The sequence below is a fragment of the Ctenopharyngodon idella genome, chromosome 10, assembly GCF_019924925.1.
Source record: "Ctenopharyngodon idella isolate HZGC_01 chromosome 10, HZGC01, whole genome shotgun sequence".
Lineage (NCBI taxonomy): Eukaryota > Metazoa > Chordata > Actinopteri > Cypriniformes > Xenocyprididae > Ctenopharyngodon > Ctenopharyngodon idella.
In genome coordinates, this window is record NC_067229.1 from 35480931 (window position 1) to 35553019 (window position 72089).

A 72089-nucleotide genomic window follows, 5' to 3' on the forward strand; every position below is an offset into this window, starting at 1 on the left:
GAAATTTGATAGCTTTGTGTGGCGAATGGAGTAAAATTGTAGATATTCACCGAAAATCTTACTTGACAGACATGGTCACCATTCACTTTCTATAGTAAAGTACAGCTTAAACATTCTACTAAACATCTCCTTTTGTGTTTCACAGAAGAAATTTTCTTTCCTGGATGAACTATTGCTTTCACTTCAAACTAGTTTAACAGAGCAGATAAGGTACAACGATGAAAAATAGAAAAACGGAATGTGTCAGACACTGTATTCTCTTCAGGGCCCCTGAAGGGAGGATGCAAAAGAGGAAGAAAAACAGCTTCTGCTTAAGATGTGCTGTTTAATGGATTTTGGGGAGCGGAATCAAAGAGGCAACAGTGATTTTTTTTTTCTTTTAGAAGAGTGTGTGCATGCATGTGAGAACAGCTGAATATGCATCTCCTTTACTTAGTTCAGGACAATCATCCGTATTATGCTGCTACTGTAGGTCCCAAGGACATTTCCATTGAAAAATACAACAGAAATTCTCATATCATTAAAAGCTTCAGTGAGAGGCTTGAGCTCAGTTTTGTGTATATCACACGCAGACTAAAGCCAGATTTTACAGTCGTATTCATCTCGCTGTGTTCCCCTCTACTGCATTACAGGATTTGGTCTTTAGCATTACTATTGATTTTTTGGCTCTTTCATGAAACTACAAAGCAAGAAACTTCGCTGAACTCTCATAAGTGGGTTTGCCTCAGTCCAAGTTTGCAGTTCTTAATCTTTTTTTCCCCATTGTGTGTTTCAGCTTGTTTCTTTTGGTTTTGTACAAGTTGTAATGATCTGGCAGATATGATGGTTTGTTAAACAAGCTTTTTTATTTGTTGTTTCTTTGACAACACAGACTAATTCTTGAGACTTTTATAAAGGAGCCTGTAGGCACTAGAATGTTTTGTTTTCTAGGGGGCTGGTTGAGTCTTTGTCTTTGTCAAGTAAATGCTGCAAAATAACTAAGTTTTAGTTGTTTGGATAAATTTACTATTACAAAAAGTAACACAAGTATTGCATTCCAGTGCAGCTATCTAAATATACTCTGTTTTTGTTAATGTTTTAATTCGAATGTTAAAGTTTGTATTTCTTGAGTTTTCATGTGATGTTGTCAGTTGTTTCGAAGTTATTTAGTTTTTATTTCTGTTTTATGTATTTATTTGTCCTTTGAATTTAATTTATGTTTTGTTAGTTTTCACTCCATTGTTGTTCATTTTTTGACAAACTTTCCCCAGTTTTTTATAATTTCATTTAATTTTTGTTTGTATTATAGTTTTAGTATTTTATGGCTGCCAACTATTATCATGTAAATATTTTTTGGTGTTACACTTTTATAATATACCCTGTTTATAAACATCATAAAAGTGTATTTTGGTTCAGTTTTTCCTAACATATGTTTTTATTTTTCCCAATTTATGTTTTAATTCAGTTGACAAAAATGTTGTCGCTTGCTTTCCAATTTAAAACTACACTCTAAAAAACAACGCAAGTTGGGCTGAAAATGGACAAACCCATGGTTGTTTTAACCCATGGTTGGGTTAAATGTTTGCCCAACCTGCTGGGTAGTTTTATTTAATTCAACTATTGTTTAAAAATTACTGTATTTCTTCCTTAAAATGAACCCAAAGTATGTTGGAAATTAACATTTATTAATATGTTTAATTAATATTAATTAAACAATAAACATTATTAAATGGCTTATTAATAAATGTTCACCTTTTGATTATTATTGTTGCCTCTAGTAATTATGTGTCTGATTTTTAATTTCCAACCTATTTTGGGTTCAATTTAAGCAAGCAATACAGTAATTTTTAAATAATAGTTGGGTTAAATAAAACTGCCTAGCACGTTGGGAAAACATTTAACCCAACCGCTAAGTTAAAACAACACAATTGCTGGGTTTGTCCATTTTCAACCCAACTTGGGTTGTTTTTAACCCAGCATTTTATAGAGTGTATACATAAAGGGGATAATCTGCATATCTTAATTTAAGAAATATAAGTTCTTCTTACCTAAAATTGTTATCAGACATATCAATTTTTAAGTCATGGCAACTTGGCATTTTTTCTTTTAAAGAAAAGTCCAGTTTAAAGTGAACTAATTTTTTAACTGTGAGTTCTAAAACCTCATTCTTTCACTGCAGATGGGATCTTTGGGGGATTTGATGCCCACTAGGTCAGTCCCACCCTGCTGTGCTTGCAGACAATTGACACATGTTTGCAAACGGCAAAGCCATAAGTGGTTTAGGGGAGAAGCAGTGAAAACGCCATGTCCAAAAATCCCCTCTTATACAACATGCAGAAGAGAAACAGGAGGTGTTCCCATCCACATTCATCCTCTCTGCTCCTCTGCTTTGTCCACACCCTTATTCATTACAACCTTTTTTTAATTTCTCCATTTCTCTGTATAGGCACATCGTTTTGGTTGACAGACAGCAAGTGGATTGAAAAGTTATTTACAGAAGTTGTAATCTTTTGTTTCCCTATAGGAAAAGAAACCCCAAAGTTTGGCTCACACACAAAGCCAATTATAAGCGCAGTAAAGGGACATTTTATCAGCCGGCAAAGCTGTCTGTCAGAGATGTAGATGGTTTGGCTGGAGTCCCTCATGTATCACTGCCGAGGTCAAACATCTCAGTGAGCAAACTCCTTCACTAATAGGACTATCTTACATAACCACTTTATGGAATGAAAGTTTTACATTACATGACGTGTTTGGTTGCCCCCTCTGTGCAGTTTTATTGTGTGTCTGCTTTTATACCCATAAAATGGTCAATATTGTGTTTTACTTTAAAATGCATTATCATACCTTAAAACCTATGCCAATTTATATTTTATACAACAATTCATTATAATTTATACTCTACAGTAAATGTGTTTAGAGAGCCAAAATCAATTTCTATTCAGCTGTGTTAATAAATTAATTTTCTTACTTAGTCATAAATAACTTCTCAATAACACAGTGTCCTCCAAAATCTGTACCAATTTGTGTATTATTTAATAGACATGACAATTCAATGAAGAAGGGAGAGTGGGGCCAATGTGAAGGAGAGCAGGGTTTGACAAATGAATCATGACTCACAACTTTGAATCATGACAATTAACGGCGTCACTGAAGCATTCCAGAGAGGCGAAATTGCTCAAATCCATAGCACACACTCAGAATGAGATTAGGGTGGGACGTTTCTGAACAAACCGCCTCTGCTTGGATGGACTGGGAGGAGGCGTTTGTGCATGGGAGAGAGTAGAGAGCTATTCTCCTATTGCCACATATTGAAATATGTGAGAATAGGAAAAGAGGGGGTGCAAGTTTCTTTGCTGACGTCTTTGCTGATTTCTATAGAGTCTCCCACTCTATATTATGCAATTATACTCTGCAGTTTTTTTTAAAATTCCAAGCTTAACTTACAAACTTATCTTAAAGATATGACATTAATAATCATTAATCAGTAAATTAATCAATATAACACTCTTGATGTTCCAAAATAGGGAATCTGTATTCTGCCTGTTATAATTGCATTGATATGATCAGAACTGACTGATCAGTTGAAATCACAACTTCATTTTAGAGATTTGATGAGCATCCAGCATCTCTAAAAGATTCCAACTGAAATGTCTGTGGCTGTATGTTGATGCTCAAGGAACTTAAAAAAAAAAAAAAAAAGACAGTAAAATCCAGATAAGATTCACTTCATAAAAAACACCTACGCACATTCATATAGACGTGCAAAATCAGCAGTTTAAGGACAGAAATGATTAAACTATGTGGGAATCTTAGCACTCAAGAAAAGTCCAACTGCATGAGAACTGGTAAAAAAAAAAAGAACATTCTGAGTGCTGCATAATAACGCTAACGGCTCATGACAACGGTTCATACATCATTAAAGCATTTGAAGTTGGCTTTGATATTAAAGCTTTGACTCAAACTTTTCTTATTACGTTGAGTTACAGGACAGAGTATGTAATTTGATCTCTCGTCTTCCCTACACATTGGCTGCATATCCATTTGCAAACTTATAGACTACTATGCGCTAAAAGTATGTACTTCACTGATGATGGGAAAGTACATAGCCTACTTTTGAGTGCTTGCGTTGTGGTAGACGTTTCAGCATAGCTAAGAATTAGCATCTATTAAGATACTACACCACTATTGGGACATGCTAACAAATCATAAACTTGTGTCTTGATATCACAGACCCCCTTTGCATTTAAGTGTTAGCATAGCTATGCATTAGCATCTATTAATATACAGTAGTACACCAGTGGGACATGCTAACAAGTCATAAACCATGTCTTGATGTCACAGACCCCTTAATTTTGGCATAAAAGCAATTGTTAGCGTATCTAAGTATTAGTATATTTTAAGTATGTCCATTAAGGACATGATATCACATATATAAATCTGCCTTGATACCAAAGACCCCATTTTAATGTTTGCTTTAGATCTCAGCATATGAGTTAGTCTTGAGACAGCAGGCTACACCAGTATTTGGACATGCTAAAAAGTCATGTGCTGCATAGGCTATACTATCATCCTACATCCTATCCATTATTCTACATAGTATTCGAAATTAGAATTAGTGTGTCCCAAATCTTAGTATGTTGAAATGAGTATTCCACAGATACCAGGATGGTCTACTCGGTTAGAATTCGAAGTGCAGATCCATGCTCACTCTAATGGCTAATATTGCCCACAACCCATTGCACATTGGACAATGATTCGATTAGAACTGCAAACACTAATAAACTATAAACATGGCAGATGTGCGAAAGGTTTAGATAAAGGGGTTTGAGTGCGCTTATCTAATCTGTAGCCTATCTACCCTAATGAAAAATAATTATTCATTAACTTCATTAACTTAAATGCACCATTATGCAAACACATGAGGAGAGTTCTCCGCATGAAAGACTGGCAGATCAATGGTCTACTACATTTCTCTCTAATACAGTAGGTAGCCTAATTGAATGAAATGGGGAGGATGTTAACTGTGACAAGATGATTGACAGGGCAGTTTAAACAGTGACAGGAGCGGTCGGTTAAAGATACAATTATGATGAAGTAGTATGTCCCACAGCTTGCCTACTCATGCTGCATACTTAAAAGCACTGTATGTACTTTTTCTTCACAAAAAGAGTACATACTTTAAGGGTGTAATATAAGTAGGCAAGTGGGGACTCAGCAATGAACTTGTGTCTTAATATCACAAACCCCCATTTTACATTTGCTTATAAGTGTTAGCATAGTTAAGTATTAGTATTTATTAAGCATAGTTAAGCATTAGCAGATACTACACCAGTATTGGGACATGCTAATAACAAGTCATAAACTTGTCTTGATATCTCAGACCCCCTTTAAATCTGTGTGCTAGAATAACTAAGTATTAGCATCTAGTAAGTACTGGGACATGTTTGAGCCTCACATTTACATTAATTTACATTTAGAAGATTTTTTTTTTTATCACAAATTGGGGTGAGAAAAAGCATGGACGCACTATTCGAAAATCTACTGAAAACAGTGTACAAGATGTTGTTCCAAATGACACACTATATATACACTATGCACTTATGCTATGCACTATGTACTCTACTGTCTGATGTAATTTATAAGGTTATTTTAACATAAGATCCCACACTTTGTTTTTCTGATTAATTAAGTGTGTCATCTGGGTATTTGAAGTGCACTTTATCTTTTTGGGATATTCAGTGTGAACACACACTATTTATATTACAAAATGGCATAAAATAGTGCATAAGTTCACAAATTGGGACAAACCTACTTTCTGAACAGTTTTGGTATACTGAGGCCCTATTTACATTAGTGCATTTTTGTTTTAAAACGTATACGTTTTGCTATGGTTACACCTGTCGTTTACACTACGCCAGCATTTTCGAACCTCAAAAACGTTTGAAAACGATGGCGTGGCTGCCCACATTCGCTTTGAGTATCCTTGACGACCGTGTAAACAATAACATGGAGACTGAACTGCTATCTTTGCTGGCTTTGTTGTCATTTTTAGCAGCCATTGTGCTGTTAAACTCTGCATTTTTTTTATATTGCAGCTACCTACATGCGCAAGAGGCAATGATTTTGGAATGTGCTAATTGTAATCTCACATGCTGTTTAGGAAAGATTCCAACTGACCATTCGCAAAGACCCGCCCCCTTTAGTTACGGTTACTACGTCCAACAAGTCATGCCGCTCTCACGCCACACATCATGTTCTCATGCAGTGAAAAATACATTGCAGAGCAAAGAGAACACTGACAGCGCATCGACAGACAAGACAGAGCAGGTTACTTTTGATATGTTTTACATTAAAAATTACAAAATTTGTAATATATCAAAGAAATTTAAACAATAAATACCGTTTTGTGGCTATTTAAAGTGTCATGACAGAACATTGTAGCACCTCAGTTCAAGCGGCTCGTGAACTGATCATCTCTTCCTACTAGTTAATTTATAGCATCAAATAAACATGAATGAACATCAGAAGGAATGTTGTTTCAACCGCGGAAAGACATCACCATTTTTTAAGTTCAGATCTACCAACGTTAATCTACTAACTCCCCTGACTGCTTTGTCGGACAAAACGGTGGATTTGGCGTTATGATTGGTTAGATCGCCTGTCAATCAAACTCTTTGCTTGCTCTTTAATTGCCGAAAAAGCATCAATTGGGACAAACTGAACACAGTGGCAAAATGGCTGATGAAGTCCATGTACATGTCTGGGACCCCCATGGAGCAGCTGAAGATGGGCTTTGGTTTCATTTGAGAAGGTTTTATAGACTGTGTTTTCTGTGTAGACTGGAGAACTGATGGGTTTGGAGGTCTGTCAAAGTCTGTTATATCTGTTCTGTTTTACAGATATTTGAAGACCATTGCCATATATGTGAAAGAGAAGATCTGAAGATTTACAAAGAAGGACTCTCAGCATGAAAAGGATAATGAGAGAGATCAATCGCTCTCTCTTTCTCCATGTCTCCCTCTTCTACGCACAGATCACCCATGCATTCCAACATCTGCGTGACCCGTGAATGAGTGCGGTACGTGTTCATGGCCGCAGTGAAGCCAGGCCTGCCAGGGCCCATTTGTCAGTGCATGTGAGTAATGAGTTTAATCTCTCCAGAGACTGTGCATTCATATGCTGTGATTGGGCTCGAGCCACGTCAGCTACAGGATCTTAATCTCAAATTGGCCTTTAATGCTTAAACTAATTTATGCAACAGCATGGAAGACGTGCTCATGCTGTTCCCGCCTTTGTCTTGTACCTCTCTGCTGAGCAAGCCTTTCAATTATTTATTTATTTATTTCAAGCAGATAAATGGCACAGAGGGTGACTATCTGAGAGGTGCATTATGGGTAATGCTTCATCTTCAGTCAGTAAGCTTGTGAAAAGATGCCTGGTTCCAGGAAGAAGCGTAATGACCCACTGATGTGTGAGGACGCATACATGGATAAACTCACAAACACACACTCCTCATTCCAATTATCTTGCACCTGTCTGGCTTTCAGTACAAGAGAATTTAGTAAAGTAATGTTCCCAGCATGAGACTATTCTTAGATCTATGTTAACACAGCGTGGATGGCCCTCCTAGGCTAGATAGGGCTGACAGGCACACACTTCAAACTCATGAACATTGCGCAGAGTTCATCGCAAACGCAGTGTAGAAAAGATACTATCAGTTCGTCACAGACATTGGACCATTACGAGCATTAGCACTCTTCTGAATGTGCGACCAATGGAAAAATGATTTTAACATGTTCATCTGGCCGTATTTTACATAACCATAACAAATCCCACATATCCAGATTTATGTACAACACTATTCAGACATAGAATGTTTGGCAAATATCTGAAAAGACCCTTGATGCAAAAGAGATCCAGCTGGGTAAATATAAAAATGTATCAAGAAAGTGTTTACAAATGTAGGCAGATGATTGAAGATGGAAATGCAATGGTAGGACAGAGTAAATTAGCTGAAAAAATGCATAAAAGAGCAATAAAATGTGAACGAAAACTATTTATTTTAGACACTTAGTGACATTGAAACTACGTTGGTTGAATTTCTAATGAAAGATGGGTTTTTTTGGTGTTGTACTGCTGATGTCAGCTCTGTCGGGACAAGAATTGAAAATGTATTCTTTGACTTGGGAATCTCTTGAGACAATAACAAGAATTTAAATAATTTCTAATAAAAGACAGGTTGCTAAATAAATTCATGCATGTGTAAGTTGTGGCAAAATCTCTTTATACTTTATTTATACTTTATACATTCTAAATGTGTTTAGCAATGTTTCTGAAAAGCAGATCATGTTCAGAGAGCTCAAAATATTGAGAGAAAAAAAAACATTTAAATATTAGGTTTTATATTGGAGTAATTTAACATTTGATTTTGCACTTTAAAATTATTGCAAAGGCTTACATATCCAGATTATGTAAGAGGCGTTTAGTGGTAAACTACTTTTTAATCAAAGATGCTTGTGTGTATGTGAGTGCAAACAGAAAGAAAGAGAGGGAGAGAAACGTCCTCTGGATTGACAGGTTAAATGATAGTTTAAAAAAGATAACTCTGAAGGACCTGAAATTACAGTCGTTAACTCATTTGAAACCAGGTTGATCTGCAGCTTTGAGGTTAAACGACTCTGATATGGTAATCAGAGCATTTCATCTTATTGTGAAGGGCCACTCACTCAGTCCGCATGTAGGCCGAAGCATTACTATACAGAACATCATGTAATTTAAGTATTAAGTGCTTAATGTGACTCTAACCATTTGAGCCTTTACAATATGCAAAATATTCACAAATTTGCATATTAAATCAAAAGTGATAAGGACCCCACAGAAAATGCAACTTATTTTTGTTTTAATGTCATGGTTGGTCAAATCATCGTTTATTTAAATGTACATACTTAATGCACACTTTTGCCCCATTTTTGCCTAAAAAGGCATTTTAAAAAACTCCTCTGACAGTTACCATCTTATTTACTGTCTTATTTACCTTCACCCTTTATTTAGGGGGTTCATGAGGTTTCATTTAAGAAGTACAATTTAATATTAGCTGTCTCCAGTTATACAGCATTAGCTATTACGTTTAAGATATGAGCGTAATGTTACTTTAACCCTTAAACAGGCAAGACTGGAAAATGATCAGCAAAAAAATCATTTCATGTCACTTTTTATATCATCTGGACTTAAGTAAAACATATCCAAAGGAATTTTTGAAATATTTAGTTTGGATTTTATGAGCTGTATCTCCCAGGGCACGTTACAAATATGCAAATGTTAAATGTTAATATTCACTCATAAAACTGATGTTATTATGTTTAGTTGACTACATCTTTGCATTTTTAACTAGATATTTTCTTGCAGAGTTTCACTCAGCTCATTTTATGGTAGAACAGGGGTGTCCAACCCTGCTCCTGGAGGCCCACTGTCCTACAGGGTTTAGCTCCAACCCTGATCAAACACACCTGAAACACAAACAAATCTTACCAAAGTCTTCAGGATAACTTAGGAAATTATACATTGTATCATAAATTACATTATATGATTGATTAGGGTTGGAGCTAAACCCTGCAGGACAGTGGGCCTCCAGGAGCAGGGTTGGAAACTCCTGTTCTATTATTCGAATTTATTTGAAAAACAGTAGGCGAAAAGTCCCGGATGACTTGTACACTTCTACATTTGATGGCCATGGGATTTATGGGGATTTATGAATGGAAGTGAAGCGACGCAACTGACGCTGGTAGGTCACGTGATGTAGTACGTCCGAATAGCATTCATACTACCCATATTCATACTATATAGAACATACTTTTTTAACTGTTGCGAAATAAATTCAAATTTAAATGTAGTACATACTCACACAGTATGACTACTGTCTTGAACAAACCTGTGATTCAATATGATAATATATGAATAATTACGTTATGCTCACTTGATTTTTCTTTCCTCATAACCCATACGTCACTCTTAGCGTGACTTTTGTTTAAACTTTCTCTTCTGTCTGTTTCTCCTCTACAGGGACACAAGTGCACTTCAAATACCCAAGTCCCCTCTTTCCCTCACCACTGTGCTTCCTTTCATTCTCTCAGACACAGAGGACACGAGCACACACCCAGACAAACATAACATCTGACAGAACGAACCAGCTAAGGTGGAGGCATCATTTAGTATTTATAAAACGAGTCTGTCGGAGCTTGTTTGTGTGTGTCCATGTGAGTGCACGTCTGAGCAAACACACTGCCTTTAAATGCACCTCAATGAGGGTAAGTGATCTTTTGTTAGCAAGACATCAGCCCCCAAAATGGGATCAACAAATGGGCTTCATTGGTGTGTAAATGGACCTCATGACTTCCCAGCTGGGCCAATTCTGGCAGAAGGACAACAGACTCAAATCACCATCTGGACAGGGACCAAGAGAGCCTGACTGACCTTAGGAAGCCTCTTGCATTTCTCTTTCCTTTTTGTCTTCCTCATGACGTTAAGTTTTGAATAGTCCCTGTTGAAAAAAAACAGCATATGCTGGTTAGGTATGTTTTGAAGAATGGCAGCTGGTTTGAGCTGGTTTATGCTGGTCCTCAGTTGGTCATGAGCTGGTTTAAGCTGGTCCTGAGCTGGTTATAAGCTCGTCCTGAGCTGGAGCTAGTTGCTTAGGACCAGCTTAGGACCAGCACGTGACAAGCTTAAACCATGGCTAGCTAAGGACCAACTAAGGTTAGTTCTGGCAGGTCACATTAGTCAAGCTCGCATCAGCTAACTCTCAGCTAATCCACGTCTACCTATAGGGATATGATGCCTATCACAGCATCTCTATATAAGATCCATTCAGTATTATCAGCAGCCTTATCGTGTTGCTCAGGAGAATTACCCTCCTCCATCCCCAGCTCCCCCTCTCATCCAGTCAGGACTCCAAAATTCCTCTTTGAATCAGACTAATTTTCTTAAATGATGTTGTTACATTAAATTATTGTCATTAAAAACATTAATGATATTGCAATACCTTTATGTTGGTTCTGTTCTGTTTACCCTACGGTGGGTTATCACTGCTCTCCCTGTTCTTATCCATGCTAGGCTGCATGGATGGACAGGGAGTTCTTGCCCAGAACAGAACCATACCGCCAATCCAAACTATATTCTAAATGTCAATCATCTTTGACAATAGTAGTCCTGACAGAATAGCAGTAAAATATAGTGAAATATTAATATCATGCAGAAATGATCATCTTTATTTGGCTGTGGAAAGTGTAACTTTTCTTACGAGAAGGACACTTGACCACTGGAATAACGGTCAGTCACAAGCTTTTTGATGTGTGAGAGTGATGTTTTTCACTGTTACATTCCTTTCCCCTTTTATAACAGCAACACTGACACCTCAGTTTTACTCAATTTTAACTGTACAGCCACTAAAACTGAAAGCAACACTAGAATGATCCAGGAACCTTGGCACCAAACTCGTCTAAAAAAAAAAAAAAAGCTGTCTGCTTTGCTGTTGCATTCAACCAATGTTTACAGAGCTCTACCTTAAAATATTTAGCCAGTTTTACTTCCACAAATTTGCAAATAGCATCATCATGCTCTCTGAAGGTTTAGAGATCCATTAGCAATGGGAAGTCTGACTCATTTCTGCAAATTTGTTCTTTCAGACAATTAGTTTTGATGAACCAGTTCAAAAAGCGATTCAGTGGTTCTTTTGCGTTGTTGTTATGTGTTCCCTGACTCCTGTTGTGGCATATTCAATAGTCACATTCTCATAATGCCATTTTTATGCACAGATTGTGGTTTGTTACAGCTTTTCTGATTAACTTATTTTAATTAGGGTGTTTATTGTAATTTCATGTGTCTCAGTTCAGTTTTGAGCCCACTCTAATGGAGATAGATTATAATGGAAATGTTCATGCCACAAAATATCCTCTGTTACATTCAGTGTTTTGGCTGTTATAAATGTTGATTAGGTCTTACATACATTGCCTAATTTATGGTTTTAATGGCTAAGCCCGGCAGCACAAACTTTAAAATACATGTTAATTGTGTCTTAAGCGTATTAAGAGAATACATTTTTACTAATCAATTGTGCAGTTTTACAGCAGACACAATTTAGCTCATAATAGCTTCAATCAATGCAGCGTGACATTTTTTTTTTCACATTTTCTATTCAGCTTTATTTTAATTACCGAAACCAATTTTTCATAGTTTAAGTTTTACTGTAGTGGGATGGATTCAGTTTCATGAACAAATCATTTACACTGGCACAGCATGAAAAGATGTGTATATGGGTCAGTATACTTCTGTATACACTGCAGTATTACTGACCAGATATGGGAAATACCACAGGTCCGCATACTGTCAAAATGATACCAATTTGGATGTATGTTCCTGAGGTATTCGTCGGTGCAATGGCCATTTGTTGCCATGGCAAGTAAATCATACATAGATATGTTCTTTAATGGCTCTGTCAAAAATTATAAAGCTAGCTATATTTGAGTTCAATAATATTAAGACTATTTTGAGGCTATTTTGTGAAACTTCCCTCCCTTTATCCGAGAAAAAAAGCAAGCACTTTAACTGCTGATCATTAACATATGAAAGGTCTTCACACCTGACAGCCACCAGTCCTCACAACCAGCATTGTTTCTCTGGGTTTTTCTGGATATTTGCTGTTCTGTGTAACTTGGCTTAGGTATTTTCCTCAGACATTCGGCAAACCTGAAATTCCATGGCAGTTTATCATGGCCAGATATTACCAGATTTAACCCGTTTCATGCAGTGGGGTTTTGTGAACTGATTCAGTGTAAAGATTTGACTCAGAAGAATCATTTGTTCCCAAATTGTACATTACTGCACAAGATTTATCAAATTGTTCTTTGTGAATTACAAATACAACCATTTCTGTATTGCTAATATATATTAATTGTACAAGATGACAGAAGTCTGATGGGACTGACATATTGTGCTAGAGTGGCTGAGAAACACAAAGCATGTGGACCAAGTGCTTATTTCATAGGGTTCCTCTCACCCTGAGTGTAATTCTCACTTTTGTATCACGCTGTCAAACTTATACATGACAGAGAGGATTTAGATGACAGAACAGGTGTTCAAAAAACACAGGTAATGGTACCCAGTGTCCTTCAATTCGGCAATAGCTTGCTCGCTCGCTCTGTCATTAACCTGACAGGAGATTACTCTGAGCTGCCAAAAGGCTTCCAGGGGCATTTGAGTATGATGAAGGAGAATAGGACCATCATCTTCATCGTCGTAGCCTCTGTTTGACCTCCAATCATGGCCCATCTCAGAAAACCACTCTTTAAAGGAACTCTCTTGTTCATATTCCAAGGTCTTTGCATCAAGTAATGGCTTTTAACTGTCTCTTTGTGTAGAGTGGGGGAAAGAGAAAAGTGAGGGAGAAAGTGGCTTTGAGATATGTGTGTCCGTTGCTGTATGTCACAAGGGCGTGACAGGGCAATCGAGGCACACGGGAGTCATGGAGACGTTTTTATCGTGCTGTTTTAACAAATAGCTTGTGAGAAACGCACAGAGGCAGGAACAGTCAGTCAGGATACTAACTAACGAAAATGAATTATGGACAAGGTACCATGTTAGTGTATGTATTCTTCACCTTGGAGTATGTAAATTCCACAGTACAAAAGGTCATATATTAGTAGTATAGCAAAAGTATCATGGCATTACAATCTGGTACCATCAACATGGTACCACCTTAGTATTTTTTTATTAGCAGAAGAAGGCTCAAAATGGGGCTCATTTATTTAGGAATTAGAATCTTTTGATGAGAAAAAGACTTACATGTGCCTGTAGTATCGTTTCTGGGCTGCAGTCTATGGTCAGCGGGTTTGTAACAATGCATGGCGCAGGCGAGGACAAGGCTTTGGCCCTGTTCCAAATGGCACAAATCATATGACGAGATTTCAACTTGTAAAGAGAGTTCATGTCCTCGTAGAGCTCGTAATTACAACTTGTAAGCTTGGGATTTTCTAAGAGCTCCTACTTATGCCACGTGACCGCTGTACCACCTGACCAATGCAGATTCATTTACATTTAAGCGAACAGCTCTGAGTACAGTATTACGTGTCGTGTTCTCGAAATTATTCAAGTGCTCTTTTTGCAGTCGTTATGGGTCCTCGCTGAGCCCACAAACGAGCTCCACACAGTCAAAGTGCCATTACATCATGGAAGTGCGGACTCGTAGAAATAACATTAAGGTTTCTTTATGTTTCAAAGCATGTGATTGGCTGTTCATTACTGATGTCACACTTTCATGTGCACGCGCTCCATGATCTCAGGATCAAAGCCTGAGTTGACTGAGAAGTGGATGATCACCGTCATGGGACCAACAAAGCCTGATTGGATTGGTTTGGTTTTGTCAACTCAAAACTAATCATGTAACCCTGAGTTTTTTTCAACTACAGTCATGGTACAGGCCCCACATCTAAAAATCCAATCAACAATTGATGTATAGAACCAAGTCCCTGTCCTAATTTTTTTTTTTTTAATTTTCAATAATCCATTACACTCAGATGTTTGTGAAAATATGGAAGAAAATATCTGTCGTTACTTGTGTTTCATCACAACTTTAAACTGACCTTGAATTTGCACAACAGAAAGTTCTCAATATGAACTGAAACATTTCTCAGCCCATTTCAAGGACCAAAAAATGCATCCGTTATGCATCTGAACAATTGTCTCATTCTTGTCTATTTTAGAAGGAACTCAGGAGAAACCAAGTTGATTCCTAAATGATACATTGCTGTTTTTATTGTATGTATTTTTCAGTGTTAGTTTATTTTTTAGTTAATTTTTACTTAGTTTAGTGTCACTTTTAGTTTTTATTTTTGTTTTAGTATTTTCTAAATAAGAGCCAGTCGCCGATTGGTAAAGTCATTGTGTCACTGCAGCAGTTGTTAGAAGCTCCGGTTCCAAACAGTCAGACGCGCGCCTCCGAAATGAGACACAAGAGATGCGCACTTAGGACTGAGCATGCGCATTAGTTTGATCCAGCCTGAAAAATGCAATTTTTTTAAACAAAAAACAAAATTTATGAGACAGTTGTCAGATTTCATTGGTGATTTCATATATGGAATTTAAACGAAAGCTTGGCAAACAGCTTTGGAGAATGTGTGACGTCACACTGCTGAGGCCCCGCCCACAGTTGCTGACTGACAGTCCTGTATTACCATAGTTTACGCCCTCAGCAAGGTGTATGCTGTCCGCCATCCGTCTTCATTTTCTCCCAACATCTGAGCCACTGAGGATGCAAAATATACCTAAATTTGTTTATGTCTGCGCAAATCATTTCACTCCAGACTGCTTTGTGAACGAGGGTCAATGCAAAGGGACAATACAAAACCCAGGTTTTGCTAAAAAGTTGTTACTCAAGGATGGATCAGTACAAACTGTTCGTGATCCAGCTTATGGTCTCCGGAGCGATGCTGGTTACAGCAGCAATCAAGGGAGAGCATGCACTTTATTACAGTTAATCAGAGTTGTTTTGCAGATATAAAGTTTACCAGTTTATTAAGCACCCCCGTCAAAAACAAGAATAAGGTCTGTATACAGTTGTTTACTGTTAGTTGTAACGAGTGTTTTGTGTAATTCGATCGCTGTGTATGTTGATGATAATGCAAGGGAGAGAGAGAGTTTATGATTTTACCGCACACTTTTTGTACTGTGTTTTATTCAGCTCTTACGGTGATTTTCTAGAGTGAAAACGGATGCTTCATCTTTTGTGTGATGTGCAATAAACTACATAAAACTCATCAATAAAGTTTTGGCCATCATTCGAACAGGGTCCTCTACAACAGGCTTGAACTAATAGTGGATAAAAGCAAGATGACAACATAATTTATAACCATAATTAAACTAAACTATACCTGTTCTGTCTCCATGCAGCATATATTCTCTGGCTCTGTATGCATCATTGTCATCGAACTGAACACCATTACTGACAGTTTCTGACATTTTCAATGTTTGAGTTTGTCCTTTTTGTTTGTTGCATGAGCTATTGAAGCTCCGCCCTCTTCTTGAAAGTGGGCCGGGAGCAGCAGCTCATTTGCATTTAAAGGGACACACACAAAAATGGCGTGTTTTTACTCACCCCCCAAACTGGGCCATTTTAACATGCTATAAAAAATGATCTGTGGGGTATTTTGAGCTAAAAATTCACATACACACTCTGGGGACATCAGAGACTTATTTTACATCTTGTAAAAAGGGGCATAATAGGTGACCTTCAACTTATATCCTGTAAATAGGTTTAATGCCATACATTTTTTTATGTCATGTAACAAAAAAAGTTTATTTATTTATTTATTTATTTTTATTTTATTAGTTTCAATTATATTAGCTTACATGTACACTTATCTTGCTATATCTTCGTCTCTGACCGCACATCTTGATTGAACCTGATTTATGTTTTTGGTCTTCAAAAGTTCCCCTCCCCATCACACTGTCCTTCCTTACAAGCTTTGAGTGCAATTACTCAAGCCTAGTCAAAGGAACAACAATAGTATTCCAAGGTCATCGGCAACGAGCTGAGCTGACAGTTGGCAGGCCGCACAGATACACAGTAATTTACTCTGTCCTTCAGGACATCTGCCTTTCAGGAACCTGCCACACCACCAGAACAAATGCTCTGTCATTACAAGCAGCTTCTTCGCTCCAGAAGAACCCAGCTGAGTTCAGAAGTGTGTACTTATTATTTTATTATGGTGCAGATGGCATGCTAGTACACCTGTGGTTTTGCATGTGCACTTATGGGTGATGTGACTTCCAGGCATGTTGGAGCTCTGGGTTTTTGTTTGGGTTTTGTGAGGTCATGGTACGCAAGATGATTTAAGGTCGCTGGAGGAAGTGAGGTTTATTATTTCAGGCCGTGGTTTCAGTTTTTCACTTTGTTAGTTTGTGAGTGCACACATAATGTATATACACACAAACAAAACTGTACACACACAGAGGACCCAGAAGGTATTTGTACTAGCACTGTCAAAATTAACATGTAACATGCATAATGTTATAATACAGTAGTTTTCAATCTTGGTCCTTTTGCATACTATATAGTAGACGTGTATTCGATTTTGGATGCAGCGTGTGTGTCATATAAGGGAATTGTATTATTTTTTAGTACTTAGTCAGTGTGTTTATTCAATTTGACATTGCCACTTTAATTGATAATTTGGCCAAAAATTCAAATTCTGTCATTATTTACTCCCCCTCATGTCATTCCAAACCTGACTTTGTGACTTTTTTTTTTTCCGGATCATAAAAGATATTTTGAAGAATGTTGGTAACCAAACAGTGACTTTCAATGTATGGGGGAAAAAAGTAATTCAAAGAATTACATTTTTAGGTGAAATTTGCTCACAGTGAAATTTCATTGGTTGAAAATCATGCTCTTCATAACTGTATATAAAACTGCTGGGTCATTTCATCTCATGTTTGGGTCAAATATGGACAATCCCAATCCCAATATTTTTTAAATTGAACTTTAAACCCAACAGTTGGGTTTGTCCATATTTGACCTAAACATAGGTTTAAGCAACCCAGCATTTTTAGAGTGTACCAGAGCCACCAGCCACAACATTTTTTTAAACAGCTAAAAGCACATCCCCATAATCTGCTGAAATGTTCTCCAGTGCTCTCATTAAGAACAAACAGCAGCTCTGCGTGCTGCGTCCTCGCCTTTATGTCATAAAATATGCCTCCGTAGTCATTAGGAGGAAGAAACTTGAATGCAAAATTACTTCTCGGCAATAAATGAATTTGTATAGAAGCTGAGGTGGAAGCTTTTATCATGTCGTGCAAGATTCAGATCAACATTTGACGGCGGTGGTGCTGGAACCCAGGGCGATTTGTGTTTGTGTGTGTGTGTGTTTTGCTTATTCATGCATGCATGTGACATTTCATGAGAAGCCGTTTTACATCAGTGCCTGTCTGTGGCCAAAGAGCATTTCCTGTCTGCGTGTTGGCGATTTGATATCATATTTTCACAAGCCCAATAAAGTCCTTTGTGATTTTGGAAAGACAAGGTCATAAAATGTGACATCTAAAGTTTGAGAGAGAGAGCTAACGGATGCCATGATGCGTTGTAAGCTGTTGCTGATCCCTGTCATTTATGACACTCCCTCCTGTGCTGTGTGGGACAAAGTGTGTCTGTTTGTGTTTGTTTAACCCTGTACTACATAGCGTCACCCTGAGGCAACATAAAATCTTTTGTAAGCAGTTGTTTACTAGATGCTTTAATCCAAAGTGACACTTATTACATGGACAGTCTTTCTGTAGCAATTGGGGGTTTAATGTCATGCACAAGAATGTAATGGTGATTGTTAATGACTCGCGCCTTTTTTCATTCTTGCTCTTGATAATATGCAAGGACATGTGCTAGAAGATTATATGCACACGCACACACACACATAGATTAATAGTGATAGATCTGAGTCTAACTTATGCATCAGTTTGTTGAGCAAAATGAAAGTTATATAAAATTACTTCTACCAGAAAGACTCGGGAGGCAAGTAATGTAACAATGTTATTTATTAACAATCAGCAAGCATAATATTTTAAGATAAAGTTCTTTGGCGTAGGCCCCGTCTGTAACACATCCTGAGGGTTGCGGACTCTGCATTTCCTGCCTGGAGATGAAGGCAGGGGCGTAGCCGACCCCCTGGGAGGTATGGACAGGGACCATCCTGGTGGTGGTGGGGAGGATGGAGGTGAAGGTTGGTGTCAGCATCTGCGAACTCAGACATATGTAAGTAGCGATCTTTTATACTCCAAGTGTTAGATAATGATTGGTTAGATCTAAACTAATAAGTGACGTAACATCAGAGTCTTCCCGGCAGAACTTATGCTAGAGCTTTCATTTCTATACGCCAAAACAAGTTGTAGGCCTATATATACTCTCTGAAATGGAATAAACTTTACAGAAGAGAATACTGATGTGTGATGCTGTTGCAGGTGTCAGCCAATAATAAGTCAGCGTACTAATGTAGAACCTGGAAGGGCTGAATGTGAACAACATATGAGATTGACACAGAAGAGAAGATATTGTTGAATAAACTCATTGTTTTTTGTTTTTGCACACAAAAAGTATTCTTGACGCTTCATAAAATTAAGGTCTAACCACTGCAGTCACGTCGGTTATTTTAACAATGTCTTTAGTGCCTTTCTGGACCTTGAAATTGTAAATTGCTGTCTATTAACGAGTCATATACCTTTTAGATTTCATCAAAAATATATTAATTTGTGTTTTGAAGATGAACGAAGGTCTTAAGGGTGTGGAACGACATGAGGGTGAGTAATAAATGAATTTTACAGAATTTTTTTTACAGAATTTTCATTTTTGGGTGAACTAACCCTTTAAAACATGCAACTTTTACAATAAAATATAATCAAATACACTTTCTAGCTAGCTAAAGCAGTATTAATAACAAATATTTATGTCATTATAAGTGTCCATGCTTTCACCAAAAAACCCAAATCATTCGTGCATCATCCGTGACCAAACTGAGCATGCTCAACAGTCTGTTAGTTGGACCTTCACCACTAAACTTGACATTGTAAGTTTTTCTTGTTTAATACTTGAAGACAACTGGATTTATTTAAATTATGCATTGTCAACTTTTTCTACATTTGTTGTACAGTACAGTGTACAGTGTACAAGCATCTGTATACTACACACAATAGAGTAGGCTGTTTAGAGTAGACCGTTTTAAGCGGAGGAGAGTATTATTTGTATTTTATGTGTATGAGGTTGGGGGATTATCCGTGTGAGGGTTGTGATGGGCTGATAAAGGTCTCGATGGGCTGATTTTAGTCCCAGTTCATCCATGAACTGTTGTGACCACATGGATTTGAGTAAAAATCAAATCATGCAAATGTACATAAATCTTTAAAGGCATATGACAGATGCATATAGTTCTTCTGGCTTTGAAAACAAAAGTGAGTATCATTTTTAACTATGGCTGTTTTTTAAGGATATTTGTGTGTATGTAAGTGAAGTACACTTGTTTAAATGAAAGCACTGCTGAATGAAAAATTGTCATGTAAATTTTAAGGTGTGTTATAAAAGTAATGAATACTAAATAATACAGTAATAATAATTACTAATAATTCATTATATTTATATAGCGCTGTTTTATTTGCCCCTCAAAGCGCTTTACATATGGAAGGGGGAAATCTCCTCAACCACCACCATTGTGCAGAATCCACCTGGATGATGCGACGGCAGCCACATTGCGCCAGAACGCCCACCACACCCCAGCTTATTGGTGGAGGGGAGACAGTGATGAAGCCAATCACTATATATGGGGATGATTAGGTGGCCATGATGATGGACAGAGGCCAATGGGCAAATGTGACCAGGATGCCGAGGTTAAACCTCTACTCTTTTTTCAAAGGACTTCCTGGGATTTTTAATGACCACAGAGAGTCAGGACCTCAGTTTAACCTCTCATCTGAAGGATGGTGCTTTTTTAGTGGTCTGTGTGGCGGTAAGACCCACACCTCTTCCAGCAGCAACCTAGTTTTACCAGGAGGTCTCCCATCCAGGTACTGACCAGGCTCAACCCTTCTTAGCTTCAGTGGGCAACCAGTCTTGGGCTACAGGGTGATATGGCAGTGTAAACAACATGTTGCAAACAAAAAAAATGTTATGTGTATTTAACATAACATAAAGCATCTTTTTTTTTTTTTTTTTTTTTTTTAAATTTACAGCACGTGGAGAGCATTCAGCAGACATAATAAATTAAGGGTCAAGGGCTTTTCTCAGAGGGTACAATAGTGATTGAACTCAGATTGCAATAAATCACCCGACCCGTGACTGAACCCGCGATTGCTTTCCCACAATCCCATGCGTTTCATAAGTGTGCATGTATGCACTCAGTCTTCATATGTGCATACATGGATTTATATGTAAAGTGTTTCTTTAAGCAAGCATATGTGTGCATGTTTGAATGTTTACCAGTCTCTGAGGCCTTTAAGTGTGTTGCATAAATGTTTTTAAATAAGGTTTCCCGTTTGAGTGTTTGCGCGTGTGTGTTTGAGAGATGCAAGCGAGAGCAAAGGTAAATTAGATGGGCTTGTAGTATGATCATTTTCCCACAGGGCAGTTTCATCTGCTGAGAGAACCATTTAGTTCTCTCACTTCACACTGTGCTTTACGGTTTAATTTGAAGTTTAAAAATTACTTGTTACAATATTTACTTTCATTATCATATATATCTATGTGCTGGCAGAATATCTCTTTGTATTGGATTCAACACACCAAATCCCTTTTCAAGATCTGCTATATTTGTATATTGTTGTGGGGGGTTTTATTTTTATTTTTTAGGCTTTCAGTCCAAGATCCACGATATGATTTTACTGAAGATTATATAACACAAGTGATAAACCTTTTTTTTTTTTGGTGCAGAACAGTTTTATTTTTATCTTTTGTAGTTGTAGTTCATACAGTGTGTATGTTTGTGTGGCTAGTTGTTTTTGTTCGTTTTTGTTATCTAATTATATTTAAGTAACTTTCAAATGATTTAGCTACTTCATGTTACTATGTTACCACAATAATATTTGAATGTCTCCCTCACTCACAATTTTTACCTGATAAAATATTTTAGAGCTTTTCTTAACTAAAAAGATATATATTCAAATTAGCCAAATAAGAGATATCTTGATTTTTATTTCTTTTAGCTTATATTCATTCTTGTTTTTTCTCATTTTAAATACCTTTAAGTCATCTTGAAGCCCCCTGGTTGAAAACCACTTATAATCCTGAGTATAATGTCGCGTTCCAGGTAACCCGTAACCCGTGTTTTTCTAACCTTCTACCTGTGAAAGTGCACTGGAACGGCAGTCAAACCCGTGACTTCCCACCCGTGAACTCGTACTAAATCGATGTACTCCCAGTTCCGCGCCCTGACGTCACATAGCCCGCAAAACAACAATGGCAGTCCCTACGGATGCGGTGTTTGTGCAAGTGGTACACGGTGAGAAATAGACTTTAGGACAATATAACATTGCAATCAAATTAATAATAATATAATAATGATAAAAAATACACACACAATTATGTATTACAATGTTAAGCACCTTTGGCGATAGAAATGATTGTAAATGAGCATAAGCCCCGTACGGTCCGCCATGCTGGTTTGTTTACATCTAGCTACCACAATTCCTTGTGTTCAGGCAGTTTGGCGTGACTTGCCTGGAACACTACAAAGTCGTGAGTCATGGTTTGAAGTCGTGACTTACGGGCTCAAAAACCTGCCTGGAACGCAGCATAATACTGTTTAATACTGTTGACAAACTTCTTAAACTAGCTAAGGATATGGTTAACTCCTCTGTTGATCAGTTTATTAATTATTTCACAGGTAAGATTAAGGGCACTTACAATTCTTTAATCTCTATCACCCTGGTTGAGCAAGTTGATATTGAGCCTTTAAATGCTCTGATCATTACTTTTTCGAACTTTGAAATGGTTAGAATTGACTTTATTGTAAGGACAGTTAAGTCCATGAATTCAACTAACAGTATTTTAGATACGCTTCCCTGTTCAGTTATTAAGAACTGTCTTGTATCAATCTGTCCTCATATGGCTTTAGTTGTGAATTTATCACTGAGTTCAGGAACTGTTCCACCAGAATTAAAAATAGCTGCCATTAGACCAGTCCCTAAGAAGCCTGGTTGTGATGTTTCTGGTTTGTATAATTATAGGCCTATTTCTAACCTTCCATTTCTGGCTAAAGTTCTGTAACGTGTTGTGGCTACTCAGTTAAATAATCACCTAGCACTGAACAGTCTCTTTGAAACTTTTCAATCTGGTTTCAGAAAAGGGCATAGTACTGAAACAGCTTTGATGAGGGTTGTTAATGGTCTCCTTATTGCAGCTGATTCTGGTGCATGCAGTATCTTGGTCTTGTTAGACTTCAGTGCTGCTTTTGACACCATATGCCATGGTGCTGCATAGTTGGCCGGGACTTTCTGGAACGATATTCGGTTGGTTTCCATCTCAATTAACCAATCATTCCCAGTTTGTTAACTTAGGTAATCACAAATCTGATACCATGCCTGTTCGACAGGGAGTTCCTCAGGGTTCAGTGTTGGGCCCAATTTTATTTAGCATATATATGCTTCCACTTGGGCAGATTGTCAGGAAATATGGTCTTGGGTATCACTGCTATGCGGATGATACTCAGATTTACATCACCACTGGCCCTGATGTCCATTGCATGTTAATTACTTTAAGTAAGCGTCTAGAAGAGATTAGAATCTGGATGCAGAATAACTTTATGATGCTGAATGGCTCCAAAACTGAATTGATGCTGATTGATACAGTGGCGTCTACTCGTAAAGCTGATCATATTAGTTTGGTGGTTGATTCCAGCACTGTACTTCCTACTTTACAGGTGCAGAATCTCATTTTTGATCCACAGTTAACATTTGACGCACATATAAAACACATTTTTAAAATCGCTTTTCACCATGTTAGGAACATTGCACGACTTAGACCTTTTCTCACTTTTGCTGATGCAGAAAGGCTTAAACATGCCTTCATTACAACTAGGTTAGATTATTGTAATGCCTTGTTCTCTGGCCTTCCAGCTAAATCTCTAAGCATTCTACAGTATATTCAAAATTCTGCTGCTCGTGTGCTTACTCGTACTTCTCCTCGGAAAGACATTACACCGGTGCTTTCATAGTTGCACTGGCTTCCCATTAATGCTAGGATAGATTTTAAAGTTCTAATTTTAACACATAAGGCACTGCATGGGACTGCACCATCGTATCTTTGTGATTTTATTAGTTCTTACACTTCATCACACTCTCCATCACGCGTTCTGTCAACTCTCTTTTACTTCATCAGCCTTCATGTAAACTTAAGACCATGGGGGAAAGAGCTTTTTCATTCAAAGCCCCCAAGCAATGGAATGCACTTCCTCTCACCATCAGAAACACATCATTGTATTGTTTTTATTGTTGTTTTTGTTTTATTTCACTGTAGCACTTTAGATTTAAGAAAAGTGCATTACAAATAAAATGCATCATTATTAAAGGGTTTTGTCAGGTGCTTCATATATAGAACATTTTAGGGGTTCCCATCATGGGATCATTTTATGGATTTAGTTTTAATTAATCAATTTTGTTTTAAACCATTGTTTTTATTTTGATTACATTTTATGTATTGAACAGCTCATAAATATATTTTATCACTTGAAAATAATGAAATTACCCATTAAAAATCAAAGTATTATGCAATCATTTAAGACATTTCTCCTTATATAGAACCTTAAAGTGTTCTTTAAAATTGAGCCAAGCATCCTTTTACTGTATATAGAACCCCACTGAACCTTATATTCTAAGAGTGTAGGTAACGTTCAAAAGAGTAGCTTTACTGTGACTACTTTAAATTACGAGAAGCTTGCAAAATAGCCTGAAATTGTCCATTTAGTTTTTTCACTAATTGTACTCTATATTCCAAAGGCTTGTCTACTCCCATTGAATCTCTGCTACGGTTTTCAAACCGACTCCCTATCTGAAACCCCTCTGGATAATGCATTCAGCAGATTGAAGACAAGATGGCTCTCAACTTGGCCAAGTGTTTATGTTATCAACCACCTCAGTCCCCCATCTGCTGGGACGCCAGCCACACATCCCCCATAATTCCCTGTGCAGATGTGGCCATAAGGAGCAAGCTCATCCCAATCTCTCCATATAATCCCTTCATCGCCCATTCATACCAGAGAGCGGTTGCGCAATCACCAATAGACTTGGCTTTCATCAGTTCGGTTCCTTTGTTTTATTGAGGTCAATGGCGAAGCATGTTCTCACACAGCACAATCCCACTGCATGGAACGTCTCGTAATGTCGAAAGGATTAAAACGCACATTGTCAAATCAAGTAAAAACAAGCACAGATAACAATAATACATTCAAAAACCAGGTCTCGTTAATACTTTCCCTTTTTGCCAGTAACCTTTATCTTAATTGAAATTCAGGTTGCGTTTTGCTCACAGATCATTTGCTGAAGAAAATGTACGGTTTTAGAGTCCTGCACAATTCCTGACAAAGTAATAACCCCAAAGTCTTGAATGACATTTAATTTTTAAAAGATAAGAGGTGAACACAAATTGAAACTGAAGACTGACTGACCGCACGCTGTCACCGTTCACTTTGAAAAAGCTAAATTTTTCTTAGCGGAATCCACATGAGGTGCTTTTTTTAAGTTTGTGCTTTATCTTGCTGTGCTGGAAGCTCTTCGCTCATTAAAGAGCTGTTGACGTTACATTTAAATTAGGATGCTTTCAGAATCTCATTTGGTTTGATGACAAACTGATTTGGTATATCAGATACTTGCTGTCAATGTGTTAACATTTGGCACCTTGAATTAATGCATTTTTTACATATTTCATGTGAAAGTTCAAGTGTAAGGCAGAATTTCTGAATTGATAAAGATGTGAAGCATACTGATTTATACAACATATATACAACAGACCCACAAAATTGTACAAAATGTCTTCAATAAATAGTCGTGGATCATAAACAGTCCATACATACATGTATTTAAAAGGTACTTCATTTAATTTTCATTATAAATTGCGAGTTAAATATTTCAGTGTTTTGGAATGGATCACAACATCAAAAATAAAACAAGCACCCTGAGTTGTGTATAACGGTTTTGTAGCATTAAAAAAAGTCAAGTGTTCACAGTTCCAAGTGTATAAATTTGCTTCATGCATCCATGATGTTTCCTTTTGAACAGTGATTGGCTGAAAATAAAAGTCACTCGTTGTTATTGATGGCTGGCGAGGGTTTACTTCTTATCCCATCTGTGGCGGCCCTGGAGGTCTCAGTCACAAACCTCCGAGGAATCCACACCGAAGTCATGATCCGTACATACTCCTTTCGGAAGTTCCGATTGAGGAGTCCGTAAATGATGGCGTTGAGGCAACTGTTGAAATAGGCCATAAAGTAGCTGACCACAAAGAGCCACTCTGGAATACGTGGAGCCATGACCTCTGGGTTGATGGCCACCACCAGTCCGATGAGATTGAGGGGAGCCCAGCAGATCGCGAACAAAACGAACACCACGAACATGGTGACGAAGTTGCGCAGGTCGCTGGGCCTCACCCTGGAGCGTTCCTCACTCTTCACTTTCCGCCTTACCTGTATCACCAGAACCCAAATCCTCAGGTAGCAGAAGGTCACCACAGCGATGGGCACCAGGAAGTGAACAACCACCACCACCACAGTGTAAGAGCTGCTGGCAGTCTGCGTGAAGGTGCAGGAGTAAACACGGGGGTCGTAACTCAGAGAGCCCACAAAGAAGTTGGGAAGAATGGCTAGCACAGTGAGCGCCCAGATCAGGGCCACTAACAGCAGCGTGTTACGGTAGCTGTAGAGACGTCCGTAGGCAAAACTGTGACAGATGTAGCAGTAACGGTTGATGGCGATGCCGGTGATGTTGAAAACGGAACCGATCACGCTCAAGCCCATTAGGAAGCCGCTGACTTTACACTGGATGTCCCCCAGAGACCAGCCGTCATGGAAGATTGCGTACAACACCAGCGGGTAGGGATAGAAAGCCACCACCAGGTCAGCGAAGGCCAGACTGACAACAAACACATTACCTGTGCAAGGGAGAGCGAGAAACAGAGGGCTTGTTAATAATCTTGTATTTACTAGCATATATACTGTGGCCAGATGAAAAATTGTAAATAAATAAATTGCATCAATAAAAAAAGAAAATTATGATTTTATACATTTATAATTTATGGAAGCTGATTTCTGCCACTGAATAAAAATAAAAAAGGTAACTGCATCTTTTTAATCTTGCATTTCTGACTTTTTTTCCTCAGAATTACAAGTTTATATCTCACAATTCTGGCTTTATAACTCGCAATTGTCAAAAAAGTCATTCTTTTTTTTCCTCAGAATTGGACTTTATAACTCACAATTGTGAGTTTATATCTTGCATTTCTGACTTTATAACTCGCAATTGTCAAAAAAAGTCATTCTTTTTTTTTCTCAGAATTGGACTTTATGACTTGCAATTGCGAGTTTATATCTCACAATTGTGAGAAAATAAGTCAGAATTGCAAGATATAAACTCAGAATTTCTAAAAAAAAAAGAGAATTGTGAGGGGGAAAAAAAGCCAGAATTGTGAGAAAAAAGTGAGAAATGCGAGATATAAATTTGGAATTGGAATTTTATCATGAAATTCAAACAATAAATGGCGTTTTGACACTCTTAAATGTGACGTGTCAGATCGCTGTAATACTTCAGTTCAGGCGGCAGCTCGCTGAGCGCGAGTCTTTTCTTCCTCTTCAATACAAGTTATATCTCGAAAAACATGCATGAACATCAAAGGTATATTGAAAGATATAGTACAACTTGACGGAATGTTTCGTGTCTCATGTAATCACTTTATTTGTGTTTCAACCACGGAAAGATATTGGCTGATTATTAGTAATTATTAATAGAGCTGGACGATTATGGCCTAAAATCAAAACCTCAATTAATTGAAAATTTTACCTCGATTACGATTAATGAACGATGATTTTGTTTCTTTTTTTTTTTTTTTGCCCTCATAGTTCACTTAAAATGCTTGTACTGTAAATATGCTTGACTATTAAAGGTGGGATATTTTTTCCTAATGAAAGAATGATCTGACATAACAGCTCACTTTCAGCAGTTATTTTTTCTATTTCTGCTCGTTGTAAATCAGATAAAGATAAATTAGCACAGTACCAGTACGTAATGAGAGCGATTGCGTGTGTGAATTAGTCATACCGTCTCTCTATTAATTGTGAAGCTGTGTGTTGTAAATAGTTACTTCAAAAGTAGAGAAATATATGCTATAACTTTTGAGTTTCTAAGCGACTTTAGTGATGAATCACAAGACAGCGCTGACAATTAGGTTCTGTGTTCCTCTCTGTGTGCGCGATCTTCACGTTTTGTGCAGCTACTGTTTGTATGAGTGTTGGTGCCACAATGCAGCTGCGCAATGTTTTTAGGGGGGAAGTATTAACAGGATTAAAAAACTGAAATAACCGACATGGGAAAATTACGTCGGTTAGAGGTTCTGAATTTCAGTTTCGATTACTTTTCGATTAATCGTCCAGCCCTAAATATTAAGCACATATTAATGCCTTATTCTGCATGACCTTATTCTACATTCTTAATCCTACCCGATACCTAAACTTAACAACTAACTTACTAACTATTAATAAGCAGTAAATTAGGGGATTGAGGGTAAATTCATAGTTAATAGTGAATACATGTTCATTATACTAAAGTGTTACTGAACTTTCTATTAATCCTGGAAGAAAAAGTCACAGTTTTACTGAGCAGCACAACTGTTTTGAACATTGATAATAATAAGACGAATTGTTTCTTGAGTACCAAATCAGCATATTAAGATGATTTCTGAAGGATCATGTGACACTGAAGCTAAATGCAGCCTTGGTGCGCATAAGTAACTTCTATCAAAGACAAAGCCCAAACTTTCGAAGGGTAGTACATTGACACTACACTTTTTAGTTTTTACTGTATGTAAAATGTTTCTGTTGTCATGGCAACAAGCACACATTTTGTTTTTGTCAGCTGTATACGAAAATGTTTCCAGTAAGTAGATTTACGTTGACTTTGTGCATCAAAAAACACCATTTAACAGTATACATACCACTTTCAATGCACTGTTTCCTTCCTTTGCCCCTCCAAGCCTGTATTGTGGCACTTAAATTGAATATAGGGGTAAACTCATGTGAACGACAAGTTGAGAACCAGAGAGAAAATAAAAGAGGAAACGAGAATCAAGAATGACAAAGCTACAGAGCGAAAGACAAAGACTGAATCACATCAACTTCAAAAGCAGGATCTCCAGGGAGTGTGATGCCTTTGATTACACTGTGACAGCAGAAAACACATCGTTCTCTAAAACAATGCGCTCTCTTCTAGCCTCTGCCCTCTCAGATTAATCTCATGCATGGTCTGCTGCGTTAAAACTTCTGTTATGTCGACCAATCCATTTACTCCCTTTCTCATGTTAAACAGTCATCATTTACAGATTACTGTATGTAGAAACAGTTGACAGAGCTATCTAATTAGCATAGAGTCCAGATAGCCTCTTATTCCACATTACTGATGGCGAATATCTGTTGCGTACAGACAAATTTGCTTCAGATGCATAAAGTGATTTCACAGATAGAATAATGAAAGTGGAAAGAAGTGGAAAGTAGAATCTCACAAAAACATGCTAGGTCACATTTTATCCCAAAATTAATAGATATATTTTGCATAAAATAATCAAATCTTTTTTAGGATCAGTAAGATTTTTGTGCATCATGATATTATTTTCTTGAAAAATGTAACACATTACCATAATGTGTTACACATTTTTTTAATTTGTTGTTATATTATTTATTTATACACATTATTTTAAACTAATGAAAGACTTGATTTTCCTGCTAAGACAAAAACTGAGATCAAGCGCCCTGGTCTGGGTATTTAAGGGAAAGTGCAAAGCAGCCGTGTGGGATCTTCTGTAGCCAGAAACCCCCATGCAGTGATGGGTAAGTGTCTTAAAAACACTAATCCACCTCTGTGTGTATGTGCATTTCTTACTCTTAGAGTCATCTTTGAGCAATTGATGTTATGCATTTATTATTTCTGAATTGGCTTCTCATTGTCCAACTATGTAATTGGCATGATACATTTTTACTTGACAAATAAAATGTTATATTTGATTTACTCTGGATTCTTCTAAAATCATTATGACCAGTAGATTATTGGAGTCCATATTTCCGCAAATCTGCGTCAGGATAGATTCAAACTAAAGGCCCATGAAAGGAGCATGTTAGCACATCATGGGACTTTTTGATTTTGTCTATCAAATGGCTTAGCAAGTTGCAGTATTGTGACTAAGAAAACTGTGTTTTTGTATGAACAAGCATGTGGCGGTTCGACTCAAATGCATTAGTAAACTCTGCACCCTCTGACTAAGAATCAGAAACTGGCGAATTTGTGTCGTGAGATCTGCGCAAACCCGGGGCGTGTGACTCTAAGCGATATGGGTCCGTAATGAACGAATAATTGAAAGTATGGGATACCCAGAATAATCAAATAGCTATCTAAATTAATACATAACCAATGATTAATTTCTAATTGGAAACACAACCTAAGAGTAATAATCATTTGAAATTGGAGTCAGATTAAACGAGTGAAATTAAGTGAACTTCACAGGGGCGCTGAAAAGACATACACACGTTTACCCTTCGCCCAGGCCGCCGGATTCCGTTTTTGGGCCGATGGGGGGTTTCTTACACTAATACAATTATTTATTTATATAATTTAAATCAATACTCAGTAGTAATAATAGAATATCATTTACTTTTATATAAAAGCAGCATAAAAAATACATGATGTGTAGATTACAATACAATTATGTAGTGAGAATTGCATTTGTATTACTTAATAATAATAATAATAATAATAAAACTTTATGGTCCTAAAACTAAGATTTTTTTTTATTTATGCACAATATGATTTCTTTTTATTTCTTTTTATTTTCTTTTTGGAGTGAAATGTGATCTGGACATATTCTTGCAGAGTTTTATGAGATTCACCTTTAAAAGAATAATAAATTATTGTATCAAAGTCATGAGAGGTTAACAGCTTTAATCAGGCACACATTTTCCCCTCATTGCCTACAGCTTTTTAGACCTCTAGACCATTTTAACATTCAGTCAGTGCCTTTCTCCATCCCAGCCCTAAGACTCTGGATGAAACGTGAGGGCCATAAACGTAAGGGACCCCCATTAATCAGATTTTCAGGTAATCAGATGCAAAACATTTCACTTGGATTTTGTCAGATACCACCAACAGCAATGTGTATACAAACCAAAAAAAAAAAAATTGAAAGCGGAAAAAGCTGGGTTTTTTCCCCATCCTTTTTAGCAAATGCCAAAAATCAATCCTGACACTTCCCAGCATGACATTATAGAGATCATAACCCAACATTCTCATCTGTTTATCACCGTGGCCTTTAAAAATGATCCAAAAACCCAAAAACTGTTTCAGCCTGTCACGTTAAAATGACACTGACTTTTCTCTCTTCAGCTGTTTCCTATTCTTAGCTTTATCCACAGGATAAAGCTATCGAAATGATAAACACAATTACCCTGACCTACCAGCGCCCAACCTTTCTTCTCTGTGCTTTCTTCTCTTTTCTTTAGACTTTTATCCCCAGCCACTATAATTCAACCTGAGATGAAGCACATTCAAGGTCATACTGCTGTATGAATGTACCATGAAATAATACACAATGTGAGACTCAGCTGGTCACAAAAAAGGCATTTTTGTGTTCACATATAAACCAACCTGTGAGTAACATGCACAGATTTAAAATCTTTAAAGCCAGTTAATGTGTGAACTTCATACAAGGTACAATCGCTATATAATCCTCTTACAAAAGCACATTTTTTAATAATGCCTTTTAATATTTTACATTAAAAATGCCTTTGGTCATATTAAAAGCTCCTGTTTATATTCATATTTCTTTATTTATTTTATATAATGCATCTCTGCATATTTAGAGATGATTATGCAGAATATTGATGTGGTTTCAGACAAAGCGAAATAAATGCTGCCCACTGAGCAAGAACAAAAATTAAGGAGCTACAATACAACATAATAATAAAATGAAAGATAATATAGTAATGTGTACATAGCATTTTATTCTCTCTGTCTTATATATATTAAAATTAAACAACATATACAAGAGAACCTATATGAGTAATGTGTTTGATTAATAGTGTACTGTGTGTGCGTGTTTGTGACATATCAGGACACAAATTTGTATAATGACATGGGTATGACATAGGTATTACAAAGAGAGGGTGACTTATGAGGACGTTAATCCATGTCCCCATTTTTCAAAAGGTTTACAAATCATACAGAATGAGTTTTTTTGAGAAAGTAAAAATGTGCAGTTTGTACAGTATAAAAACCATATGGAATCTATGGAATGTCCCCACAATTCACAAAAACAAACGTGTGTGTGTGTGTGTGTGTGTGTATGAAAGAGCTAGACAAAGCAATCTAGTCTGATGTGAATATGAACACATGACATGAATAGAGTCTATTTGGAGTAAGAGTACAAAGAAATCAAAATTGCCATTCAGTTGTGCTCATATACCGTTCCACATTCATGATTGTGCACCAGGGTTCCTACACCTTTTGACAAATACATTTTCATGATTTTCCATGACCAGTAATTTGTGATTGCCGATGAAATTTGTTTTTTCTTATGAAAATCTTAATGACAAAGATTTTCGAAAATTGGCTAGTAATTCCAGGTTTTCCAGGACTATGGGAACTCTGATATGCACATTTAAAGGCATATGATTGTCTCTTATCAACTTTGACGACACAGTGGGTTTTTGGACATAAGGTTTCCGCCCAACAGCGACGATATGGAGATATGAAGAGGAAGAATGAGAGTGAGAAAAGAAAAGCAATTAGGGACAGGAAGATGAGAAATGTCTTTGTCGTTTCCTATTTGGAATAGTTAGAATGTGGAGGAACAGCTGACAGAGGAATCTGAGGAAAAGTTGTGGAGACAGAACAGAAGGCAAGGGTTGTTATGTCTAAGGCTCATTATAAAAGCACTTGAACAGGGTCACACAGGGCTACGAAACCCTCAGAGTACAGTATAAAATGATACATGCATGCCCTGCTCACCTGTCAAAGATTTTAAGTGCAAAAAAGAAGAGCTACAGCTGTAAGACACAACGACACTCCTGCTTGAACATGCCCACAAGACTGGTGGCCTTTTTGGCTTTTCCTTACGGATCTGGACAACCTTTGCAAAAAGATTTTATGAAGCCATGCCAAGAACAATAATAAATCTTGACCCTGCCATTTCTAACCAATTGCCACTGAGGAAATCCTTCATTGTGTCCAGGCAGTTCATCCAGACAGGTATAGGAACTCTTGGGAATGAATGACCACACAAATCAACAGAATAAAAGGGAAAGAGAGCCAGTACAGTGCAGTAGTGCGTCCTTGATATAAATGGCTATTTGATATTTTCTTTGATATAAGAAATTAAATCAATAGTATGATTAATTCCTTATATTAAAAAAAAAAAACCCTGAAGGGTTTAATCATGAATGTAATAATAAAATTAACCCTTGGAAAAACCAAAAGGTCAGTAAATATAGCTACAGAGCGTAAACAGAAAATGAAGCCAAATCATCAGCAGAAATCCATGCAGGTCTTTCTGACTGATACAAGCAAATCCTGCTTGTTTTTCAGACAGCTTTCTGTCTTCCATTCTTTAGGCTTGAAGCATTTAATTGTGCTGTCCGTGGTGCTGAAACCAAACTCCAGCCATGTCACAGTGTGGATGACAACAATTCACATTTACACAGTAGTCATTTAAAGTTAACAACACAAACAACTAGTGAGAAAGAGTACGTGTATATAAACTGACAAATGCATTCATATACCACACCATATATTCACTACCGTTCAAATTTTTTAGTTCACCCAAAAATTAAATTTCTGTCATTAATTACTCACCCTCATGTTGTTCCAAACCAGTAAGACCTTCATTCATCTTCGAAACACAAATTAAGATATTTTTGATGAAATCCAAGGTTTTTTTTATCCCCCATAGAAAGCAATGTAATTACCATCATTCAAGGTCCCGAAAGGTATTAAAGATATCGTTGAAATAGTCAACATGAAGCGACGAGAATACTTTTTGTGCGCAAAACAAAATAAAAATAACGACTTTATTTAACAGTTTCTTCTCTATCTTGTCAGACTTGTACGCAATTGATGCAATGAATGCAGTGCAGAGCTTCCGTGTTTATGTCCAAACGCCGGCTCAGTATTGGCCTGATCCTGCGTCAGCATCACACGCATACGTTGTGCTGATCACGTGAACAGGAGTTGGCCAATACAGAGTTGGCATTCTGACATAGAACCTGGAAGTGCTGCACCGAAAGTAGGAGAAATGACAGGGGAGAGACAAATTTGTTGAATAAAGTCATTATTTTTGTTTTGTTTTTGCGCAGTATTCTCATTGCTTCAAACATTAAGGTTGAACCACTGCAGTCATGTTGACTATTTTAACTGTTTTTACTACTTTTCTGGACCTTGAATGTGGTAATTTCGTTGCTTTCGCTTAAGGATTAAAAAAAACTCTTGGATTTCATCAAAAATATCTTAATTTGTGTTCCGAAGATGAATGAAGGTCTTACGGGTGTGGAACGACACGAGGGGGAGTAATTAATGATGAACTAACCCTTTAACTTCTTTCAAGTCTCTTTTGCCCAGACTGCATTTATTTGATCAAACACAGTAATATTTATTTAAAAATTCGCTGTTTTATGGGAAATGTGATTTTTTTTTTTTTTTTGATTCTTTGAAGAATAGAAAGTTTATTTGAAACAATGTATTTGTCTTTACTGTCACTTTTGATCATTTCAATGTATCCTTGCTGAATAAAAGTATTATTTTCTTCAACATATATATATATATATCCCAGTACAGATCCCAAATGTTGTATATATTCCAGATCTTTTCTTCTATTAAGAAAGTAAGCTAATTAAAAGGAGGAAAAGGGTGAGCAGAATTGATTTGTGTTCTGACATGCTTCATGTTCCTCTTATTAAGCCCAAGAGAAAAACCTATGAATGATTTTGCCCAAAATAAAACTTCTTTCAGAGAGTGAAAGGTAATCCATGTGTAATTAGAGGAAATTGAACTTCTCCTGTTCTAGCTGAGTGTGGCTTAAGGTTCACTTCGAGCTCAATTCCACTTGAGTTCAAGAAGTGTAATTACTAATGGAGGAGGATGACCTTGAGAAGCTTCACATGCAGCCTCATTTATGTGCTCATTATCACAGCATCTGCGCTGTTACTCATAATTGATAAAAGCTGATACCACATGCGACCTCTCTACAGCATATGATTAAGCACCAAGTGAAAAAAAAAATAAAATAAAAAAATGTTACTGAAAATGAAATCAGAACCTTGATGTTGACAATGTTATTGACAGTGACTGTATTATGGTGGCTTGAGAAAGCTAAAACATGTTACCAATGAATTCATGCTAGAAACATGCTACCAACATGCTAGTATCATATTAAAACATGATAGCAACAAGTTAAAAAGAGCTAGAAATGTGTTGACAACATTTAACTACATGATAGAAAATTCTAAAAGCATGCTAGTAACACTTAAGCCACTATCGGGCCAAACCGTTTTTACACACACTATTAAATGTTCATCATTAGAGGAATTAGAGGAATAAAGACAGCATCAGGCATTAAGCAGACCAGATTCAAACCTGGGTTACCTACAGCTCATATGTCATAAGCATGAGCAACACATTACCCACTGATTTCAAAGTATCATATCAGCAAATAAAAAATAACAAAAATAAGATAAAAATTACAACTTTGTTCCTATTTAGATGTTAGTGGGTGGTACTGTGCAGAATGCAACAAGAGAACTCAAATGATGAACAATCTGCTTTACTACTCAAAAACTACTTCCTGAGAAAAAAATAACCTGGTCACAACCTTTTATCATTTCAAAAGGTTTTCATCAGTGAGGAGCGTAGCATTAAATGTATAGGTTAAATGTTAAAGTATAAACCTTGATCCTGAATGTTTAAAGCACTTATCAATATTAACCTCATAGGGAGTTATACTCAGCCCAGCAGTTACATTTTTATACATATATTATGACATGCAGCAGGGTGAAAGACTCAGGTAAAGGCAAATTACTGAGGAACCACTTTTCTGTTCCTTTGGAGTGATATATTCACAAGGTCATTTCATACTAGGTAAAATATGGAAATCACATTATAGAGCTTTTGCAACTTTTGGGATATGCAGATGAGGATGGTGACATGTTTTTTTGTTGTATTTTTACGGATTTTAAATTGTGGCAGGAGTTCAGTCTTTGGGGATATGTGAACTAGGAATGATAAAAAAACTGGACTGAGGCCCAAATAGAGCACCAAGGGCTAATCTTAATTGGTACCCGGAAGCATGCAGTCTCAGTAGAACCAAATGACAAGCACTACTATTGTGCCCTTGAGCCATGGCCACTGCAGCTTCAAACAGCTCCCCTTCTCTTCCAAAGGATGTGAATGTCATGTGGTGTCTCCGTGATGCTATTACTACATATATATAGTATTAGCTTTTTACAGCTTATGCAATGCTAAAGATTACTATTCATTAAACAAATGGCATGTCATAAATGTCTCTCTGAGGTCTCCTTCTCACATAATACAACCATCATCATCTTATTTCATTACCAATTAATAAAATAAACTGACATGAAATAACAGTAGATATTATAGTAGTTGAATTTTTATTATTATTATTGTTTTTTTTTATTATTAGAAGTAGCTTAATGAAAATGAACTTGCTTATTTCATGATCAATTCATAAAATTAACTATTATACTATAATTATACTATCTACTATGAAAGATTGTTTTCGCCACTAAATAAAAAATATAAATGTATATTGAGACTTCTTTTCTCAGAGTTGCGTGATATAAACTCGCAATTGTGAGTTATAATATCTCATGGAAAACCTGGAAATATTAGGGAATTTTAACTTAAATTTTTTTAGAGGTTGTAATTAATTTACTCAGCTACTTTGCTTTCTTGGTCCAGAATTCTGACTTTTTTTCTTGTAATTCTGACTTTTTTCTTTCAATTGCGAGATATAAACTCGCAATTCTGAATTCTTTTCTCAGAATTTTGAGATATAAACTAGCAATGGCAAGTTATAAAGTTCAATTCTGAGGAAAAAAAGACTTTTTTTCTCAGAATTGCGAGTTTATATTACAATTTTGACTTTATGCCTCACAATTATGTCTCTATAACTCGCAATTGCGACTTTATATCTAACAAATTTTGACTTTATAACTCGCAATTACGTGTTATAAAGTCAGAATTGCGAGATATAAACACAATTCTGAGAAAAAAGTCAGAATTGCGACATATAAATGTGCCATTCTGAGAAAAAAGTCAGAATTGCCTGTTTATATCTAGCAATTTTGACTTTATAACACGCAATTGTGACTTCATATCACACCATTCTGACTTTATAACTCACAATTGTGTTTATATCTCGCAATTCTGACTTTATAACATGCAATTGCGACTTTATCTAACAAATTTTGACTTTATAACTCACAATTGTGAGTTTATATCACGCAATTCTGAGAAAAAAGTCAGAATTGCAAGATAAAAAGTTGCAATTATACCTTTTTTATTTTTTATTCAGTGGCAGAAACAAGTTTCCATACTCTACTGTTATTTCACATCAACTCATTTTATTAACTCCATACCAGTGTTTTTTAAAAAAGTTGCCAGCAGAATTTTGGTCATTTTCACAAAATTTCCATGGTCCCAGAATATTTTGTTGTTTGAATATTTGAACATACAATATAGCATATCAAAAGAAAGAAAACATTTTAGTCTATCTTCATGCATTCTTTTTTATCAATACTTGAATGTGGGTACGTTTCATAAAAAAGCAAAATTTGAACAAAAAGCTGCACTGAAAAAAAATGGTAGCCTAAAAAATGTGCTTCATGAGGTAACATCTTAATTATTTATTCAAACTCATTTTAGGTTGAGGGCTGGATTGGAAAAAAATAACCATGTGTGGGCCGAATTAATAATAATAATAATAATAATAAAAAACCTTAGTGTGCTGATAGTTGCATTAATATTAACCATATAAACAACAAATTAATTTGCAAGAAAACTAGTACACTGCTAGTGTACTAGTTTTAAACTAGTTTTAAACTGCTCTTTAAAACTGCATTTGTTTTTACAGTGAAAAAAAACTATTAGATTTTTAAAATAATGTTTTTTTTTTTTTCATTAGTGATGCACCTATTTTTATTTTTCATGGCCAATTCCAATTTTTTAGAAGCAAATTGGCCGATTCTGATACTGGTTGCAGATTTTTTTTTAAAGCAAATTTAATTGTTGTTTATTTGTTCAACAAATATGTGTAGCTCTTTGATATTAGAGGCAAACACTGCATTTTTGTCACAATCCCAACAAAGATGTTATGCACATGAGCATGAGCAGTTGTTTTTAATAATAATAATTATTAAACTAATAATTTCAAGATTAACAGTAAAAACAGCATGGTCTGACCCAGGGGCGCAACTGCACATTTGCTGAAGGTTATGCAAGATCATGGCTTTTATTCAAAAAGATTTTCAAAGAAGTTTTGGCACAATGGCGCCCCCCTCCGCGCGGCGCCCCTATGCACTGCATATACTGCATACCCCATTTTTGCGCCACTGGTCTGACCTTAGCTTTGTGAAACTGTGCTACATAAGACACCTGCACAAAACAAAATCAGCAGACGGGCTGAATGAAAATGCAAATTCACTCTCTAACAGCAGGTGGCGCTTATGGACCAGCAGTGACATAGCGTTTCCATGGTTACCGCTATACACAAAGCAGCGCTTTTCGATGAATAGGCTACTACTTTATATGGAGATAAGAGGAAAAGCCATCAAAACTTTTCTGAAGACAGTCCCCTTCAGCGATACATTCATATCAACCCCAGTTTAATATTTATATTATTCTTCCTATTTTTCGCGAACAGTGAGCTTGTGCATGGTAGAGTATTTTCTCTGCTGGCGCGTCTCTTCTCCTCGTCCGTATTCAGCGTGTGCCTGTGTTAACATCCTGTTTACAGACTTCGTAAATATTTCCACACAAAGGAAATTTTGGGAAATTAAGCACTTTGTTTGCAAGCCCGGAATAAAGATTAACCAAAATAAAACTAAAAAATGTTTGGATTTATGACCAGTGAATCTCTATTTTTTTTTATTTATTTATTTTTTTTATTATAGTTCAAATCATCCCGCGGGCCGTCTCTCTCTGTGAACTTGAGCAAGAAAAACAAAAGAACCGAAACTCCATGTAAACTTGCCTCACAGACATTAAAACTATATCTATAGAAAGCGAAATGTATACTTTTAAATGAACCAATTCAAATGGAAAACTTCTCAGGTTATGTAGGCTAATCCGTTTGCATACAGATGCGTGCACTACTGCGGAGATGACGAGTCAGCATTGTCAACTTCATCACTGCAGCTGAAAATACAGAAAACACTAGTTTATAAATTAATTATTAAAATGTTAAAGCAGTCTCCTTGCTTTTTTTCCTCTACACATAATCATTACTTCTGCCGGTGTGCTGTGGCAAGCTTTATGAGTGTGCTTGAGTGCTTATTACTATGTAGGCATTAAAGGCTCATTATTATGATTTATATGGTTTATTAATAAACATGCAATTCGTTTACTAATCACTTAAAATGAACGACTACTAGTCGACCAGAAAAAACTTTAGTCGAGGCAGCCCTAGTAAGTTTTTTGACTTACTAGGGCATTTTGCATTTTACAAAAAACGTAAGCAACGTGTAAGCAATGCTTCTATCCCTTGTTGTTTCTGCTACTTCTTCACTTGTTTTTGGATCTAGAGATTCTGTACTATTTTCAAAGATGCTTAATAACGCCCCCACCATACAACAATGAAAACATGGATTACCGAAAAATTCCGTCAATAGCAGGGAAAGTGTTAATTGGTCGTAAAATAACCAGGATCATTTTCAGTAAGCCATTATGGCAAAAATAAACTCATGAGATTGCTCATACCTGATCACCCTTTATGGGTTTACTTTGCGATAACCATCTGACTGTATAATATCCATTAAATAACATATACTGTACACAAAGTATGTACTACACAAAGAGGCTCATGTCACATTCAAAATCTTACTCTTCCTACTCTGGAATTTGTTGTATTACTCTCAAAGTATAACTGCTGCATGAGTTTCACATCATTCTGCCAACACAAATTGAAAAAGACTATATCCCACTTGTATCAAACCACACCAGCTGCTTCTCTACGATCCACCCCGTGATCATTCAGCCCACTCTGAACCTCAGTTCCTTCCAGCAAAACACTATTACATCATTCAGCGCTCTGAACAGCCACATAAAAAACAATATCCTTGTTGAAGGCCTCTGTCAAAATGTCAACATGTTGACCTTTGACTCCTTCAAAGTGAATCAGATGAGTCATAGAGTAATGTAAATAAAATGTCTCAGATTATGTTATGTAACCGCAAACAGCAGAATAAACACTACAAAGGTTCATCTTCTCCAGCTGTGGTGACATTTTTTGTGGGAAGATATCTATGTTTTCATTGGGCTTGCCTCTTTTTTTCTGAACCGTGTGGATTTTTATTTCATGCTGATGTAAAAGTAAAGCTTTAAAGGGTTTAAAATGCTTCAGGCATGCAATCTTTGATCAGATCAAAATTAGGGTTCATGAAATTCAGATTGTGTGCCTCAGCCCACAGTTCCCAATGATCAAATGATTTAGTCCAGAGCTTTGCATTATTATCACTGATTGTAGGGGGTAGAACGATGGATTTCATTAAAGTAAAGTGATCAGATCATGCCCCAATGTACGCATGCATAAATGGATCTCGAAAATCTTGACATGCAGCACTTTATTTTGCTGGGTCTCTGGTTTGTGAAAACAGAAGGGATGGGTTTGAAGATAATGGTGATGCCTCAGCCTGCCTGTTCAGGGTTTTGCTGTTTTATCTCATGCCAAGGTAAAGTCAGCATGCAGCATGTAAAAGAGAGCATTTGCCTAGAGAGCAAAGTAAAGTTTGCAAAGCTGTGAAACCCTTCAGCATCAGTTTAGTTCTTGTGTAATTTAGCATTCTTTATTATGGGTGCATTTGTATGCATTTGTAAAAAAAAAAAATGTAGCTGAAAGAGGGTGAAAAAAGTGACCATAAACTGAAGAAAAAAAAAAAAGTGTTCTTGAGCAAGATCGTGAGTGGCTCCAGGACAACTGATACTGTCACTGCAACAATCCAACTGCAAGACCTTTGGTTTAAAGTGTCTGCTGAATGATACATCCTGACACAACAACATCATGGTCCAGTGAGTATCAGGGATGCATCTGTTAAATTGGACGGAGACATATTTTTGTTCAATGCATTCCAATCCAAGCATCTTTCAAAATGTTTAAAAGAGGCTGCTGTCCTGAGAACAGACAGGCAGAGAACAAACAGTTACTGCTGTGAACCTATCATCAAGTAAACCAGAAAGAGAAGCTAAAACTCTGTCTCCTATTTGAACCTGCTGTAGAGTCAAACAAGAACTGAATACAAACCGTTTGGTAGAGATTTTTTCTTTCTACCCATTAAATTTCAAATTCCTCCCTGGGCAATGACATTTGCTAGTACATCAGTGAGGGAAAGACTGGAAAGAAAAAAAAGTGAAAGACGGAATAAAGGACACCAGCAAAGTTCTGTTACATTGGTGAATTCACTTTTGACACAGGCTCTCCTGGTGCTACTATAGCTCAACTGGGCTGAAGAGATTGAATATAATTATATGATCTTCTAAAGCCTCTTGGAAAAACAAGCCAAATTCAGTAAGGGATATATGAGCACTCTTTCACAGGGGATGTATTAGACAAAATCACTTAACATTTACTGGGTCATTCATGTTATGAAGTACATTTTCATGTCCCCATCATTTACATATATCGCTCAAAGGATCAGTAAGATTTTTTTTTTTTCCGAAAAAAGTTTGTTAGGCTCATTTTTTATTAGATCTTTTTTTTTAAAAGATATTTTAAAATGTAATTTATTCCTGTGATGGCAAAGTTAAATTTTCAGCAGCCATTATTCCAGTTTTCAGTGTCACGTGATCCTTCAGAAATCATATGAAAATTTGGTGCTTCAATAACACTTCTTATTCTAAATCAATGTTGAAAAGAGTTGTGCTGCTGAATATTTTTGTGGACACCATTATACATACTTTTTCGGTATTCTTTGATGAATAGAAAGTTAAAAACAACAGCATCTATTTGAAACAGAAATCTTTTGAAACATGTATTTACTGTCACTTTTGATCAATTTAATGTGTCCTTCCTTGCTGAATAAAAGTATTAAATTCTTTAAAAAAAAATCTTACTCAACAGTAATGTTTGTCAAAATATACTGAATAAAATATTACACTCACTTTCACATAAATGTGAAATTTAAATAATTTCACTATGGTTTGTCTCTGGGTCAATAAAAATCCTGGCAATTTAATAAGACATATTCCAAATGTTTCATTGTTTTTCACTGAAAAAAAAAAAAAGAATTAAAAGAAAAAAGTAGTATTTTTGTCTTGTTTTCCAGTAAAAAAAAATATCTAAACATTCTTAAATCAAGACACATTTACTTGAGAATCAAAATGGCTTAAGATATTAAGTCTTGTTTACATAAAATTTCATCAAAATTAAGTGTTTATGCTTAAAACAAGAAAAAATATCTGCTAGTGCAGGTTCAGAAAAATAATCTTGTTTATTAGTCTGACCCCACTAGCAGATATTTGTTCTTACTTTTAGGATAAACTCACTTAATTTTGATGATTCTTTCAGAAAACAAGACTTACTATCTTGTCTCGTCATTTTGCTTCTCACGAAAATGTGTCTTGATTTAAGAATGTTTAGACATTTGTACTGGAAAACAAGATAAAAAATATTTAGTAAGAAAATCCTTTTTTTGTAGTGTTTTCATTCTCTAATTGAAATATTTTAAGCAAAACATGTTTTCTTGAGAATAGTGTTTTAACCAATAATAATTACATTATAATTCTCTTGCCATCTTGATATTATTTTCTTAAATTCCTTTAACTATAATGACGTCATTCAGGAAGTGACGCATATGTAGTTGAATAACAATAGCAATGAATTTTGTAATATTATATTGTATTAGTTGGTTTATCTCTGAAACAATCCATGAAATTTTGTGTGATATCAAAATTTCAAAACAGGCATGGGCAAAAAATGTCAAAATTTACTAGGCTACCTTTTATTAACTTTTAGGCAAAATGCTCATTTTAATGCTGCTGTGTAAATTTAAAAATGTAAAAAGTTATGCTTAAATGCCTGACCTTGAAAAAAAGTTTATTTTCAGATATTTAAAACTCAAAAAGTATTGTATAACAGGCAAGACTCTACTATTTTGAAAATAGTAGAAAAACAGCGAGGTTGACTTCTTACCAGAGACCTGAGGTTATCGCTCTCAGGAATACACAACAGAAAGCACAGCAAATCATCTGCTACATTATGGTCCTAAAGGTCTTGGTGTTTAAAATCCTTGGTATTGAATTTTTTTAAAGTGTGTTGCTTGCCTCAGAGTACACCCTAGCCGCGTTAAACTTTGATGCTTCTGGAAACAGTTTTACTGCCCTGTGAGGAAGGTCTCCAGGCGCTAAATAACAGCAGGTGGGCTACTCTTTCCCTCTCTGAGCACTGTTCAAACAGTCTTCAGTCTGCAATGTACATCCAATACTCAGCAATTCAGCCAAAACCCACTTTCTAACGGAACTGCCCAAGGGTCCTAAATGACAATTACATAAGTTTCTTCTTCTAAATGCACAAAGAATACGAAACAGATATAGAAGGGATTTGTATTTGTAAGACTGGTCTATCACTGTCCATGGTGCTGAACTGGGTTAGACACATGCGATAAAGTCACTTGACCATCTTCATGCTTGTCTTGGGATGTAGATTACTGCTTATTGCTGCTGATGGCAGTCTTTCTATGAAGGACTCTGTTCTTCCTTTATTTCCTACTTCCTCGTAAGTTTCTAAATGTCAGACAAACAAACACCCATCCGCTTTGCTATTGGTGTTAACTTCTCTGGTCTCCCTGTGTTGTCTGTTTGCGTGACAGGAAGAGGTGTTTCCACACTTGTGCAGGACATGAACACCCTGAGTTTCAGAGGCAGGTGATGAGGACAGCAAGGAGAAATTCAAAATCCCACACACTCACAGAGAGAGAGAGAGAGAGAGAGAGAGAGAGAGAGAGCAAATATACACCTTATACGAGAAGCACCACAGATGCTGAGAGGCTTTGACATCTCTGCGGATGGACACTGACCCGATTTAGGTTTAATCATGCATAGCCCTGTGGCCGAGAAAAAAGCATGAGTGCACAAACTTCCCTCCAAACACAAACAAGAATCAAACAGAATATATCTCTAAAGATTCCTTAAAGAAATAGTTCACCCAAATATTAAAATCATTCATTCATGTTGTAAAAAAACATATATGACTTTTTTCAGTTGAAAAAAGAGGATTTTGTGGAGAACAGAGCAAAACACACACATATATAACACATACATACAGTGCACAATATTATTAAATATACACTTTTAAAAAAAAAAAAAAAATTTATTCAAGGATGCATTAAATAGTTCAAATGACAGTAAAGACTTTTACACTGTTACAAAAAATATTTCAATCAAATGCTTTTTTTAAAAAAAAAACTTTCCATTTAATTTATCAGGGTTTACACCAAAATATTAATATTATCATTATTTAACATTGCTAATAAAAAGAATTTTTTCTTGAGCAGCAAATCATGTGATACTGAAGAATGGAGTAATGATGCTGAAAATTCAGCTTTGCCATCACAGGAATAAATTACATTTTAAATATGTTAAAATAAACAGTTATTTTAAATGGTAATAATATTTCACAATATTATTGTTTTACTGTATTTAATCAAACCAATGCAGCCTTGGTGAGGATCATGTGACACTGAAGACTGAAGTAATGATGCTGAAAATTCAGCTTTGCCATCACAGGAATAAATTACATTTTTAAATAAGTTAAAATTCAAATAGTTACTTTAAATGGTAATAATATTTTACAATATTATTGTTTTACTGTATTTTAAACAACTTTCAAATGCAGCCTTGGTGAGGATAAGAGATTTCTTTCAAAAACATAAAAAATTGAAACAATGTCAGTCAGAGTGAGTAAATGTTGGCAGTTTTCTAACCCTTTAAGTCCAAATATAAATCTGAACCTCAGATCTCTGACTAAATTAAAACCTACAACTAACGCCATACCAGTCACAGTCATTTAGCGATCACTAATCCTCTCCAAAGTCTCGGCTTCATGTCAAGCCTACTAATGTCTTATTTTGTCTGACTTCAAGCTAAAATGATAAGACTACACTTCCCCATTCACAGCACAGAAACTCTCAGTCTGTCTCCACTCATTTTCATGGTCTCCTGTGGCTTGCGATGCACCACACACATACCTCAATGCTCACAAACACGTGCTGACGGTCACGCTGACTACTGTAACATCCATACTCGTGTGGCAGAGCAGAGGCCTGCCAGGAATCTGACAGCAGGAGGACTTCACTTGGCACTCACCCCCCTTTCTAGAAACACGATTACATAACCTCACAGGGGACAGTGCAAGGGAGAGGGGCCAACGGACAGAGATACTCCAGAAGCCCTGGTCGCCATGTGCCTTCAAATTACAGCTGTACAAGTAATCCTGAATGTGAACTCAACATGGATGTCTGACTGATAAAGCATAAATCAGTTCTACACAACATAAACGGAGAAGCGAAACGCGTGGAGAGAAAGAGTCTTTTTATACAGTCTCTTTCATACCCGTCCTCTCACCGGAATGTACTTCGTTATCGTAAAAGATGAGAGATTTTTACCAGTCATAAACCTTTTATGTCGGGGTGGTTACAAGGTGAATCTGCACACGGGATTCTGGGAACATATAATTCCGAAGACACTTGTTTGAAGAATGAGGCTTTCAGTTTCTATTGTTTCTCAGCTATCTGCCCTTGTTGTTAGTTCACACAGCGCACACCACTAAAGATCCAATTTTCTCCATGCACCATTTCGTGGTGTTTTAATGCCTCTTTGGGTGTTAGTGACAGTGTTATTGCTTGTGTGAGATGCCTGATTGGCTCTAGCAATGACAAAGGGCTGAAAGATGAAGAAACAAATTCTCCTCCTTCAGAGAAGATCTACTCAGGCGAGAGGCGAGAAGACAGAGGCAGTCGCCACGGCCATCGGGGGGAAACCACGCACAAAATCTGACAGCATTCATACTCAATCTAATAAGCCGGTGATGCCACCTCCATGTGCTCGAATAGCTTTGGAGGGGGAAGGCAGAGAGAGTCAGGAGTGTCTATCAGACAGAGGGTGATATAAGACTGCGAGTGCGCCTTTGAAGCAGACAGGTCTGGCTCTCGCTCAATGCGAAAAAGCACGAGCTTTGAAGTGCGCTCTTTTGTGAACGCTCTTCAAGCTTACACTCCTGGGCAAAAAAAAAAAAAAGGCTAAACATTAAGCTTTTAATTGTCTTAACCACAAATTATTGGTCAGGAAATTAGCAAATGCACTACTCAAAAAGGCACTGCTGTCTCAGAAAAACATCAAAGATAGAATCAAGATTTTTGGCAGAATATAGGAAGTTGTGTGTGGAGTGATGAATCACAATGAAACACGAGTTGCATGGTGATGCTCCAGAGCGGTGTCTTCGAAAATCTGCTGAGAAATATAATAAAAATAATGCATCTCTACCACAGTGAAGCATGGAGGAAGAGGTGTCATTGTGTGGGGAGCCTTTTTAGCTGCTGGTATTGGTGAGCTACTTGACTGTGAAAAGTCATTTAATGCTTTGGAGTACTGGAGAATATTGCAGAACGGCTTGCTTCCCACAAATGAAAAGTTGTTATCTAAAGATGAATGATCAGATGTTATTTTTCAACAAGACAATGCTCCTGCCAAAATTGAAAAGACACCCAAGAAGTCCATCAGGCTTATGTTTGAACCCTAAAGTGAATATTTGGTCTTACATTAAACTCAAACGAACAAGGATACATTTTTCAGCTACTCATGAACTGTTTGAAGCCATTAACATTGAGTGGAACAACACTGACTCTTCTTCCTGTAAAAAGCTGTCTGCAAAGTTACTTTATCTGCAGTATTTGTGCAACTGTCCTCCAACCAATACACCTATATAGGTCATTTGTCACGTCCCTGAAATACGACCCTTAGGAGCGTTTACGAAAGATGCGCCCCTATCGACAACAGGATACTTTTATTTTAATGCATTGTACCCTTTTATCTGCGTCATAATTCAGGTTTTGTGTAGCTCAATTGGTAGAGCATTGCATTATACAATGATATGCACTCATGTAATCATGCGATCGTGGGTTAGATCCCAGGGAACGCACATGCTCATAAAGTGTATATGCAAATTACTTTCCAACGCATCTGCCAGATGCATAAATGTCAATGAGTTTTGCTAAATAGAAATAGGACAAATGGTGGGTAAGAGACTGTGTAAAAAGTCCACACATTGCATTTTGATTGGTAACGATGGTCATACATCATGACGACAGACGTAACACGACAATGTCATTACTTTTACGCAAGCTAGAGGGCACATGACTTTAAAAGGTAAATATAGGTCGTAATAAGGTTCTTGCAAAAAACGCCCTATAGGGTAATTTTTTGGAGGAGGACATTCTCGCAATTCTTGCTAATTTCCTAACCAGTGATTTGTGACTAAGAGCATTTATAGATCACTAAATATTTTGCCACTGTTTGGTTTGCGCTTGGCCTATTTTTTCCCCCAGGAGTGTATCTGCAGATGCACAAACTGTCAAGGGGTTCTGAATGCAGTCCCATTCAATTGCATCAGTGGTGTGTGAAACAACCCCACAAACACTCACATGCATATATTCACACATTGTCAAAGGCACTGAAAGAGCTGAAATCTGTCTCTCCTCTCAAACCCTCAGTGTCACACATCACAAGTCAAGCAGCAGCTTGATGTTATAGTTCAATAGTTGTTCAATTGTTCCCCTAAAACATTTTATTTAGACAGGATTATGTGTGAAAACACACAATTTGTTCATGTGTTAGGGGGTCATTCAAGTGGGTAATTAGATTTAACATCAATTTAAAAACATCAAACACACCCATTTACAATTAAATCAAGGGTCTAACAAGGCTCAGAAGGGTGCCAGATTTTTCACTGATGTACATGTCCAATTATGCCAAACTACAGTCAAAAGTCTTTGAAGCCCATACTGCTGAGAATGATAAGCCGCTGTAAATTTTTCATAACATGGTCAAGGTGAGGTGATCTTAACACTTTCTAAAGCTCAGACTTAAAAAATGCTGAAACAAGGTGTTTCTCCACAAAAAAACTTGTGAGTGACAAAAATATTGATATGGTTGCTGGAAGACTCGATTTCTTTATGCATGAGCACATTTAGTGCTAAAATGTTGCATTTTAACGAAAACAAACTTTTAGCTGTCTACTTCCAAAAAAGAAGCTGACTTTTTAATAGACTTTTGCTGTTTGGGTGGAACGGTTATATAAGATGTTTTGCCAATTTCAGGGCATTTTCTTTTTACTACTATAATGTAATTCTTCACTAACACTATATAAACACTATGATGTTAGTAAATTACTCCACAAGTCAGGAGTGAGGTAAATAGTTACATGTAAGTGTAAACGGTTTACATTTAACTAACTCAAACCCCTAAAACACACAGGCGAGGATGTCAGATAATAGAAGCACGTTTTTTTTTTTTTTTTCACCATGTATAATTTACAATTAAGGCAGAATGTCAAAGGAGATTCGTGTCAAGTAAAGGGGAAACAAGTCATTTAGTAAATTATTCATTAACTGTATCACCATTCAACACTTGCGCCTAATGGCACGTGAATCGTTTTATCAATGAACAGCGCACGAGTATTGTGAGTGTAGCCCATAAAGATAAATGAAAGCTCACCAGCATTTCTCAGTTTCCGATTCCTGAACACCGAAATTATGACTAACAGGTTACCCAAAACATCCACCACAGTGGTGAAGATCAGCACGCTGGCCAGCACCGCTATTGCCCAGGCGGGGCGCGCGCTCGAACCCAACGCGCGACCGACGTGCCCCAATTCTGTGCTGTTCGTCAGAAAGGCGATATTTTCTGGCATCCCGGACCAACTTGTTCTCCGAGGTTTGGTTAGTAAAGTTATTCACGCAACCTGAAGAAGTAAAGAGAAAAACTTCAGAGCGGACTGCGCATATTAATGTAAAAGGGTATATTTGAATATACAGTATCTCTGTATTTCCCGTACTTGTAAAAAGCGAGTCATTCCAGCTGCCTTTCAACAGAAGTTGAGAACAGTTGAGCCATGAATCTGTGTCGCCTCTGGTTGATCAGCGCGTGTCTCATTCCTCTCTCCAGTATAACGAGATACAGTCCGTTTCAACATCTTATCATCACCTCAAACTCATTTCTCTCTTGTAGTTGAGTTGTTTGTCTAGCGCGAATGTTCACCTTGCTTCCCCATCACCTTAAAACTACTAAAGAATACGAGAGTCTTGGCGCCGTGTTGCCCCATGGCGACCGTTACGTTCGCTCCAAGTTATTTTTTAAAGCAGCTGCTCGGAATTGTAAATCCAGCGCGTGATCAGAGGGGAAGCTGGCTACATGATTGGTTCGCGCTCCGAACTGTGAGGCAAACCTCGCGCGGCGCATCTCTTGCGCGGGAGTTGTCATAACAACTCCAGGACAGGAGTGTCAGGTAAGAGGTAACCAAAATGTACTTATTGTGGTGACATCTAAATTGGTTTTATTCGTCAAAAACATGACGGAATCAAACAGTTTACATTAAGTTACAACAACATGTTAGGTAAATAGATCCTTGAGATCATTTTAAATTTTTTTCCACATTTTTTACAACTATGGACTATGTATAGCACATTAAATAGACATGCATAAAATAGACTACATATAGGTCAGAGTGCGACCCAAAGGATGTCAAAAGTTACAACTAGGAGGTCTTACACACTACTATAGGCTAATTACTTTTTGAATTAATGTTATTTCAAAGACCCTTAAAATTGGTCTACTGACAGGGTCAAGTAAATGGTTAAACGTATTTTTCAAAGGGCTACATAGGAAAGAAAAGTGCAACTGCATGCTCTAATAAATAGCCTAAATTCAGTTCAGTTGAATAAAAAAAATCCTGAACTATTGAACAGTGTTGTTGTTGTACAGCAGGGGTGTCAAACTCAATTCCTGGAGGGCCGCAGCCCCAGAGTAACCCTGCTCCAAACACACATACCAGTAGTTTTCAAATAGGCCTGAAGGACTTGATAGCTGAATCAGGTGTGTTTAAGTAGGGTTGAAGCTAAACCAGAGATCGTATTATTATAGGGAGATGAGAGGGTCTGTATCTCTTACCATTAAAGAAAGCATAACACTAACTTAATCACGTGTGGCACCTCTCAGCCTATCGTGTAATGGCCTCTGGTCTCCTTCCCTGCGTACCACCACAGCCGGAGCATTAGCATTAGCCGTTACGCTTTTTTGGCTAAAGGTTGCAGGCTTGCCTTCCAGTGGCTTTGGCTAAACTCTGCAGGGCTGTGGCCCTCCAGGAACTGAGTTTGACACCTGTGTTGTACAGTGTTGATGAATGTTGTCTGCTAAAATGTAAAGTTAATGACAGCACATCTTATAATGAATAGCACTGAAAGTAAGTTAAAGTAATGATTAGGCAATCAGAAAATTGAACAAAGCAAATCACAGCACGCGTTTTTACCTGGAGTCAATTACATGCGGGTGGAAGTTACATTCGTAACTATAGCAACAGTAACGGCGGGTGCGTGTCATCTCTCAGTGTCATCATTATGCGGTTGAAAGCACAAAATTGTTGCATGCTACTGGGAGCTAGAAGAAAGGTAGCTTATTAATTAAAATTATTTAAGAAAGAGGTGAATTATAAAATGTTAAGTAAGAATAAAAAATAAAACTAATCAATGTTTCTTTTTAAATATACTGACATGTTATAAAACTTCACACTTACAAAAGCACTGATTGCTCCATGCATGTTCGTTCGGGTAATGAAGAGGCCTTTTTGTACTTTCCAGTGAAGACATATTTTAACTATTAAGTGAAGAAGCCAACTGAGGAGCAGTTGAGAAATAGGCCTACTTGACATGCTATATAACGATGAACAGCTCCATAAAGTCATACCATGAATCATAAAATCTTTACATTTCAATCCTTCCACCAGCTCAATTCTGACCCAACCTGTGAAGGTTGTGTTATTCTACCTGCCTAAGGTCACTTTAATAATTTAATAGTAATAATGTTTTTAATTGGTTCTCAAGAGCTGCCTCTGCAACCAGTGTCAAAAAAAACACACCACTTTCACCACCACGAAATACGATTTCTCTCAATTCCTCTGATTTTAAAATATCCAGCCTTACTCACTTCCCCAGTGTTGTGTGCATGAAAACATCCAGAACACCTTGGGAAGCCAAAAAATTGTGTAGTATATGGGTGTTTTTTTTTTTTAAATACCATGTGAAACTGCTTTTTTAGCATTCAATTAATGTTATTCACTGTATTCAAACACACTGAAATTGTTATCTACAGATGCCAACACAATCTCAGGGCAATTCGTACTTTACGTTTCAGCTTACGGCATACTGATGGTTAGGTTTGGGGTGGGATTCGGCGTGAACCTTTTTTTTTTTTTTTTTTCTTAAAATCGTAATTATTCATACGAAATAGCCAACTTGTAACGATTCAACTAAAGGCAAGCTGAAATGAACCTAAGTGCAGCTTTTATTTACAAACTTGAACAAATACAAACAAAATATGATGGCATGACTTAACTATAACTTAACTTGAACATAAACCTGAATATAAACATGAACTTGAACATGAACATGAAGTTGAACTTAAACTTGAACTTGACAACTCACCAACAACAGGTTACATAAATAAAGCTAGAACAAGAGACACATGAGGGCTATATATATATATATATATATATATATATATATATACACAAGGACTAATGACTAATAAGAAACACCTGTAAACAATAAAGACAATAAACCAATCACAAAACAGAACATAGAAACACATGACCTGATCCAGGGGCACGTTCAAGCTCAAACCGGTGCAGTTCTGTACAGTCTAATCTCTAATCCTTTGGACCTTTCTGGATTACAATCTGCCATCAAAATGATAAGTTTAATTATTCCAGCTGCTGTGAGAAAAGGCTATAAATGATCTGCCACCTGCAGCATCCTCACCATAGACTGTATGCGATCCTCACACACGATATAGCCTATTTTCCAGGACTCCTTATTCATGTATACGGATGTGACTTAATGACGGCGGCACACTCGTATTTCCCGTGGAAACTCACCAGTACCACTCAAATTAGAAAACATTATTACAAGCTTACCGTTGTGAATCGGGCTAAGGTAAGTAGATAGTTTTGAGCACTGGCTGGTTATGTACTTGCTCAAAAATTGATTTTGGATTATTTTTAACAAAAAAAAGTTACAGACTGCAACTTTAAACATGAGTTTGGCAAGCAATTTTTAATATTTTGGTATTTCCTCATATCCCTAACTATATAAGAATTGGTCTTGCATGCCCAAAATCGCTGCCCAGAGTCTCTCCAAATATGGACTTTGGGGATGTTTACAGAGTTGCTGATTTGTGGTGACGCAAGCAACTGTCTGTCGGAGAGTCGAATCACCCTGCTGGTAGTCAACGGAACTACACAGTTATGACGTCAAATAGCATGTTTCCACAGCCATTCAAATCACATATAATCATGTTTTTTTGACGAAATACATTGCAAGTATTTTATCATAAAATGAATAGTTACGGCCCTTGATTCTGATTGGTTGAGCCGCGTTTGAAGCCGTTGTAAATTACTCTACAAACATACACCTGTGACCTCATTATCAGTATTAATGTGTCTCTGTATCTAAATATTGCAATAATTATTTTTATGGACTAATCGTTTTATAAAAGCAATACACCCCATGAAGCCGTGGTTTACAGTGAATTTAGAGCAGCTAAGGAGATTTTAAATTCCAAGTCGGAAATGTCTAGTCAAGTTTCCTAGCTGGAATTTCCAGGTAGGAAATTCCAAGTCGGAGATTCCTAGTCGGAAATTCCAGGTTGGGAGTTTCCTAGTCGGAAATTTCTAGTCAATGTTCTAATATTTGTCAAACTGATGCTGTTAAGGTCCATCCACACGCAGAATATAATCAGCATCTTTCAAGCCACTACATTAACATATCTTATAATGTGGGTGGGAGAACGGATTCCGACAGCTGGATTTTTGCCGTCGGATTCCGTTCCCGGTCCGTGTATCTTTTGGTCATTCGTTTTTTGATTTAATATAGAAATTGGAAAAAAAAAAAAAAAAATGGCACCTTTTTCGTTTTTAATTGTTTTCAAACAAAACGAAAAAACAAGATTTCTGCTTGATTTTTCATTTTTCGTTCAGGGGTAGAAAATTAATAAACAACTTGAATATTTCATCTCTACATGTGGGCGGGAATAAAACACCCCTTTCTGCTGATTGGTTGACCAAACAGTTAAACCGTGCCGTCAGCAGTTCTTCCGAAGTTCTGCACAGCAGAATTGGCAGCCTCCAGTTTGTCTATTCCTGTTTCCGGGGGTCTTGCATCAGCCGAGCAGCTGCCAATTGAGACATCTTTAAGTCAAATCATATTCGTTTAATTGTGAATGTTTTAGACTATGAATGACAGGCATGACAGTCTGAAATGGCACAAGAATGTAATTTCCTCAGTTTTTTAACAAGTTCACTAATACTGGATGGAAGCATGTGTAATTACTCCGCATTGATCTAAGTCTTCTCACCATGGACGCTCAGGTCTGTTGAAAATATCCTCAGGGTATTTTTCTTCATTCCCACTATAAAGTAGCATAAAGAATCTGAATTGAGACAGCTTGGCAAGTGGTATATTCAAAGAAAATGTGGGAAAACTGGAAAAGTAGAGAAGATTGACTGAACTCTGCTCTATATTTCAGTCTTGAGAAGCTGTTAAAATGGAGAACATAAGACAGCTCTTCTATATGAAAGATAGCAGGCATAACATTTGAAGCGACTATGGTTTTGCTGCGTTCTGCAACAGTACCATGCCTTTTAATCTCACCACAAGCATCTGTTGGTCCTGTTCACATCATAGTGGATTAATTAAGCATTTTATCACATAAACACCAAGGGTTGGCTGCACTATGTTTTTTCAGCATAATCATTAATTGTTTATAAGCACAACTTCTAGTGACCAAGGAAATGCACTGGATAATAGGGATGATTAAACTCAAGCTGAATCACACTGGCACATGGATCTCCATCACTGCAGGAGATCAGTTTAATGAGAGACTGCTATCTGTAGAGGACTTAAACTCAAGAACAGAGAACATGTGCTGTGATCCCATTTACACTAATTAAAAAAAAAAAAGTCTGTTCCAAACCAAATACGACAGCATTTGAAAGCGTTTCCCATTGCAAAGCCTGTTTCAAATGTATATTTAGGGGATGTTCACACTGAATGTATTTTTGCATTCCACTTCTCTGCTTTTCTATTGTTTTTCTATGTTATTTACAGATGGGTTTGACCACTGCACTGTGTTCTCATGTCTTTTGCACTGCCTTGCACACGACACAGTGTTCTAAAAACACTGTCTTATGTTTTTTTATTCCACTATGCTGCTTTTCTATATAAAAGTATTCTTTCGGATATGTTTGACCGCTGTTATCTTGTCTTGCGCATAACACCTGCATTTTTTTCATTCCACTGCCCTGTGTCTTGCATTTTTAAATGCAGAAACGTGTTCTGTGTGAATGGGGCCTTACTCTGCCTTTTAAAATATTTTTGACCAAATTCTTATACTCAGAAAGCAATCCCACAATGCACTGCGGCAAGGTCAGTTGAAAGAAAGGTGAACAAAGGAAGATAAATGTAGTTCATAAATATACATAAATAAATTCATTACATTACATTTCATTTCATTGACCCAGCCCCCCTATGTGCATCCAATTTTTTTTGCTTATTAGAGTATCATATTGATAGCTAGTATACCACTCTATTGAAATCAGTAGAGTCCCCTGAACACATTTCTGCATATGTGTGTTTAAAATGAGTGCCTTATGAAGTCCCATTTTGGCTAGGAGGCAGCCCATAGGCAATAGAAAGCAAGGCAGTTCACTGTTTTGGAACAGAGCCAAAGTGTTCGAACCGAATTCAGATCTTGACCCTCATGTTCCATGTACTTAGAGCCGCTGTGCCTTTGAGGTAAGCAGGAGCTTGTAGGAAATCTATGAGTGACACTAATAACCTGCCACTTATTTATAGATAGGCTGAGTAAACAGGCAGATTCAGGGAGGAAAATGGGAAATTGGTGTCACAGACTCTGAATCATTGCAATGCAGTTATTTTTTCCAGTATGAATCTGGAACCCAAACTCAGCCGTGAAGAGCAAGTCAGGACAACAGCTTTGTGAAAATAAATGGGCTGCTTTTCAGTTTTGACTACTTCTTCCTTTTTTTTCCCCCAAAACTAGTGATCTGAAAAACAAATTTTTGCATAAACAAGTGGATGTGTACATCCTGTCATAGAACAGGGTTGTGCTTTATTAGACACATCTTGCCAACTTGTGTGCAACACTGCTGGTTGTCTGTATGGTAGTTAGTAATGAAATAAGCATAAAACAACCTTTAGTCTAATGCAAATATGATTATGCCTGGATTAGGTAATTACCATGTACTTTGCTTTGGTGATTTAAGGACTCCATGGAGTCTCATTTAGAACAGTCTGTTATTGATTCAAAGGGGATTTGTTTGGAGAGCTGAAGTTATTTACAAGCTGGAACATGGCTCCAAGCTAAAAGTCTATCAGACACGTTCAGTTTCAACAGACAAAGAACTACAAAACAACAAAATCTAAACTAGCCTCAAGCGTGCCTTAATCCAGTGAACTTTTATTTCGACAAGGTGCACTTATTGTTTTCTCTGTGAAATTATTCATGATCTGATTATACTTTGAAACAAATAGATGTTATGTAACGATGAGTTATCATCAAAAGGAATGCCGTTTCTCAGCCTGAGAGCAAAATTACTTACAATGTAATTTATTTATTAAAAATATTCATCATTATCTTACACATTTCTTCATTATCTTACACAAGTTTATGTTTGTTTACTCTTGAGACATTTGGTACAGGTTTGCTACAGTATGTATGACATATAACTAATAGGCTGTTTTTATGAGCAAGTCATTGAATCATTAATGCAACCAATTTGTTTATACACTGATTCTTTCAGGAGCTAAACAACTGATTGTCTATGCGAGTCATTAAATCATTGACTCAAATGATTCGTTCACTGATTTATTCAGGAACACTGTGTGTTGCTCGGAGATGCAACAGTTGATTCTTCTGTGACTTTGTTTGTATGAAGCTATTTTTGTTGAAGGAGTGAAAAATAGACGAAAGCATGTGCAGCAAGATCCTCGAGCAATGTCATATGTGCCTCTCTCAAAACCAGTTCAAACACAGAAAAAAGAGCAAATTTGTGCATACACATGCTTAGTGAAAGAGACCAATTGTCTGAGTTTGATTGGTTCATTGTTAAATCTTGTCCAACAACATGGACAAATGTATGTTCAAATAATTTCATTCATTTGAGCGGAGTTAAATGTTATATTTTCAATAGTCAATTCCGTCCACATACGCAATAGGCCTATTCATATTCCATCGTATGCAGCCAAAGATAAAGTAGTATGAGAAACTGTTTAGTTCACCTCCAAAGTCTTTTGTTTCTGCACTCAGCTTCCTCTAACAATCATGAAGTAGATATACAAATATAAGCATATTTACATTAACTTTGTCTTAAGTTTCCCAAGTTTTGTCGTTGTCGTCTGAAATATAGGGTATGGGAAACTTTTCCTAATTATCTACTCATAAAACTGACAATTTCCCCACTTAAATTGTCTGAAAAGTCTTCTCTATGTGCGTCAGCAAATGACAAAAAGAGGGAATTTGGCACAACTGAGAGCTCTGTAAACATGCCTCTGTTGTCGGTATGTCTCTGTTTCTGGCGCGTGGTGTTATAAGCTTGTGACGTATACTGGCATCTGTTCCAAAGTGGCGTGTTTAACATCCACAGTGCCAGAGCGCAAGTGTGTGTGTCTGTCTAGAGGCAAAGGCAGATGTTTTGTGTGGAGATGAGGCCTGGTTAGTGTGTCTAATCTGGGTATTATTCAGTAGACTGTGTGGGTATAATCACCCCTAACTCTCTCATGTCTCTGAGCAGAAACAGGGGAACGATAATCCAGCATCTCTCCCCCACCCCTTATATAACCAGCCGTCTTTCTGTCAGTCGAGCGGCTTGCTCTCATTTGTTTTAAAAGTCAAAGGAAATGGTGCTAACGGACTGTGGATTCCCCAGTGGTTCGTTACACTTTAAGATGTAAACACCAGTATTAATTCAGAGGGATTACGACTAGTTTCATTTCCTCTTAAATTATGCTCCTTGCATTCAGCATTGCACGTTTGATTCAGTGGAAGTTGACTATGAGATTGTGGCGGTTTGACCTTGGAGATCTGTTTTGTTTGGGCTTAATTACCCATCAGTCTTCGGTGGTGGAATGTGACTGGCATAATTTTGGAAATCAGTCAAATTGCTTTACTCACAAGAGACAATGGAAAATATTGATATTGTGAAGAGGTGCAAATGAAACACTTCACATTTTAATTAAGCAATTTTGGAATGTTGTTGTGCATGTTATGCATTTTTCATTTTACTCTTCATTTAACAAAAGTATCCAACCTGATCTCATGAGAAAACAATTATTTTATGAGGTGGCAATTTCGTATGAATTTGTACAATGCTATTCAAATGGAAACATAATTTTTTAGAAAAAATGTGACCCCCTTAAAATGTAAGCACCGTCAATAGCTGTGTCCATCCAAAGTTGCGAATTTAATGTGCAAAATTGGAATATCGCATAAAACGTTTGCAAATAAAACCATGTGTTCAAGAGAGAGAAAAAAATCACTTCCTAGGAAATTGGAATTGGAATTTTTTTTCGGACATCATGAATTACTTTCATGATTTGGACAAAAAATAAAGACAAAACACAATAAACGCTGTTATGTTACCTTAGGTTATCATAGGTTATCATAACCTTTAAGGATAATCTCTGCATGCACTATTTGGAAAATCTGTGTTTCGTTGATATTTTCCATCAAGAATTGAAGTCACTTCTTTTTCAAAAATGTTTGAGAATGTTCGGACCTCGTCGTCCATATGTTTTTCTGATTACATGATCCATCAAGGCAGAGTCACATGACTTTTTTTGTTGTTGCACATTGAGGAATTTATTTGATAAATATGTTTTCATCATAGTTTATGTGCATGTCTTCTTATCAGAAAAAATTATCTGCTTCAGTTGAGTGCATTCATTTTTTATGGGCATTTTTAGAATTTATGCACATCTTGGAGATTCCATCCAGCGTTTTTTTTTTATGCGATATCCCAAAATTTGCAGATCAGTAGGTGGATGGAACCATAATGAGGCCAGTGTTGGGTAAGTTACTTCAGAAAAGTAATTAATTACTAATTACATCATTAAAGTTGTATTTAAAATACTTTTCTAATTACTCTGTCTGAAAAGTAATTTAATTACTCAGTAAGTAATTCAACTCATTACTAATTAATTCTTAAAATCCCTATAAAGCTTGACCGGATAGACAATAGAAAGGAAACTCTTTTAATAATTTAAATATGAGTCAAACATGGAATAGTTTAGCCTTTTATAGCTTTTTAAAACATTTTAGCTTTATTAGAACATACTATAATACTTACATTTGTTTAGTAACAAATAGGGATATCAAGATACCAAAAATCTAGTTGTCGGTAGGCCTACCGATACCAGCAAAAGTGCACGATACTCGACACGGTTAAAATATTTAAAGATACAAATAAAACAATGCTAGGCCTATATATTTTTTCAGGTAGCCTAGGTCTAATAGTAGTAAGTAAAAATATCACAGAAATTGAATAATCAAATATAAAATACCTCTGCATAGTCATAACTGTATACATTAAACATAGATTAATCCTTATTAAAGCTTTTCTTTTGTTGTTTGATTATCATTTATAATACAGACAGTCAATAGTAGACAGTAGCATGTTTTAAAGGCTGCTGTCACTAAGACCTAATGGACGGAGACAATATGCTGTTACACATGCTGTTCACATTCACATAACCAACACGAATATACGCCAAGACGGGCATTTTGACATAACTGTGTGTATTTGAACGTTTATGTGTAGCAAACCGCGAAAATCTGACACTTGCGAGAGGCGGCTATATGTGTGGTCTGCTGAAGACCGTCTCTCAGAGAGCGCGCGCAGTTTTTTCTCTCTAGGACATAGCTTACATTTTACCGTAAATTTCTTGCCTACCTGTGTCAAAAAAGTGAAGTGATTGGAATATTTATATTCTGCAAAACAGCACTCGCTTCTGCCGACATCTGCGAACTCACGCGCAACTGCACTACAGCTAACGATTTTAAAGAGGCAGCGTTCACATAACTTTAGACGACAAATTTAGATTTTAAATTCAATATTGGTTCATACAGAACTGTTGAACTAATTTACAGTATGTAACGCAAGTACATTATAAGCAAATGTAATTAAATTACCTAAAAATGAACAGTAATCCCTTACTTTACTTTTTCAGTGGATAACTCATTTAATTACAGCTGGCCATGTAACCCATTTTTCTAACCTCCCTCCATCCCTGTCCCTGTCCATTTAACTGACTTAGCCAAAGTCATTAACAAAGTACAATACTCTATTATTTTCACTGCACATTTGAAGCACACACTTTCAAGTATAAAAGGACAAAGTGGTCATGCCTAATGATACACCCAAAGCTTAAAAGCACAGAAAACGCAGGATGTTTACAAGACCACCTCTCTGATGAAACCAGCGTATTCTTGGAGATGTCCCCGTACAAAAGAGAAAAGGCCCAGAAATAAAAGCGTCATTATGTTTCGATCATATAAGCTTGATTCCTGGAACCTTGCCCGTAAACAAGCTTTGGATCGTGCAATCGGATTGGGTTGTCTTCTGTATAGTTGTCTCTGCAAAAGGACAAATAATGCATTCTTGAAATTCTACAGTGTCTTAAATTGTTTGCGTTCAACAGTTTGCGTCCTTTTGTCCACAAGAGATGGAACACAAACAATGATGTAACTATAAAAAAAAAAATTAAAAAAAAACTGGAACATTTTGTATGACGCTGTTGTCTGCAACTGTACTGCTGTGTCTTTCTGTCAAGCACAGGGAAGATTGGCTTGCGTTTTAGTTCATTATGTCTGCATATGGTGATAACTTCAGTCTAACTGCTCAATTAAGTGTCAATCAGGAAGATTTTAACAGGAGGACAAATTGTCATCATTTGTAAATCAAAGAAATTTGCATGAAGGAATTGGGAGTGCAGAGTTTTTCAGAGAACAGAAGCTTCTCTCTTAGAGGAATTACATAAACAAGATTTAATCTTATAGCCATGAAAAGATTATATGATGTGCATTTGTGCTGAAACATCTTTACTATTGATACATACTCAGTAATCTTTGTTAAATCAATCTATAGATGATGCATTATGGTAGTTGTTCTTTTATTTTATTTTACACTGGACAATGTACAGCATTTTATTCATACATACAAGGTGAGTTCTACACATTAAATGGACAACATCAACATGTACGAACACAATACAGACCATCAGAACCTCTGACCCACAGGGTCATCCTGAAAACCATTAAAATAATCTGATTTATTAGTTTAATAAAATATTCTCTGGTTTAAAGATCTTGTTTACAGAAACAAACTTAATATAAAACTAAAATAAAACATTAATAACATCATGCTTTTATCATGCTTTGTAAAATGACCCTGGACTCTACAAAGGTGCTATAAAAAAACAATGATAATAATAATTCCATGAGTCTATGCGTAATCACTAAAATGAGGTATTAAACATATCTAAAACATTTTCAAGGACAAACCAAACAATATTTTTGTCATGGCCCAAGAAAACCTTGCCCTGCAAAATATTTTGCCGAGATTCCCAATCTGATTTTATACTGTATAAATTATATGGGCAGTTGCTACTGGGAATGAAGGAAACAGAAATACGACGAGGCATCAGGTGAAAAAAAACATACATTTTAATTTGTAGCCAGGTAGACTAAACAATCAAAAAAAAAAATGAAAGCCACCTTGATGAGAAAGTCACTCTATACAGTAAATACAACCTTTTCTTGTTCAAAAAGCCTGTATGCTTCATAATTCTATAATATGCATTAATCAATTAACACAGATGTTAAACATACTAGCATGACAGTTTTGTGGTCCTAAACTAAATAAAAATCACAAAAACAGCAGCATAAACAGCAAAACACTGTAAAAAGCCAGATGTGCGAAGAGTGATTAATATGTAGTTGTCATGTATGCATTACTGACGAGACATAAAGACAGCACATGAATACATAAACAGATCTTCATTTATGTGAAACACACCTGTGAGCTTTCTTTCCTGGAATCATTTTGAGTATGCACACATTACTAAATGCTTACAAACCTTGAAGAGTCGACAAAAATGCAATTAAACTGACTTGTTTTTCTCCACTGCTTTTGTATAGTCCATGGAATAAAACAGGTTTCCTTGCTCCATCAGGCTGTTTTCACTGCAAAACACATCCGGTCCAAAGGCATAGTTGGATATCTAGCAGAGTGTGTTGAGGCCCGCTAGTGGGCCCCAGACCCCTAGTTGAGAACCACTGCTGTATATGGATTCCATCAATAAAATCTGTGGTTTGTCAATAAACACAGTAGCACCTACACAAACTCAGTGTCACTCTGCTTCTCAGATGCGCTGATGAGAAAGTATGTGGTAAAAACTATGCATGTTCTCACACACAACTAGTTAAAGTGATAGTTCACCCCAAAATGAAAATGTACTCACCTTCATGTCATTCCAAATGTGTATGACTGACTTTCTTCAGTGGAACACAAAAGAAGATCCAAATCCAGTGTTGTTTTGGACCCCATTTACTCTCATTGTATGGACAAAAACAGTTATAAAATATCTTTTTTGTGTTCCACAGAAGACAGTCATACAGGTTTGGATCAACATGAGGGTGAGTAAATGATGACAGAACTCATTTTTGGGTGAACTATCCCTTTAATGAGGTGCTTGAAGAATAGTCACTAGTGTACAGTATGATTGAGGCTGTGACAGTCCAGATGTTTCGATTCCAAACACATCTTGAGGTCGATTCCTCAATTGCATGATCACAAGCATCCAGTATAATTAAGGACTTGTTTGTCCAGTTAATGATCAATAATACTCTCTCATGCCAGACAAAGATGCCTTTGGGCTCTGACTACGCAAACGTTGGGCCCGGAGCGAAATCCTGCCCAGTCTGTCGATCTCCTGCTGGCTTCCGAAGGGGTGTGACTCCTCCCAGACACGTGGACGTTCCTCCCAGGCTAGTAGGGGAGGGTAAGAGAGCTGGTATTGGCTGGAGTGATGGTAGTCGGGTCTGGATCGGCCCTCGCTAAAGTCCAGCGGGAGAACAGTAGAGGCAGTGTTGTAGTGATTCGGGTCACGGTATTCTTCATAAACAGGCGAGTTGTTGTCATCCAGTGTTAGAGACGTGCAGAAATCTCTCTGGCCCTGGTATCTTCGTAACGGGTAGCCAGTTTGCAGTGATAGAGTGCTGCCGTCCAACCGAACGCTGCCGCCCAGGCGGGTAGGGGTACCACCTAACCGTGTAGGGGTCAGGGGAGGTGGGGGAGCAGGAAGAGGTGGGGGTGGTGGAGTAGGGGTCTGGTCTCGAGGCGGTGATTCCAAGCCTGGGAGACAAGTGTCTAGCCATTCTGTTGTTTGCCACTGGTAAGCTGGAAAATACATGCAGAGTAAATACATGCAAAAAGTGCAGAAGAGCTATGCACATTTCATTAGACGCAACTTTATAAATGTTGCATATTTTGCAGTATTCAATATGAATAATAATATTAATAATCAATAATAACCAATAATACTACTATTATTACTACTACTACTAATAATAATAATAATCTACACTACTGTTCAAAAGTTTGGGGTCAGGATGGAGTAAAATTCAGCTACAACAGTCATTTTAAATTGTAATAATATTATATAACAGTACCTTTTTACTATATATATATATATATATATACACACTGTACATTGTTTTCTGTAAAATTGAGTTGTTGTTTTTTGTCTGTGATTTCCTAGAATTTTTGATGGAAAAATGCTAGTCATGTCATGGGACCTTGATATTTAAATACACAAGATTTTAAATTTTAAATAAGAGCTATTATCGAATCTCTTGTTTAGTACAGTAAACGCAGATGTGAGCTCTTACAATTCATAAAATACTCTTTGACGAATTCCACGCATATCTCATCCTCACAGTGGAGGTGTGGGCTTGCTGTGAAAAGACATAAAATGATAAATGTTTCAGGGGGAGTGTTTTAATGAGTTATGGGATGAAAACAAATAAACAAAAAGCCAAATCAAAAACAAAACAGTCAGAACAATCGACTTGTTTATGCTTGGGGTATGTGTAAAGGATTATAAATGCGTCTGAACAAGTGAAACAGAGGGACAGATATTTATTAAAGTAAAATGAAATAATAAAAGTAAACAAAGTGGACTCACAGGTAATACTGTGAGGCTGCACATCACCCAGACCTGCAACTGTTAGGAGAAGAGGAAAACATAATGTATCACTGCTTATGTTTACTAAGTTTAATGTGACTTAATCAGCATTCTAGTTGGCCTAAAACAATGTTTGTATAAACCAATCAGATTTTAGCAATAGATAACTATATATTATCATTAATCAATCATTTTATTTTTATTTTGTATATGTAAGGGTTATGCTTACGAGTACTTAATGCAATTATAAAGTTTTAATTCAAGTAAAAAAAAAAAAAAAAACAGCTAACTGATATTTAACTAATTAACATTTAAAATGTAATATTAAAACTTGTAAATTAAAAATTAATTTGCATTAAATTTATCCATTTAAAATTGACATGAAATTTATATTAATTAATATGATTAATAATATAATATTATTATATATAATATTATTTATAAACTTCAATCAATCTGATTACATTAGGTTACACCGGGGTGTCCAATGTGTAAATGTTTAAGAGCAAACATGTTGAAGATTAACCGATAGGCTGTCGATTCATTAAATGAGAAGCTATTTCCTCACAAAAGCTGTTTATTCAGTGTAGTGAAGCCTCTCTTCCATTGACATCAATAAAAAAAAAAAAAAAAACAGCCTCGTCTTCTTCTCTGCACACCGCAGTGTTAGCAGGCGTTACGCTTTTTTCAGCTAAGATTGCAGGTTGCCTTCGAGTGGCTTTGTTACTAGGCATAACAAACTTCCAGGCAGGCGTGTTGAGGTATGTTGGAGCTCAACTCTGCAGGACAGTGGCCCTCCAGGACCGAGTTTGGACACCCCTGGGTTATACCAATGTAATTTAGAAATAGTAATGAGTAACAATAGAAATATCTTCTCAAGGTAACAAGTGAAAGTTTACACTTCTAAAGTATAAGAATGCTGGTTCAAGACCCACAAAAGTTGTTAAACCAGGAGCATGTCCTACTTGAGTAAATCACACTGTGCTGTTTAGCATAACCAACAAAAACAGTCCACTTTCATCCAGACCTCTGAGAAGGAAGGTGGAGCTGTGAACTCCTCAGACAGCACAAATTACCATAGTGTGTGAGACTTTCAAGCAAACAGCTTGTTTTTGCACTGATTGGAATCAGCTTTGGTCTAGGGCAGGTTTAATTAGAGAGTGGTTCTGGTGCGCTTCAAATCCAGGTCACTGCTACGGAGGATAGGGATGCTGTTCTTCAGTAACTAAAGGGTAGTTCAACAGTTCAGGTTTTCAGTGCAGTTGGATTATGTGAGTGATTAGAGAGCGGGTCTAAACCCTGGTTTTGTATGAGTCTAGAGTTGTGCAGTTTAATTAACGGATCTAATCCTACTTTTTCCAGAGTGGACTGAACTCCTGCATGGCTGGACACGTTGCATTGGGATTTTACCTTTACCTTTTCATGCAGCATGGTTTTTGATCCCTTTAATATTTAAACAGACTAATACAGGATGACATAAAATATTACTACATGACACTCTACTTGATCCTACAGCTCAATACTTTCTCTCAATTGCAGCATTCTGTGGTCAGTTTTTCTTCTATAATGATGCTAAACTGCGTAATTGACCGCTGTATCCAGGCAACCGATTTCCTCTTTGGTCTCACATAATAAAACACTTTCACCTCAAATCAATATTTCACGTTCATTTATTTATTTGCCTTGTAGCCATGTAATAAGCAGGAAATCAAGGTCCTGATCACTTGTTGGATTTATTTTGCAATGATGATCTATATTCCTTAATATGTACATGATAATATTTTAAAAATTATTAATTTTATTTACTAAAAATGAAAACATAATAAAGAATATTTTAAAAAAAAATCAAAATTTTAATTTAAATAAATATTTTATATATAAATAATTATTTTAAAATAATATTTCAACAATTAATTGAATATTTCAATAGAAAAATATATAATATTTGGTAAATTATTTAGGTAAAAACAAGATATGTTTTAGGAATAATGGCCACGCCCACTTTGAATGTTTTGGCATCCCATCGTGAACGTGAATGGAAATTCCGACTTTTTTTTCAATATTAATTATTGACAATCGGGCTTCAGAGAATCTTTCTGCACTGCTTTGGTTCTGATCAGAAAAACCTAGGACTAGTTCACAAAAGTAGGTTTTTCAAAAAATCCAAAATATTGGAACATTTTGTCAGGTGGCGATATAATGATCTTGAGCCAAGGATTCCAATGATACAATACACTCCTAAACCACTAGCAGTTTATGAGTTATGAGCGATTTCGTACATTTGATTGCTGTAGCGCCACCATCAGGCTGACTGGGATGAGCCTTGGTCATTACAAAGGCTAAGGGCTCCAGGTGCAATGCAAGTGGTTTTTGCTAGTTTCAGCCTGATGCAGTTATCATTTTCACGTCCTGCACCACTTTGTTTAAATAGCACATGCATTTGCGCCCATTTGTGCGCCCATGGGCGTGCTGGTTTGAAAACGAGGTGTGTTCAGACGCATTGTTGGCGCATTGCTATTTTGAGGCAACTAAAAATACTGTGCCATTGACCAAATGAAACCTGGTCTAAAGTCAATGGCGCAATATTTGTTTTGTTATTTAAAGAGCGCATTAGTAATATGCGCCTATATGCAGGTGTACAACGCACGTACACTGTGCTTATTACACACACAGGGATGCACAGCAGCACACAAACATGCCAAATATTAAAAATAAAAAGATTACAATGTAAAACATTATTATTGTGTGCATAAAGAGAAAAATGCTTTGGTGGAATCCGGCTTATCCCGTAGATGGTCTGTTCACGCACATTAACCTCGTGCATGAGCAGATCCGTTTCCTCGCTAGAGATGCGTTCAGTTTTTCCGCTTGCAAATTATGCCATGTAAATAGCAAATCTGCCATGGTGCGGGCGCAACTGGCTTTTAAAGGGAATGGGAGATGAGTCTCTGATTGGTTTATTGCACGTTACGCCCAAAACACACCCATTACTCATTAAGAGATTAGGGACAACCCTTTTAGACCATGCGCCGGGTGCGCCGACCATTTTTTCCCATCGTTAAACTAGCAAAAGTGGATTCAGACACGCCCTAAACGCACTTGCACCATGCGCTTTAGACCATATGCTTAGATCGTTGAAATAGGGCCCTAGGTGGTTGAACCACTAATAAAAATATTTAAACAGAAAAATAAAGAATAGTATTTGTTAAATCTTTTGAGACAAAACAGGTTGTAACAGGATAAATAAATAAATTTGATTGGACAAAATGTACAGGGTAAGTCCAATATTTTTGTTTCAAAAAATAAAAAAAAGTTGCGCTAAATGTGTTATATCTGCTAATAGTTCATTTCGTCAACATTTAGCAGTACACTAGTGATAAAGACTGATAAAATGGACTCAATGACACAAATCTAATAATAATTATAAAACCTGGTGTATTTAATGGGTCAAGTTTGCTTTAGGTAATATGAAAATTGAGTCATACCTTCATTTTCAATGGTGTCCACTGCATTATTTACCAGTCGTATCACCGTCACTATGGAGGCTAGGGTATAAACAAGTGTAAAATGTCAGGCAACAATTGAATAAATGATCAAGCACTTCAAACTAACATCAAACATTCAATGAAAACCTTACATAAGCATTTATATAAATCACTTTGTCTTGTTTGTAATCCTCCAGCGTCATGAAATCGGCTAAAGTGGACCTCTGATGTGTCAGTCTGACATCTATTTTGTACAGCAGAAGTGATAATATACACTACTGAGTCATGATAGCAATCGCGTTTGGAGAGCATATCAAAGGCAGATGGATTGTAATTACTGCTCTGACCCATTCAGGCTGTCACTTTGTTAAAGCAGGGTAGGGTTATCACTAATCCTCATGGTTTCCTTTTGGAAAGATCAGACAATGCAAGTCATCTTAATTAGGTGAATGGAATAATCAGTTACTTCTGCCTAATAGTAGGTTATTACATTATGGGTGGCTGCATGAGATTGTATGTATAGGTTAATGTGATAATGTTGCATGTGTGTGTTTTTTATCAGGTAATTTAGGTATATATATGTAGGAAGTGACTCAAATTTGACTTCACTAAAAACTATCGTACAGCTTCAGAAGACTTATAATATAGTGCTTGAGGTGAACTAACTATTCAGTCAAACTTCAATTTTCATTCCATTGACTTGCATTTAAACGCATGCGAATCCAGAACAACGGAAGCAAAAGCTCATGTGAAGAATTTTCGGATTTCGCTGCATTCCAAAGTTCAAGTTTTGTGAACTTTGACCGGCGAATTACAGTAGTATTACGTGAAGACGCGTGACCAATAGAGGATCGATATGTCACGGCATGCCCTCTTAGCTGAATTAAAAGAATAGGTAACACTTTGGTATAGGGAACACATATTCACTATTAACTACGACTTTTGCCTCAATAAACTCTTAATTTACTGCTTATTAACAGTTAACAAGGTAGTTGTTATAGTGCTTAAGTTTAGGTATGGGGTAGGATTTAGGGATGTAGAATATGGTTATGCAGAATAAGGCATTAATATGTGCTTTATAAGTACTAATAAGCAGCCAATATGCAAGCTAATAAGCAACTAGTTAAAAGTGAGAATTGTTCCTTATACTAAACTGTTAACAAATAATACAAACTTTTTGCAGTAAAAGTTGGAAGTATATTTTTACATTTTGATTTATTATATATATATATATATGTTAAATTTATGTTTTTAAAATAGCTGCCATATCACAATCGTTGCAGTGTAGAAATTTTGCATGCTCAAATTCTAGTGTGACTGCGGCTTTATGAGTGTCTGAGTGGCTCTATGAGTGAGTTTTTGTGGTGTGTTTTTGTCCTTTTTGATGTTTGGGAGTTTGACTTTAATTGCATTGAAGAGAGACATAAGAGTGAGTAAATGGCTTCCCTTCGTCGAACTGAGCATATCAAAATCTGACTAATACAAAGAGCTGATGAGTGCAAGCTTACATAACAAAAAGTGAGAAAACATCAAAGCAAATGGTTGATTCATTATGTTTTCTAATTGCTCTGTGGTTTATTCAGAAGCTGCAGTCTTGCCCTAATGATTTTTATAGGACCATGTGGAAGCATAATAGAAAAAAATGCCCTGAAGAAACAGCTCCACCTTTAACACAGTTGCTGAACTTTTCCAGAGTGGCGAGTGAAACTTCAAAAATTCTCTGAGCAGTATAATTTTTTTTTTTTTTTTGTTGAGGGTATGTTAAGGTCTTTGGGCCTCGCAATGCATGTATCTCACCATTGTCATCGCAGGAATCAGACTGGAAAGACCTGAGGGAGTGCGCCTCACTGGTGCTGCTGTCGGAGAAGCAGGTGACCTCCTCTGGTGTATTTCCAGCTTCTGCAGAAGAATATAACAGCAGATCCTTATACAGATTCATACACATGCAAATACATGCATTTGTGCTACACATTCACACAATATATGCAAATACAGTCATACCTACAGTACCCGCAACAGTGAACAACAATAGCAATGGTCCAAGGCCATCGTGAGACTTGTTGTCACAAAGTTTTTTTCACAATCTTACAGCTAATGTGTGTTTAGGAATTTATAGCTGTCATGCAGTTATATTATGACTGCAAAATTTCCACCCATTATGCACATTAAAAACTAATAAAATTGTTTAAATCTTTATTTTTGGAAAAAAATGTAAATATAAAAAAGTATTTGAATGTATTTTTTAAAAAAAAGTAATATTGTGAAGTATTATTATTACTAATTAAAATAACTGTTAATAATCTATTGTAATATATTTTAAAATTTAATTTATTCCTGTGATGGCAAAGCTGAATTTTGAGCATCATTACTCCAGTCTTCAGTGTCACATGATCCTTCAGAAATCATTCTAATATGCTGATTTGGTGCTCGAGAAACATTTCGTATTATTATCAATGTTAAAAACATCAGTGCTGCTTAATACTTTTGTGGAAACCAAATTTTTTGCCAGGATTCTTTGATAAATAGAAAGTTCAAAAGAACAGCATTTATCTTTCAAAACATAAATGTCTTTACTGTCACTTTTGAATTCATTTTGTTAATTAATTTTTGAATAAATTAATTAAATAAATGTTTTAATATAAAACTAAAAAATGCTGCTAATAAAAATATTTTTTTTGTGGTGGGGCCAAATAGTGCCATCTCAAGTCTTAACTACTGGCTCATTTGCATTCACTAAACAGACATCTAATATCCAAAATCAGACATGCACATATGCACAAATAAAACCGCACTGAAGGCTTAATGCTCTATACGGCATGCAAATCTTTCAAATCTGCTAAAGTGAAAGAGCAATAATATCCGTCCTATATTCATCCCAGACGACACACTGCTAAAGCTAACAAACAGTTCATGACAAATGAGTTTCTGTTTAAAGAAAACACTAATAAGACCAAGGTCATTCGTTTTAGAACACAATGCGCAGAGAAAATCTGTGGACACATGTAACACATTTACACAAGAGGAATTGTAATAATCACCCTCACGTCTGTACTAGCTGCCTACCTGCATGGCCAGACTGTTAAATATTTTATGAGGAGAAAGGCTCCTGTTGGCTGCTACAGCATGACATTCTGATTACTATAAACTGGTTTGTTTTTAAACAATTTATGAGTCCCCGGTCAATTTTCAGCATGGAGCCAATGCGAAAACATCGCTGAGTACGAAATCATGGAAAGGAGATTTGATTAAAATCCAGTTATTTTTCATACAGTAGTGGCCAAAAGTGATGTCCGGCCTAGGAAAACTGACAACTTCACCTTTTATTCAAATATTATAAAAAATTGTTTGGAGTCAATTGTTTTATTTCGCTGTCATACAAAGAAATTATTAACAAAAAAAAAACAAAAAAAAGAGAGAACCAACGAAATATTGATAACCGACTATGTTGTAGTCTGTATATGCTTTTTCCTGTGAGCTTTTTGTTTTTCTATGCTTTTTTTTTTTTTTGTATAGTAAAATAAAACCTGTAGTTGTAGTTTGCCTTTTTTGCCAAATAATGGTCAGATAAATACCTTAAAGGGTTAGCTCAGCCAAAAATGAAAATTATGTAATTTATTACTCACCCTCATGTCGTTCTACACCCGTAAGACCTTCGTTCATCTTCGGAACACAAATTAAGATATTTTTGATGAAATCCGTTGGCTCAGTGAGGCCTCTTTTGACAGCAAGATAATTAACACTTTCATTGCCCAGAAAGGCAATAAATACATATTTAAAACAGTTCATTTGTGTATAGTGGTTCACCTTAATATTATAAAGTGACGAGAATACTTTTTGTGGGCCAAAAAAACAAAATAACGAGTTTTCAACAATATCTAGTGATGGCCGATTTCAAAACACTGCTTCGAAGCTTCACGAATCTTTTGTTTCGAATCAGTGGCTCGGAGCGCCAAAGTCACGTGATCTCAGTAAACGAGTGTAGCAAAGTTCAGTACTCAGGAAGGAAGAGGACAGGGTCGGCTTGACTACTGACTGCTTTTTATTTGCAATAATTCTCACAATTCAAAACAAAAAGGGGTGCAGACAGGCACAAAGCGGTCACAAATCATTCAGAAGTCTCTCACTCGTAGATCACCAGCGGGGCAGCAGTCAGTAGTCCGTCTCTCTCTCTCCCACTCCTGTTTCTCCTGGTGTTATATACTCTCTCCACACCAATTACTGAAACAAGAGACAGGTGTTCGTCATTTGCATTTAACCCACTCACTCACCGTTCGTCTCCTGACTCTCTCTCCCGCTGCCGACTCCGCTGAACCACGCCCCCCTCGCCACATACCCCCACCGCCCGACTCAGGCCGGGGAGCCATCCGGCCTGCAGCCCCCCCCCCCCCCATTTCTGGAGAGGAAGTCGGCCACAGCCATCTGAGCACCCGGCCTGTGGACCACTTTGAACTTAAAAGGCTGTAAAGCTAGATACCAACGAGTGATCCGCGCGTTGGTATCCTTCATGCGGTGGAGCCACTGCAGGGGGGCATGGTCCGAACAGAGAGTGAATTCCCGTCCCAGGAGATAATAGCGGAGGGTGAGGACGGCCCACCTGATGGCAAGACACTCCTTTTCTATGGTGCTGTACTTAGTCTCTCTCTTTGAGAGCTTCCGACTAATGTACAGCACCGGCCGTTCCTCCCCCTCTATCTCCTGGGACAGGACGGCACCCAGCCCCCTGTCCGACGCGTCTGTCTGCAACAGGAAAGGGAGAGAAAAATCAGGAGAGTGTAACAACGGCCCGCCACATAAAGCAGCCTTCACTTGGGTAAAGGCCTGCTGGCACAGCTCCGTCCACTGGACCGTATCTGGTGCCTCCTTTTTAGTGAGATCAGTCAAAGGGCTGGTGAGGTCCGAATAATTAGGTACAAACCTTCTATAATATCCCGCCAGCCCTAGGAACTGTCTCACCTCCTTTTTGGTCTTGGGACGCGGACAGGTCGCAACTGCTGCCGTCTTATCAATTTGGGGACGCACCTGCCCATGTCCCAAGTGGAAGCCC

General features: G+C 36.8%; 2 protein-coding genes across 5 annotated transcripts in view; both read right to left on the reverse strand.

Annotated features, from left to right (window-relative positions):
- Positions 1 to 23804: 23804 nt before the first annotated feature.
- On the reverse strand, positions 23805 to 49469 carry mtnr1bb (melatonin receptor 1Bb). 2 transcript variants are annotated; one of them, XM_051911355.1, is made up of 3 exons: positions 49082 to 49469; positions 48742 to 48988; positions 23805 to 26644 (listed from the first exon to the last, which is right to left on the reverse strand). In XM_051911355.1, exons 2-3 carry the CDS (start codon positions 48935 to 48937, stop codon positions 25797 to 25799), a joined length of 1044 nt encoding a protein of 347 aa, XP_051767315.1. In that variant the 5' UTR covers positions 48938 to 48988; positions 49082 to 49469; the 3' UTR covers positions 23805 to 25796. The 2 variants fall into 2 exon arrangements, with proteins under 2 accessions (XP_051767315.1, XP_051767316.1); XM_051911356.1 differs by having other exon boundaries at positions 48742 to 49469.
- A 10995-nt stretch (positions 49470 to 60464) lies between these two features.
- Positions 60465 to 72089, reverse strand: part of LOC127521406 (protocadherin Fat 3) — a 60155-nt gene continuing 48530 nt past the window's right edge. Inside the window, exons 27-31 of one of the 3 annotated variants that reach the window (XM_051910644.1) lie at positions 68843 to 68944; positions 67046 to 67105; positions 63561 to 63599; positions 63265 to 63330; positions 60465 to 62773 (exon numbers count right to left, since the gene is read on the reverse strand). In XM_051910644.1, the coding sequence (XP_051766604.1) occupies positions 62211 to 62773; positions 63265 to 63330; positions 63561 to 63599; positions 67046 to 67105; positions 68843 to 68944 (830 nt within the window). In that variant the 3' untranslated portion in view covers positions 60465 to 62210. The remainder of the gene's footprint in view (positions 62774 to 63264; positions 63331 to 63560; positions 63600 to 67045; positions 67106 to 68842; positions 68945 to 72089) is intronic. The other 2 variants (XM_051910645.1, XM_051910646.1) reach the window with 2 other exon arrangements.

Bases quoted from the DNA above. Each gene is read 5' to 3' on its own strand.
- mtnr1bb (XM_051911355.1), bottom strand. From the start codon at position 48,937: ATGCCAGAAAATATCGCCTTTCTGACGAACAGCACAGAATTGGGGCAC. The intron at 26,645-48,741 runs GTGAGCTTTCAT...TCCCTTGCACAG, and splicing joins TCGGAAACTGAGAAATGCTG to GTAATGTGTTTGTTGTCAGT.